This window comes from Globicephala melas, chromosome 17 (genome assembly GCF_963455315.2).
Source record: "Globicephala melas chromosome 17, mGloMel1.2, whole genome shotgun sequence".
Classification (NCBI taxonomy): Eukaryota; Metazoa; Chordata; class Mammalia; order Artiodactyla; family Delphinidae; genus Globicephala; species Globicephala melas.
Window position 1 is genome coordinate 2,953,147 of NC_083330.1, and position 61,146 is coordinate 3,014,292.

General features: G+C 44.1%; 2 protein-coding genes across 6 annotated transcripts; one reads left to right on the forward strand and one right to left on the reverse strand.

The window, feature by feature from the left end:
- Window positions 1-1,700: 1,700 nt before the first annotated feature.
- OPRK1 (opioid receptor kappa 1) lies at window positions 1,701-22,293 on the reverse strand. Of its 5 annotated transcripts, none has more exons than XM_030859828.2 (4): window positions 22,173-22,292; window positions 21,551-21,853; window positions 10,365-10,717; window positions 1,701-5,372 (listed from the first exon to the last, which is right to left on the reverse strand). In XM_030859828.2, the coding sequence occupies exons 2-4, from the start codon at window positions 21,805-21,807 to the stop codon at window positions 4,840-4,842; spliced, it is 1,143 nt and encodes a 380-aa protein (XP_030715688.1). In that variant the 5' UTR covers window positions 21,808-21,853; window positions 22,173-22,292; the 3' UTR covers window positions 1,701-4,839. The 5 variants fall into 5 exon arrangements, with proteins under 5 accessions (XP_030715688.1, XP_060143418.1, XP_060143421.1 ...); XM_060287435.1 differs by lacking the exon at window positions 22,173-22,292 and adding an exon at window positions 14,200-14,329 and having other exon boundaries at window positions 21,551-21,596; XM_060287438.1 differs by lacking the exon at window positions 21,551-21,853 and having other exon boundaries at window positions 22,173-22,293.
- LOC132593803 (actin nucleation-promoting factor WASL-like) lies at window positions 22,207-25,011 on the forward strand. Its single transcript, XM_060287652.1, has 3 exons — window positions 22,207-22,602; window positions 22,736-22,850; window positions 23,473-25,011. The coding sequence occupies exons 1-3, from the start codon at window positions 22,207-22,209 to the stop codon at window positions 23,475-23,477; spliced, it is 516 nt and encodes a 171-aa protein (XP_060143635.1). The 3' UTR covers window positions 23,478-25,011.
- The last annotated feature ends 36,135 nt before the right edge of the window (window positions 25,012-61,146 follow it).

The window sequence follows — 61,146 nt, forward strand, 5'->3', positions numbered from 1 at the left end:
TCATTAGTTAGCAGAGCTCCAGAGGTCCCGCTGAGAAGGACATTAGGCAGAGTCACCTGGCTTCACTCTCCCCACTCCCTCCCCATGAGCAGTGCGTTGACTGCAGACCAGCTGTTTCAAATCTGTACTCTCCAGTTCCACTAAAAATATGAAAAGCAACTACATTAGACCCTGTAGTTTGGTCTGTGTTTTATATACATCTTTACAGCACACCTCATAATTATCAACGTCTCACCCTCTGGTATAATCCCAAGACTGTACTGTTGCTAAATTATTTGATTTCCAACATATCGGCTTCCTTGACTATTTGAAACTCAAATAAGTCACATATTGTTTAGTAGTTGCCATGTTAGTTATCTCCAATTATTGGAATACTGTTATTTTAAATTTTCTAGTAGTTTTAAGTGTATCATAAAGACATGGATAGAGCAATTGTAAAAATATATCTAGGTTGACGGATAGGTAGACCTTTTGGAATAGGCTCCATTCCACTAATTCGTGCCTCCAGTGCAATACATCATAATTAATTCTTTAGTTGCTTGTTTTTCTTAGACTGTAAGCCTCAAAAGTGTATCTGTTTTGTTCACCTGTCTATCCAGAATCTAATATGACTCCTGGCATAAATCTGAATGAACACCCTTTCAAGCACCAGTTATTGAAAAAAATTAATTATAATGCTCATTTGTTATTGTTATCACTAGTTTCCACAAACGTGGACACCGTCCACCAGAATGTGTAGTGCTGTCAATTAATTACTGAGAGGAAAAGACGTCATAATGCCTACAACTTGCTGCATACTGAGTTTTCCCTCCAGTCAAGTATGTTAACAATTTCCTTATAAACTAAATTTCTAATCACGTTCAGCATAGTCCAACATTTTGACAACCAAATATACAGCATCCAGCCCAAGGAAAGGACCTTGTTTCAAATGAATAACTATTTGCTTCCTTAGACTTTTTCCAATTCTATTTGGAAGGATCCGCCAAAAATGGAGTCTTAAAACATACTTGAGCTCCAATCACTCATGAAAAATTGAGTTAGCAATTAAAAATAGTAGGAAGAAATTTGCAGTTTTAAATGAGAATAGGACTTGCTAGTGTGTTGTCCCCAATTAGTAAAAGGAGTTCCCCTTTTCACTTCCCTTTCCTAAGTTTTTGTTTTTATTTACAAAAAATCTTTCTTTTGTCAAGATACTGTTTTTTAAATTGTTCTGTGAGTGTTCAAATACCCTGAGGTTTAGAAACAGTTCACGGCAGTGATGTGGTTGTATTTTATTGGGAGCAGGGCGGAAGGCTGCTTGTGTTTCCAGAAGAGTTTGATTTTTTCATGTTTTTATTGGTGGAACAGTTCGATTTTGAATTTTGCGTATTTTTAATAGTGAAAAAGTGGCTTTTCATAGGGAAGGCAGTATGTACCATTGATTCTGGGATCTTGGTAGCATTACTCTGGAAACAAGTGCATTTTCCTAAGTGATTGATAGGTTTGGGAATTTAAATCATACACGGTTTAGATTCCTACATGTTCCGTTCCTTTCCATTAATCAACAACAACATTGTCGTGGATGGAAAATTAAAGCAACAGTTTATATTTTTGAGAAACAGTGAGCATCATTCTTGCCGAAGTGCAGCATCATTGAAGCCATTAAAGAATAAATGACTGATTGAGCACAATAATGGACTGAAGTGATTTTAGGTACAGTTTTTATTTTATTGCAAGGCACACAATCATATATACAATGCATAATTATCACCTTCTAAGTACAAGATATAAAGAATATACATTAGAGTAAAGACCATATGGATATGCTTCTGTTTCAGAGAAGAAAACCGCCTTAGGGCAAGCAGGTTCATGCCCTCTTGGGAAGACGTTTTCATATTTATGCTGAATCTTCCAGGCAGCTCTTGCTTAGAAAATAAATCTACTGAGTGGACATACAATCTTGTCACAGTTTTCTCCTGAAAAAGCTCTAATTTAAAGCCAGCCAATGTATTATTCCTTTTATTCCAGTTATTCTTATGTCCCAGTACTAGATGAAACACCTATAAATTGCCTGATTAACAGCTATACAGATTTAAGAACTTTATTTCTCAGTAATGCATCACAGAATGAAACCATGTTCTTAAGACTTCTGTGAATTTTCCTTGATTTTTTTCAAAACTATCTTTGCAAACTATGCTTCCTTTTTAGTATTAAGTCTGGAGTTTTGACTTAAACTCTGCATAGGGGATGCATCCAGATTCACAGAGTAACACAAAACACTGACTTCTACTCTTCTTCCAGTCGGAATTATGGTTTTTCATCCTCATTGCCGCCTCCTGCACAGTTTTATTTGTCTGCATTTTTCTGACCCCTCACTAGGTCCTGTCTTCCAGTTCTTGCCGGGGAGGGGAGAAGGGGCTCATGGAGGAAGCTGAATTCAAGGTTAGATACTGGTCCCAAAGAGACACAGTGGACAGTACACTCCTTGCCGTGATTGGAGAACAGGAACATGACGAGATGGGACACAGACACACACTCTCACACACTGTGCATGCACACAGTATCCACACATGCACACACACACACACATAATGCACGCACACATACACTCAACTCTCACACACACGCATACACACCTTTGACAAAGAAATATATTGGTGTAAGAGATATTTTTCCTAACATACATGATTCACTTCAACATCCTTTAAAGTACTGCCCTAAAATGACATAGCCGTCCTCTCCTCTTCTGGTTTGGGGACTCTGGTGCTTCCAACAATGGAGCGGCTTGGAACACCATGACCTCACGGGCACTGAGAGCTGTTCCTCTCTCTCCTGGGGCTGCAAACTTAGACACGAAGAGACGCAGGACGCTCAGGCTAACCTTTAGGCTGCAATAATGGCAAGATGCTATAAGGGTGTGTGGAGTGTGAATCTGAAGAGACTGTCATATTTCCCACCTCAGCAGGGTTTGTTCCTGGAAACCTCCATTTAAATATCCCTCTCATATGATGGCCAACATTTTTAACCATGGGGTGAATGTCAACCAGTACTTAAGCCATTCCTAGGTACTTTTAGCTATAAGAATACAAGGGCACCTAAGAAAATCAATGAAATGTAGGAAATGTCGAAAGGACAGTTCATTTTCACCAGGGAAAACCTTGCCCACTGCATTCACGCAGCTGTGCTACGTGCCGTGAACACCTGCAAAGGAGACAAACAACATCACAGTAAAATTCTGAAACCACGTACAAACTCTTCCATGCAGGGTATGTTTCCAAAAGGAGCGAGTACACACACAGGAGAGAAGGTACTCAGCGAACAGAACTTATCGATGTAGTGATGACGGGAGTTATATCATCTATACATTTGATTTTCCTATAAATTCCACAGGATGCTGCCCTAATAACATACAGGCTTAAAGAAGAGATGGGTGTTATTTCTAAATTAGCCCTTTCTTCTGCCCAGGCAAATTGCAGAAAAAGCCATTACCTTGAAACCATACGTTTCAGGGGAAAGACAGAGGAATGTATACGTCATCTGGAAGTTTTAGCAAAATCACCCTAAATGTGCTGCCCGTTGGCATTATCCTCAGCAGGTGTGCTCCTCGTGCAGCATGGTGCCAGGTATGTCCAAGCCCACGAGCGACATGATGTCCTCATTCAGCCCACAATTAGGATCAATTTTACTTCTCGCTGAAAGCCACAAAATAGTACCTCAAGATTTACATGAGCAAGACGCCCTCCTTCCATGAATAGAGAGAAGCTGGTAGCAGCGATATATTCATACAGAGACGCTGCTTAGGAGCTAGACTCTGCCGAGGCTACAACCTGGGAGCGAGTTAAGCATTTCCTGATTCCTTAACACATGAGTTCTGGGCTCAGAACACCCATTACAGGGCTAACGGGCGCTCAGGGAGTCATGGCGCCGTGACTGATCCCCAGCCGGAAGCTTATGCAGCAGCAAAATATCTCGGCATCAACCCTGAACGACTTGGGATCTCATCAGCGTGCCCTCGGGAAACCATCTGGCGGGGAGGCAAGCCCATTCCTTATTTGTACGTACACTGTTATTTACAGAGGAAGCTCTATGTATAGTTGGTGGTATTTAAACCACTTTGTGTCTCTTGACACCAGGACATGCTTCATCATGAGGTTATTTATCTGAATAGCATGCTAAAAACAAAGAAACCATAGTTTTCAAGAGGTGAAACAATAACCACCTCTTGCATGTTTAAATGACTTTGTAAACATCAGGACAGTTTCCTACTACACGTGAACAGCAGACGCCCCAGGTGTGGGTGTCTTAAGCGGAACTCCTCACCATGCAGCCACAGGAGATGCGTGTCCACACGGCGGTAAGCGAGCTGGCCACGGGCCCTGGACACGGTTTTCCTTCTTAATGACGTTGCTGCTGTCAGTGTTAAGTGTCCGGATTGGATGCCCGCTAAGCTCTGAAACCACTTTTCTTTTCTTTTCTTTTTTCCTAAACAGAGCTTTGGACTCCACGTTGCATAGGAAGGTCACAGCAGATGGGTCCTGAACGAGATCTAGGCAACCGGAAGGAAAAGGCTCGTTTCTTGGTCCCTCAAAGGAACTGGGAGTCGGCCTCGCTTCCCATCCCTAGACAGGGGCTGCATCTCCTTGCTCAGACCTCTTGCGCTCTGTCCCCACAGCCTTGATGTCTCCACTGACCTGGGTCGCTAATGCAGCCTGCATCTCACCGCCTCGGACGATGAGATTTCTGAAAGTTTGTTAAAACTGCTGCCCTTCCAGCTCAGACTGCAGTAGTAATCTGAGTTAAACCTAGATCGTTGAACTCCTCTCTACCCGGAGAACTGCAGGACGACATCTCCACGACTAGTCATACTGGTTTATTTATCCCATCAGCATCCCTCAGGTGGGCAGGATCCTGAACGGTGTTTCTGACTCTGTCAGTGCCCTGGCGCTCCATCCTCATCTTAATTGGAAAGCAGAAGTCCCTGAAACACCGCTTGAAGTTTTCATCGAGAAACGCATAGAGAATGGGGTTTAGGCTGCTGTTGGTGTAGCCTAAGGCGATACAGAAGTAATAGCTGGAGAGCGCAGCCGTGCTGTAGGAGCTGCTGCCCAGGGCCTCCACGAGGATGAAGATGTGGATGGGGGTCCAGCAGATGACGAAGACCGCCACCACCACCAGGACAAGCCTGGTGATGCGACGGAGGTTGCGGTCTTTCTCTCGGGAGCCGGAAAGGAGCCGGACGCTTTTTAAGCGCAGGATCATGAGGGTGTAGCAGACGATGATGATGAAGACGGGGATCACGAAGGCAAAGACGAAGACACAGATCTTCATGACGAGGTCCCACCAGGAGTAGTCGTCATCCGGGAACTGCAAGGAGCACTCGACGACGTCCATGTCTGCAGGAGGTGACAAAGCAAAGCCACGAGAGGAACATCAGTGGTTAGCTCTCCCCTGCAATTTATATAGCGCCTTCGGTTGCAAAGGTCCAATCATGGTGAGACGCTATTACCTGAAGCAGATCACCAGTTAGGAGTGAATGCCGTGCATATTAACCGTGCTATCTCTGCACGTAGAACAATGGAGCTGGAAGGTCACCATCCACTGCTAACAAACACAATGCTACAGAATAAATACGATTAGCCAGCAACACGAATTATCTCGCTGTGGAATGGGCTGACGCGGGGGATTCTCAGAAGAGCTAAACTGTTCATTTAACGCATGAGTACCTGTTTGCACTCCCATACATTAACAGTTCTCCCAGATCAAAGGCTCTGACAATAGAAGCTAGTACCTATTTGTAATAAATGATTAAGTATTTCAAACCTAGCCATTCGATTTAACAAAAGCCAACTTGTCCAAAAAACATTAAGTGGCTTACAAGAAATCACTATGTGGGTCCATAAAAATTTAAACAACATTTGTCTAAATATGACCCAGCTGTTGTGATTTAATGGAACCAGTGGTGGTCACTGTGATTGAGAGCATTGTTGAAACATGAGTAAACTTTTGAAGAAGAAAGAGACGGAGGAGGACGAAAAGGAGGAGAAGAAAATGGAAGAGGGGGGGAGAGAAAGGAGGAAGAGAGTCACCGTCATCACCGTCATCAACGAAGTTCATAAATCAGACACGTTTTTTACTTTTGCCAACGTTGACTATGTAACAGGTAAAACGACTATGTTTATAGGATAGCTTAGAAAACGGCTTTATTTGCTCTGCTTCTCTTTGCTGGACAGTATTCTCTTTGGAGTGACCATAATATTAGAAAGAGCAGAGACCCAGGATAAGAACATTTTATAATACAGAACTCCCACTGGGGGCCCGCTTACCCCTCCCAGGCTCCCTTTTCCCCAGGCATCAGCCACTGAGCACGGAGCAGGCTAAACTCTCTTTGTCCTGATTCTTCTTTAGATAAAAGAATCATGAACAATACTAAGTTGTAATTTTTAGAATGAAAATATTTTCTTCTGACACTGGAAAACCCGCTTCGAAAATAGTATAAGAATATTTTTCAAATAGTGAAAGAGCTCTAATAGTGGTGTTTTCTAAAACATCTTCATGCGCCCTTAATCGTATATCCCTTAGTAAAACAAGATCTTAGAATTTCGATTAGACAGACTTTAAAACACAGAGAGTATAATCATTTTGGCCAATTAATAGAGATGACTATCTTAGAGTCATTTTCTATCAACTAAATACCATATCAAACCTTTCAATAGTAAATGAAAGCTCCCAGAAGAACTTGTAATTTTTGATTCCCTAAAAAAGCCATTGTCCAAAGTACCATTACTAGGAAGACTCCAAGAAACAAACAAGGATCTCTCTTATTTTTGGCTTTAGTGTTTATGGAAATAAGACCAAAGTCATTTTTTAAAAATCATCACTATCACCATAGAAGAAATGCATTTATTCAACACCTTTTTAGGGTGGCACGTTGCTACCTGGCTTCCTTGAAGGTTGTTTCTTTCCTGCTTAACTTCTGTGTGTTCCAACAGTGCCTGCTTCTTGTGGCTGGCCTCAGCGTAGACGTCACCTTAGAGACATTTATACAGAGGCTGACCCATGTGAACAGACCTCTTCCCTGCAATTCATATTTTCTATATATTATACTTATTCTACTTTTATCGTCGTAATAATAACAGAAGCTAGACAGAAACCAGACAGAAGCTCTTCAGTAATAATGTGTTGCCTTTCCTAACGTTTCTCTCTCCATCCAGAATGTAAACTACCTGAGGGTAGGTAACTATCCACCTTGAATAATATTCAGTCCCTGCCACATAGGGAGGCAGGAATACATGGTGTTTGAGGAGAATAATTTGCTAAATAAACAAATTAATACCACAAGGAAACCCTTGAATGAACATATGGACTCAGTACAGTAGTTACTGTGGAAGAGTAACCTGTTAAGATAAGCAAGGCAACGTAAGGGCTGACGTTTATGATTTGGAGACATCTTTTAGCTCTGAGGGTCAGCTTCCTCTCGCATGTAGTAGGAGCTCAAAAAACGTTTAATGAATGGGTAAAATAATCAACTGCAAGACTTTTACAAGACTTTGGAAAACATCCAGTGATAGAGTCGTAAATATCGTCGGGAACGTCCATGAAGCTGAACTGGTACCTACAAGGGGAAAGGAGAGTACGGAGGCGACCACCAAGGAGATCCAAGTCCAAGCACCCATTCTTATTAAATGTTTGATTTCAAGAAAACAGAGTGCATCTTTATCTTTAAAGATATATCTAGGCTGAAAGTGAAGGGACAGAAAAAGATATTCACTGAAAATGGAAACCAAAAGAGAGGAGAGGAGTAGCTAGCTATACTTACCTCAGACAAAACAACCTTCGAGTTAAAAACTGTCACAAGAGGCGATTTTATATAACGATAAAAGGGTCAATTCATCAAGAGGATAAACAATTGTAAATATATATGCACCCAACACTGGAGCACCTAAATATAAAAAGTATATATAAACGGAACTGAAGGGAGGCATAGACAGCGATACAATAATAGTAGGGGACTACAATATCCCACTTTCAACAATGGGTAGATTAACCACATAGAAAATCAGTAAAGAAATGGCAGACTTGAACTCAACAAATATACACAAAACATTTCACTCAAGAGCAGCAGAACAGGGGCTTCCCTGGTGGTGCAGTGGTTAAGAATCCGCCTGCCAATGCAGGGGACATGGGTTCGAGCCCTGGTCCGGGAAGATCCCACATGCCACGGAGCAGCTAGGCCCGTGCGCCACAACTGCTGAGCCTGCACTCTAGAGCCCACGAGCCACAACTACTGAGCCCGTGAGCCACAACTACTGAAGCCTGCATGCCTAGAGCCTGTGCTCAGCAGCAAGAGAAGCCACCGCAATGAGAAGCCCGTGCACTGCAGTGAAGAGTAGCCCCCACTCGCCGCAACTAGAGAAAGCCCGCACGCAGCAACGAAGATCCAATGCAGCCAAAAAAAAAAAAAAAAAATGCCAATGCCAATCAGCTCTGATACAGTGTGTGGAGATCACCTAAAGTACTCTTCTTGGTCACCCAGGAGTCTTGACATGCAGTGTGAAGTACACACCAAAATGAGCACGCTAGCCGGTCTGGAGACAATCTTTCATCACATAAACAAAGCATGCTTCACAAAATAAAAGACACACGGAAAGGATGGAGCCCTCCTACAAGACTACTCTTCTCTCATTTCTCCCTCTATTAGTTTTGCCACACAAACTAATCTTCTGCTGACACTGGGGACTCTTTTCTGCCATTGCATCTGCACTCGTCCATCTCCAGCACCTCCTTCCTGGAAAACCCACATCTATCTTCATTTCCTTTCAAAAACCTAACTGAAATCCATTTCTTCTAGAATGTCATTTTCTGACAATGATTACAGGCGTTGTGGTTAAGTCGACAAGTATAACTATTTACAAGTAGAACTGTAAAAATCAATTCTTTGTTTGCCCTGGGAAAAAATCACCCATCTTCTTATGTTACTTAGCCCATCGTTCTCACCCTCCCAGTGCACATGCAGCATCTGCTCTTGAATCTAAGTTATTACGCACCAACCCCTAGGGCTCAGAAGAGTTTCCTGCAATTTTATTTCATGTGTTGTGTGTATGAAGAAACAAAATCCTGAGTGTAACTGATCATATTTTAAAGTGCTTCTCTGGTAAAGTTTGGCTTTTCTTAAAATTTACCAAGTATTATAGCTTAACACTTGCAGTGCTTATGCTGTAAACTCATTTTGTAGTTTAAGAGGAAAAAGATTATGCTTCATTTAAAAATGTGTGCCATGCAGGATAAGCTATGATTTTAGCACCTGCCTTTTCACGGCCATCTGTACTCACAGGTGTCGTGAGCCCACAAAATAAACTGGAGCATTCAGACAACTGCTGAAGCGATAAACAGCATTTATAAAGTCCAGAGTGATCATTCTGCTCCCCCACCCCAGTGAATTTCTATTAAGACCAAAGATATTTTCACAGCTTTACCTTCTACAAGTAAAGCTAAGCTCCTAGAGCGGTAGTTCTCACCTTGGTTACAGGTCAGAGTCACCTGGGGAGATCTTAAACATCTTGACACCCAAACTGTGCCTCAGGTCAATTAAACCAGACCCTCCGGAGTGGGACCAGGCAGCAGTATTGTCTAACGTACCCAGGTGATTCCAACACACGTCCCAGGGTCAGGACCACTGTCCTAGAAATACAGGAAAAACATCAAATGTCCTGTTTGCATGGGGTAGAAAGTAACGAGTCCAAAATCTGATGGTTTTGCTTCTCTGTACTACCATCCATCTGTGAACCTAATTTTGAATGGCCTACGCCCACATGAAGCTGCCACGATAGTGGCCCGGAGGTTAACCCCTAGGGAAAAAGAGTAAACAGCCAGCACGACTCTAATGACTCAGGGTGCTTTCGGGGAGGAAGGAGCGGAGCAAGGAGGTGTATCTTAGAATTGCCAGGACGCAACAAATTGTATTTTAACAACCCACATGACTGTGGTTCCTTATTTCATCCCCACCCCTCCAGATTCCAGTAAGCGCTTTCTGAATAGGGGATAGGTTGGGTGCCTGTGTTCCGGTCATGCCATTAACCCATCCTATGTTTAGATGTGGAAAGGAACACAAAACTGTTTTATTTCTCATCTTCCGTGGATTTAGCATTATATTTCCGTTGGCATTTGGCTTTTCTTCTAGCTATGTGGCCTACTCACTCCCACATTAAGAGTTTGTGTAATTAGAAGTTATATTCTAAAAAATGAAACGATTTAACCAAATCACTTTGCTGAACACCTGAAACTGACACAACATTGTAAATCAACTCTACTTCAATAAAAAATTATTTGTTTTATGAACAATGATAAAATCAACAATTTTTAAATGAAATTTAAAAAGTCGCCCTTACCTTCCCTGACTCTGGTTCCTCCAAGGACTATGGCAGAGATGCCAACAGATGAAGACAGGATCCAAATACAGATGTTGATGACCTTTGCCTTCAGGGGCGTGCGGAAGTCGAGAGCCTTGACTGGGTGGCACACAGCGATGTACCGGTCCACGCTCATCATGGTCAAGGTGAAGATGCTGGTGAACATGTTGTAGTAGTCGATGGAGATGACGATCTTGCACAGCACGTCCCCAAAGGGCCAGGAGTTCATCAGATAGACCGTGCTCTGGAAGGGCATGGTCGTGGTAACCAAAGCATCTGCTAAAGCCAGGTTAAATATATAGATGTTGGTTGCCGTCTTCATCTTTGTGTATCTAAGAGACAAGAAACAAGATTATTTCTCTCCATCTTCCTGTCATACCCATGATGTAAATGTGCCGCTGGGTTATTGAGTTTGTTTTTCATTCACTTATTCTTTACGTATTTATCATCTAACATGTAAAAGGACTGTTCTAGACATTAGGGGTAGTAGAAAAATGGGCAAACATTTCTGACTTTATTTAGCTTTTATTCTAGTGCTTTGTTCCAAAATCTATTTAATTTTAAAAGGGTAAAGAAACGAGTATAGACAGACAGATGAGCATACATATAGATCTTTTCAACAGACTTGCGTGTGATACAGGTCTTTATTTTGTGACTGACAATTCATTTTAATCCTACCCAGAACTGCTTAGCTTTGTTCATTTTTTAATGCTTTATTTTGTTTCACTGTGTGAAACAAGATAAAACGTACCCAACTTTTCCTCAAGGAAGGTTTACCCAACTTTACTTTGAGAAATCACTCTTTGTAATTATGTCTTTTAAAATGGTTTTTAGTTTTAAATACATTCAATTTCAATGACTACAACACAACTAAGTGTTGATTTTTGTCTACCAGTGTCCCACTAGCTTTTCATTTTAAATGCATTATGTAAAAAAAGCAGGCTGAGTTCTTCCCTTGTACACAGTATAGCATAAAACATAATCTGGTACGGTCGGTGAGAAAGAAATCTGTTTTCCTTTACTTTCATCTTGAGAGATTTATAAAGCACACAATGTGTTTCATTTTCCAATTGAGGGAACAAAGAATTTCAAAATAGGTCAGAAATATTGCCTTTCAGCCCAAATTATTTCTTTCAGTTTTAACATGAAGCTTAGAACAATTCCATTTTCTACTAAAACTGAATTAAGAAGATTAAGAAGATTGTTTTACTCAGAGAACGCTTCCTTAGAGACCTGCAGGGCATGAAGTGTACCAAAGTACATCAGCGGGTTTTCTGAGGCCAAATGCTAAAATATGTTGGGAAAATTCATATATTAATTACTTTCTACACACCTCACATTTGTGGACCTAACCGCAATTAATTCAGCCAGGTCCCATGTACCCACAAGGAGCCAGACATCAATGTTAGGGCCTTGATTTTAATTAAAAAGCTTCTTTGTAAGGAGCCAATTACGGAAAACGACTTCTACTTTGGCTGTAAAGTCAATATCAGTGGTATTGATTGATCACTGTGTCTGTGCTGCTCAATCCATAAACGTCCACATGACACTTCCGTGACAGGTGGTGACACAACAGCTCTGTCTCCCCTTTTGTAGTCCCTGCGGTCTGATGCGGAGTCAGACAGTCCTGAGTCTGAACTCAGTGTACGACTTTTCTGAGTTTCAGGTCCCATGAAACAAGGACAATAAAACCGAACTGACAGGACATGAGATAAAGGCAGGAGACAACCTGACTCAAAATACCCAACACACAGGATCACACTGCACTCAGGGTCCCACCCCGGCACCAGTCTCCCTGCCTGTTTCCTCTTCCTGCCTGTGCTTGGATGAAAGCATTGTGAACACTTGTACCCAAGTCAGTACCTCTTGGCCTCCGTTTTGATGCTCTGTTAACTAAAGAGTGCCTTAATCTGGAGAGCGAGGAGTTTATTCTAAAATATGTTTTGCTTTTACATTTTTTACTCAAATATTATTAAATGGCCCATAAGTTTTAGAAAGTGATTGAATGTATACGCCCAAGACTCCGGGCACAGGCTTTTAAAGGCACAGATAACTAAGCAAGTGCATTTCCTGAGACAGAGACAAATGTTTCTTTTTTTTTAAAACCATTTTTTAAATTGAAGTATAGTTAATTTACAATATTGTCTTGGTTTCAGGTGTACAGCAAAGTGATTCAGTTACACCCATATATCAATACACATATACGTGTATTCTTTTTCAGATTCTTTGCCATTATAGGTTATTACAAAATACTGAGTATAGTTCTCTGTGCTATACAGTAGGTCCTTGTTGATTACCTATTTTATATACAGTACTGTGTATCTGTTAATCCCAAACTCTTAATTTATCCCTCCTCCCACTTCCCCTTTGGTAACCATACATTTATTTTCTATGTCTGTGACTCTATTTCTGTTTTGTAAATAAGTTCATTTACATCATTTTTTTAGATTCCACATATAAGTGATATCATATGATATACGTCTTTCTCTTTCTGACTTACTCTGCTTAGTATGATAATCTCTAGGTCCATCCTAGAGATTACACAAGCCCCCCTTGTCACCATCCTGCTGCCACTCTTATTATGCTGTTAGCGTCACCGTTCATCACCCACTGCAGTCCTAGTAACTGTTACAATCCTGTAAGATACAGCAGCCCCACTTCCTCTGAAGAGGAAGCAGCCTTAGAGATGACTCTCAGTGCTTCTCGGAATCCATCCCTAATAAGTAAAGGAATTCAGGACCATAGTCCAAAGTTTCTTAAGGAGTCAGAAATTTTATCAGAGGACTAACGGGATTCTGTGAATCCTGCTACTTCCAGCAGCCAAAGGTTGAAGAACATTCTGATAAGTGTGGTTTAGTGTGCATGATGAGGGCAGAAAACATGTGACAGGATGAAACGGGGCCTGGTCCAGGGAATGCAAATATAAAATATTAGCATCTCACCCCTCGATGGACAAATGCCGTCAGCACGTTACGGTGTTTCAGGTTCTCCATAAGCAATACCCATTTTTTTTCAGGTGAGGAAACTCAGCAAAGAGGTAGTAACTGATTTCCTCAAATTTGAGAGACAGTGGGAATTAAAATCTGAGCCTTCCGAGTAGTCGTCAAACTACTGCTCCAACATCATGAAAAAACAAACACCCTACTGGCCATTTTTCTGAAGAGACTCCTTTAATACAGCAAATAGCTAACGGCCGATAGAAAGCTCCTGAAGAAACACTGGTCTGGCGAAAAAAACGAGCGTGACCAAAGGCTCCCGCCCCACGGGAACCTGGCCACTACCCCACAAGCCTGGAGCCGCACCACGAGTCTGAAGGCCCCAAACGCCAGACTCAGGAGGAGGACAACTCTACAGCACCTGGGAAGATGCAGCCCTTTTTGACCAGCGGTGGGAGAACAGCACAGTGAGAGATGGGTTTCGGCACTCTTTTCCCTGCATGATTTATTCATCCTCCTGGGCATGCTTTCCAGATACACAGCATTCTAGATTTTATGTTTAAAATAACCAGACATGATGGCTGTACTGATGTGAATTCTCAGGAGAACTTATTTGAAAACATAATAAGTTTGCTTCATTAAATTCTCCAGATACTTCCGGTTCATCTCAATGAAATGAATTTGCTATACATCCTTTTAGATTATTTACTACTGAAATTATGGTTCTTTACTCAAGGGCAGTAGCTTATTAATTTTTTTTTAAAGAAGGGAAATTCAGCCATGGTTTCTCCAGTGATCTGACTTTGAAATTGCCTCAATCTATAGTATTTTAAAGGAGTCATATTCACGTAGGTATCAGGTCCCTGATACTCTCCTACCTGCAAAGAGCAAAAGCTTTCATGAGAACAGAGGAGTGGGGCGTGTCTCCCATTCCTGCCTCTTGTGACTGCAGGTACCAGGCTGCTAGTGATGGACAGCCAGAAGGGCGGGCAGGCATCTCACTGGGTGCTGCAGGAGAAGGGGAGGAAGGCCGATGCAGAAGCAATGCTTTCACTGCAATAGCCAGGGCCCCAGAAACTACTCATCCTCCCTGCACTCACGGCCCTGAGACCCAGAAGGAATGTTCTAGTGCGTTCGGTGGTGCACGCTGGGTGAGTGTTTATCACGCCCAGCCACACCTGGTAGAAAACTACATATCTCAAGTGACTGACATGTTGCTTCCTAGTGTACAACTATCTGGATACCTAGAAGAACATAGAATTCTTAAGTGATTTTTCCGTTTTTATACAGAAAACTGACCTAGCTAAGGTGAACCACAGGGTGCCACAGAGAGGTGACACGGTCACCCTCCTCTCTCTCTTTCGTGGGAAGGAAGTGTCCCTACAGTAGGTGGAAAGCAACACAGTAAAGCAGAGACAGTTTAGAGTTGCGTTGTGAGGTTAAAAGAGTTAATACTCGACAGAACCTTGGAAAATCGCTCCTATTGCCACAGCCGATCGTTAAAGCCTCAATAACTCCAGCCGTTCTTAGTCTGAAGGCTGCCCCGCTCAACTGCAGACCAGTTCCTTTGGGGTATCTCAGTTCATCACGTTTTATGCTTTTCTCATTTTTCATTTAAATTCTGACTTGCTTGGCCAGTGGAGTGGGTTAAAAAAAAAAAAAAAAAAACAAGACATAAGCCTTTTATAATATTAGCTTCACTCCTAAAACCTATTCTTCCTACGTTAGTCTTCCTTATCTAAGACAAAAGCCAGCATCCCCTCCAAAGAAAGAAACAAACAAAAAACCATTGGCTGATTTTCTGTCAAGGAATAAATGAATGTTATTCTGAAACTATCTTTTGTTAACACGGTATCTTGTTAAGCCTGTAAAACTTGCACCACTGAAACCATGTTAAGGCAAATCTTAGAAAGGAAACCGTCCTGCGGACGTAGAATTTTAGGGTTTTAGCTGAGCACAGAGCACCCCGTCACCCTCCCACCTTCAACCGCCAACCCCCGGTAGCGACAATTGAGTGTGTCCACAGGTTAACCTGGAGTAAGGGAGATGCCTGCTGCCCAGTCCTCCCGAAGACACTGCTGGCTGCCCCAGAGACACAGCTGGAGACACGGTCAATGGAGAGGTGCTAGCTTCTCCCAATGGAGAGGTGCTAGCTTCTCCCAGCGAGAAGTCAGTGCCTCCTGAAACTAACTCTAAGACAGGCACTGGGAAAACCTGTAAAGGCAACACAGTCCAAAAGGGATTCTGAAGACTACAGTTTTGCCCAAGTCTGTTAAAGCTTAAGAGCTCTATACCTGATCACCACCTTGTTTTTTTTTTTTCTTTCTTTCCTTTTCTTTTTTCCTGTTTTTTTTTCTTCCTCCCTTCCTTCCTCCCTCCCTCCCTCTCTCTCTCTCTCTCTTTCTTTCTTTCTTAGCAGTCATTTAGTCTCTGCTCTCTGAAACAGCTCCATGAGGATTTGGACGTCTGCGATGTCCCACAGCAAAGAAAATAATTCCATTTAGCTAATCCATATAAACAGTGGCAGTGAAGCCAATTGTCTCTTTTAAGAGCTTATCAAACAATAAAATTACTTCCAGAAATTCATGATAGGCTCTTCTGAAAATAATTTCTGAAGTTATTTTACTATGCTTGCTTTAATGGAAATGTTGGGTGTTGATTCAAAGAGAGGATTCAGGAGAAATTACAACATATTTTTTTAAACCAAAGCCTAAGGTAAGACTGCTGTTGGATAGCCACACCCCTCTGCCTTTCCTCTCACACCTCCCTAGGTGTCCCTTGGTGACACTATCTAAGGTCGGCTCCCTTGACATTTTTTTTTTTTTTTTTTTTTGCGGTACATGGACCTGTCACTGTTGTGGCCTCTCCCGTTGTGGAGAACAGGCTCCGGACACGCAGGCTCAGCGGCCATGGCTCACGGGCCCAGCTGCTCCACGGCACGTGGGATCTTCCTGGACTGGGGCACGAACCCGTGTCCCCTGCATCAGCAGGCGGACTCTCAACCACTGGGCCACCAGGGAAGCCCACCCTTGACATTTGACAGAACCTGGAATACCTTGCACATACAACTGCAGTGATTACAAGCAACACTTGCAGGAGGGGGGGCTAGGACACCTGTCGTGGAAAGAGGCAGGCAGTGTAGCAGACACTCTGACTGGCTCACCCCATCCCCCCTTCCATACTTCCCCAAATTGGTTATACCACACAGTTTTGGCGGGACGGGCATAAGCTCAAGCATGGGGTCCCCACTGACTCAGAGGTGGCCTGAGTGAGTCAGATGTTCTCAGCAGAGTGGAGCGTGGGACTTCTGTCATGCCTGGGGAAGAAACACCCTGCCCCCTAATTTATGAGCCAGAGAACAGGTACCTTCGTGAGGAACAACTCCATGCCCAGCAAGCTTGGGGGCGTTAGCTGCCTTTGGAGAAGAAATCTGAGATCAGGAAATGGAACGATTTCCAGAGGATTTCTGTGGTTCTGTTGTTTTCTAAGCCCCTTACAAAGTTACCTGTTTCGGCAAATTCCAACACCGCCCAAGATGAATGATAGGGAAGCCAGAGTCTTCTACTCCAAGGGCAAAGTCAGCAGAATGATGACCCCTAGAGGTCTTTATTATGGTAGCAAAGTATTAATGAAAACTAATGAGAAAAGGAAAAGGCAAAACCTGAGACCAAGCACCAGATAATTTTCCGATTTCTGTTATTTTTTTCCTAATAATTTTTCCTTGCGTATCCTTACACTCAATCTAAAAAGAAACATACCTTTATAAGAGTAAAGCTTTTCTTTAAATTAAACAAAAGAAAAAATATATGTACGTAACTTCATAAAGACTGAAGCTTGAAGTGTCTTCTTAAAGAGAACAGAAAATGGATAAGCGGTGTTTAGAGCTGAATTGTGTCCCTCCAATTCATATGTTCAAGTTCTACCCCCCAGTACTTCAGAATGTGACTGTGTTTAAAAGTAGGGTCTTTAAAGAGGTGAAACGAGGTAAAGTTAAGGTAAAATGGGGTCATTAGAGTAGGCTCTAATCCCACATGACTGGTGTCCTCATAACAAGAGGACGTTAGGACACAGAGAGTAGGGATGTCGTCTACACAGACGACCATGTGAGGACACAGGGAGAAGGCAGCCGTCTGCAAGCCAAGGAGAGAGGCCTCAGGAGAAACCAAACCTGCCAACGCCTTGATCTTGAACTTCCAGCTTCTAGAACTGTGAGCAAACACATTTCTGTTGTTTAAGCCACCCGGTCTGTGGCACTTTGTTACGGCAGCCCTAGCCAACTAACACAGGCAGATGTCTAGAAGTCTGAGCTACCTGTGAGATAATCGCATAGAGCCATCCAGAAGGAGGCCAGCTGACTCTGCAGCTGGGGATGAATAAGTGGGAGAGAGATACACAGACTCAGGACTGGTCAGAATTTCCCTGACAGTTACGGCCACAAGCATGGACGACACCACTAAGAGTGATGGTCAGTTTGACAGGCCATCTTGGCCAGGCTACAGTCTCTGAATATTCAGGCACTTACCAAGGTGCGGCTGTGAAGGTGTTTTGTAGATGTGGTTAAAGTCCATAATCAGTTGACCTTAAGCAAAGAAGATGACCCTAGATGATCTGGTGGCCCTGGTCCAATCAGTTGAAAGGCCTTAACTACAGGGCTGCGGCTTCCCTGAGAAAGAAGAGATTCTGCCTGGGGAGGGCAGCCTGCCTCTCCCGATGCCTGCGCTCGGGGCTGCAGACCCGCCTAGCCAGCCCCGCAATCGCGTACGCCAATTCCTTGGAATAAACCCTCAACACACACATCCCCTACTGGTTCTGCTCCTCTGGCTGAATCCTGACTAATACGGAGGGTGTGCAAAGTGAGGACAAAGAGAGCTGAGAATGCTCTGGAAAAGAGGAGCATTTAGGGAACGTCAGGGAAGAGGGGGCTGTGATGGAGGCTGAGGAGAAACCCAGCGGATGTGGAAGGAAGTCAAGGAGAAGGTGAGACTGGTCCAGCATGCCGAATCCCCAGGGGAGTCAAGGGACAGCCAGGCCGAAACAAGCATCCGGACTGTGGGAGCTTCAGCTCTGGGAGAGGAGTGTCACATCACAGGCACCCCCAAGGTGTTGGTAGGACCCAAGGTCGTGGATCAAGGGCTGAGGTAAGAACATCCTACGCCAGGACCACAAACCCCAAAGCCTGGAGAGGGAGGCTGGAGCGCTTAAATTTTAAGGTTTTCAAAGTGAAAGGTTAAAGTACCCTACCATTAGGCAATTATAGCAGTTGCTACACATTAAATGATGAAAATCCTTGAAATCCTAGATTATCTTCACAAGATACTGGACAGCATTCCAGGTGTTCAAGGTGGGAAAAGCTATGTGTAAGGCAAGTCTAAAAACAGTCAAAGCTTTTTCCACAACCCTCACTTTCTCCCCAGGTCTGAGCTGGCCATCCCAGACCTGCACCTGCCCTGCCATCCAAGCGTCCAAATTCCATCTCCAGAGTGACTTCCTAGAGAACTCAACCAGGACTCTTTTGCATGTACAATATTTCAAAATGACGTCCTTGTTGACACAGGGAGGGGGAAGGGTAAGCTGAGACGAAGTGAGAGAGTGGCACTGACATATACACACTACCAAATGTAAGGTAGATAGCTAGTGGGAAGCAGCCGCGTAGCACAGGGAGATCAGCTCGGTGCTTTGTGACCACCTAGAGGGGTGGGATAGGGAGGGTGGGAGGGAGGGAGACGCAAGAGGGAGGGGATATGGGGATGTATGTATACATACAGCTGATTCACTTTGTTATACAGCAGAAACTAACACACCATTGTAAAGCAATTATACTCCAATAAAGACGTTAAAAAAAATAATGTAATGTCCCTCTCAAAAGTGATCCCCCATCTTTTCAGGCGATGCTGGTCAGCCCTCAACGTCAATCACCAAAGCTGCACTTGAATTCCACACTCTGGCTCTGCTCTGAGTTCTGATGAGCAAACCACCGCCTGCTGCAAACCATCTTCAGCCCTTTTCTCTCCTGAGCAAAATAAACCCAAGTCCATCAAGTTTCCTTCTGAGGTTTCATTTTTCAATTCTTTGACCCTGTATCAGCTTGAACAAAACGCTCCGTAACACTCTCAGCCATGGATTTAAGCCAACTATTGTTTCAGTAGGTTGGCTTTCCAGGGTGAGAAGAGAACTCTTCCCTCTTCATTTACTATCAAGTGGGGTGGGAGGAAGGATGATGTTATGTGAACTCTCTAACTCCTATTGTATTTTTAGCTGAATTTATCCCCTTCACACAAATTTTAATCTTGGATATCTTTGGAATAGATATATTCAATTTATAATTATACTTTTTTATATTTATCATTAAAAATCCTAGTCAATCTACAATGATTCTTTCTTTCTGACATGTCTAATGCTCCCCGTGGAGTTCCCTTTGCATATATTTTAAGATTCTTTATTCTTTTTAATCCTAGACTGCAGGGCTATATAAAAAGTTGTAGAGCAACTAAGAAGCCCTTCTCAAACTCAGAACTTCAAGTTCTCATTCAAGTGACAATAAGATGTATCTGTCTCACTCAAGCACTTAAATATGATGAGAAGGAACAGAGTGGGTTTGTTTTTAGTATCCTCTTTTCATGTAACAATGTTTTATTATAAGACAACAGCCGCTGTAGCAAAGATCTTCTAAAAAATTTAATTATAGTCTAGAATACAGCTGTCTTTTCTTTTCTTTTGGTTACTATAATCTTCCCTCCAATGGAGAGCAGCCCTAAAATTACTAATGACTTAGGAAAACAATGTGTTTTTAAAATATTCCTCCTTCTGTATCTTGTACTCATCACTGATAGAAATCCTGTAAAATGCAATAAGCAATTATGAAAAGCAAGGTTACCAAGCTAGAGACGCTAATTGTAGGTGAAAAGAGCTTTATAATATGTAATCGTAAGCTTAAATGATGGTTTTCAGTTCCAGAGCACAGATGAGGATAAAAGACCCGACATTTCCGAGAGAGAGAGAGAGAGAGAGAGAGAGAGAGAGAGAGAGAGAGAGAGAGAGAGAGAGAGAGAGAGAGAGAGAGAGAGAGAGGAGGGAGGGAGGGGGAGGGGGAAGGAAGGGGGAGGGAGGGAAAGAGGGGGAGGGAGGGAGGGAGAGAGAGAGAGACAGAGAGAAAGCGGTGTTTGAAACATTCATGCTACTGCAGGTATTGTTCTTAAAGTTCATAATAAAGAGATATTAGTTCTTCACCCTTTCAATGTCCCTAAACAGCGTGACTTGCAGCCTTCCTTTACTTCACAGGAACTTCTCAAAGGAATCTCAGCTTTGTAGTCACTCTCAAAGGTGCAACTGCAGAGCATTAAGTCTGCCAGAAAGGGAAACTTCTCAAAGAGAATCCAGACAATGTTAGGATTTTTTTTTTCTCTTGTTTCCTATGTTGCAAGAGGCCAAAAGAGAAATCACTTCACTTACCAGAAAATTTGCATATACGTGGATATCTGGATATTTATTACTGGAAGTTGACATCAATGTATCCACAAAAGAACAATAAAATCAAACCTTCAGTTCTCACCGTGGAAGATAAAAAGCAAAGCAATTTTTGGAAACCTCCAGCAGCTGTACGTTAACAGATAAATATTAGGGGGTTTATGTACAAAGGTCACTGGTATTCTAAACAAATAAGACGGCGTATCAGTACTAACAAGGCTCACGTATGGATACCAACCACCCTCAACAGTATGCGGGCTTTGCTTCATAAACCATAACACCAGTCTGACGAGCCACAGGAAATTCTTCAGTGCATTAGGTGGGCATGAATTTTATCTAAAGAAACATTTGCAAAGGGCAAAACGAAGTGCTCCAAACGGGCGCAGGGGCAACCAGGCAAAAGGCCAGGCAAATGGACCAGTTTCCCTCCCACGAGACACTGACCTTGCCCCTTGCAGGGACACCCCCTGCACTCTCCCTGTCCGTAGGGTTTTCAGTAGGGGTTTGGGGGGGGGGTCAGGGAGGGTCACTCCTAAATCCTCAAGACACCTCCGGCTGCTCGGCTTCGCCCTCTGTGAACCTCGAAGTCCCGCACCAAAAACTCTCCCAGGAAATCTCACTTCGAGGAGGCCACGCTCTGAGGCTTTGAGGAGCCCGACAGAACGGGATCCCCATTACCGGGCGGGCGCCCTCCGCGCGTCCTGGTGGCCGGCCCGACCTTCCCTCCCTGCTGCGGCCACTGCGGCGCCCGGACCCCGAGCTCACCGGACGATCACGAACATGACCAGCGAGTTGCCCACCAGGCCCACGACGAACACCACGGAATAGACCGCCGTGATGATGACCGGGATGACCGGCGAGATGTGCTCGGGCTCCGGCGGCGCGTCCTCGGAGCCTGCGCTGCCGTTGCGGTCCGGCTCGGCCCAGCCCGGGAACCGGCCGCTGCCGTTGGGGGGCAGGCAGGTGCTTGGGGCGCAGGTGGAGCCCGGCTCGCCGCGGAAGATCTGGACAGGGGGCTCCATGTCGGGCGGCTGCAGCTGCGGGGCGAGGACAGGCGACACCTGCGGGCTGCGGGGGCGAGAGAACCGGCTGGACCCCGGAGGCAAACTTTGGCTGCGCCCGAGTCAGCGCGCGAGGCCAGCGGCGCCGAGGGCCCAGGGCCCGCTGATGCCCACCCCGGGGGACTGGCCTCTGGCTGCCGCCCGCGCCTGCAGACGCGCCGCGGAGGCCAGGAGGGGCGGAGAGCGCGCCCGCCTTTCCCCCGGTTCCCGAAATCCGCTACCCTTGGAACCGTCCCCGGACCGCGGCCCGGAGCCCCCAGGGACACGAGATCCCTGGAGCACAGTCCTCGCTCCCAAGCACGGCGCCTCGAAAGCCCAAAGCTCACCTCTGAGCCCAGAGACGCGCGGGGCGACGCAGTGATGCCGGTCCGCGCGGGTCCTCGCGTCCCCGGGTCCGCTCGGCCCTCGGGTCGCCGCGCTCCCGCAGCCCCGCGCTCCGGCCGCGGACGCCTCCCCCCGAGCGCGTCCCCGCCGCTCAGCGCGCGGTTCCCACGAGCGGAGGCGGCTGAGCCCCCGGGAACGCAGCGAGGACGCGCGGGCGCCAGGGACCCCGCCCCGCCCCTGCCGGCCCGCCCGCCTGGGCCTGCGGCGCCCCCGGCCCCGCGCGCAGCCTCGGTCCGACGGCCCCCGCCGCCTGACAGTGAGCAGGTGGGCGTCGGGAAGGGTGCGCCGGTCCAGGACGAGTCAGCAGCTGGGGTACTCGCCGTGTGTCTAGAGCTGCTGCAGGCCCAGCTCTCAGGACACGTCTGCCTTCAGGTGAGGGGGAAATCGTAATTCTATTTGAGTGGCCCGTCCAAATACAGTAGCGAAATGATGCAATTGGAACGAGACCAAATCACAACATTCAAATGACTGAATATACATACATAGAATATTCTGTCCCTTTCAGCCTCCTCTGTCGGAGACGATGCACAGAACGCACCTTAAGGCAGCACCTGCGTTTCGTGGTGCTACCTGCGGAAAAGCAAGACCCCCGCCTTACTCAGGCCTCGGTGTAGGTGCAGGTAGGTGACCGTGTCTCTTTCTCCCACGTTAATCTCTGCAGCCCTCATGGTCCCTAACTACGGCACCTTTTCTCTAAAACCTCCGAGGGCCTGAGCCCCGCAGAGAAATTCGATCATCCTTCCTTCCGGTGACTCTGCCAGTGCCAGGATCAGGTTCTGCTGGTAAAAGAAACCCTCAGCACAGCGACCAAAAGGCTGGAGGAGGGAAACAGGACTCAGCCACTGAGATGAGGGCCTCAAGGAGACCGGAGAGGTTCCCCTTTCCCAGTTGGGTACTGGCGGCAAGATGGCTGAGTCTCCTGGGAGGACTCCTGTCTAAGACTGGCTGACTTCTTGAGACAAACACGGGCCCTCGCTTGCTTCCCACAGATCACGTCGGTGCCCACACCTGGGCACCATCATGGCCCATACAGGCATTCCATCCGCTGGCTGACAGCAGAAGGGAACCCCTACCTCTTCCGACACACTGTGACCCCCAAAGAGGGACGTGCCCACCAGGGCCCTACCCCAGCCTGGAAATGTGCGGGTCTCCTGGGAAGCGTGATGTGGGCCCCGCAGCACCCCTCCAACCCTGGTGCCCTAGGAGTCCTGAAAGTAAGTTTTGATAAATCTTATATTTAAGTCTGACTGCAGATTTTCATTAGAAGATGACATCTGCTTTCACAAAACATCGGAATGCTGTGACCTCCGTGGGTCTGAGGGTCCCTGTCTGTCAGGAAGATGGCAGACACATCTCGAATCTTCTCCAGATGTCTGGGGGCTCACGTCCTGACGGTGGGATCCCAGGCTGCCACCAGAGCAGCCCAGCAAGACGTTTGTTTGAAGTTCACAAAAACTGAGCAGTACCCATGTCAGAAAGTCGAAATAATACATTAAAGGAAAATAACTGAGAAGCGCGTGATTATCCATCTGTCATCCTGTTACCTATCTGTCTATTTATCTGTGAATTCAGCACTGAGATACAACTGCCTCTGTGCTACACACTTTGAAAGGATGTGGACAATATCTATCCTCCTCTTGCACTTATTTATCACAGAGGTTTTGTTTGTTTTGGTTTTGGTTTTTGTGCACACACACAGGTGGCTTGCACAGCTGGTAACGTTAGAGCTGGGTTCAAACACAGGTATTTCTGTCTCTTGCCATATGTTGATTGAACAGAATGATTTCATGTAAAGGAGCCTCTCTTCCCCAAAAGACAAAACAATATAGACGGGGATATTTAGCAAGAACAAAAAAGAAGAAAGGGAAGGGTATTACTTGAAAAGATTTAAGGAAAGTTTTGTTTTGTTTTGCTTTTTTGCGGTACGCAGGCCTCTCACTGTTGTGGCCTCTCCCGTTGCGGAGCACAGGCTCCGGACGCGCAGGCTCAGCGGCCATGGCTCACGGGCCCAGCCGCTCCGCGGCACGTGGGATCTTCCCGGACCGGGGCACGAACCCGTGTCCCCTGCATCGGCAGGCAGACTCTCAACCACTGAGCCACCAGGGAAGCCCTAAGGAAAGTTTTAAAGTGAAAAACTTTAAAGAAGTGTCCAAAAGTTGGTACAAGTCCAATAATTCCAATTCTTGATCGCCCCTTCCCATATATATATACACACTATATACAGTGTGTGTGTTAGGAGGGATTTTGCTGGAAAAATACCTCTCTAATGGAAACAGAATCCTGGAAAAATACCTCTCTAATGGAAACAGAATGCAGGACTCAGACCCTTCTGTCTTTGGTGAAGGAAGCCTATGAGCTATTGCAGGTGTACACACTGCACGTGTCTTTTAGACTGCAAAATGATGTTCTAATTTTGATCGTCGGTAAGAAACCTCTACTAGTTGGGACAGTCTTTGAAGGCAAAAAATTACTAATTATGATAAAAGTAGTTTTGTTTCATCTGAGTACTCCTATTTTTTTTACCAAATTAATGGTCAAAATAAAGTGAAGCCGAAATGGGCAGAGCGTTAAGAAGCCTTTAGACAGCTCTGGTTGCCAGGAGAATCTGGCCTGTGTCTCTGGACAGAGAGGAAAGCTACCTACTCCGTGGAGTCAGGTTGACATGAAATGTTATCATGCTCTTGGAGTAAAGCTTATAAAATAGGAAGGAAAAAGAAGCTGTTGGCACTCCGCACCCTGTTATACGCTGATGTGAAACAGGTTATTAAACTTACTAGCACTTTATCCCCACCTGCCATTCTGCTCGATGCAAACGCTATGTTTATAACTGCAAGTAAAGCTCTTGTAAAGCTGAGCGTGTGTTCAGTGATTTTTATTGACTGGTGCTACGAGCATCTTGGGTGATGGGTGCTCTGGCATTTCTGTCACATAGACTAGAGAACCCACCAGCAAACTGTGTCCGTTTGCTTTCTCATGTCTCCAACGGTAGACAGAAACCTGCAATGGGTGTATAGCTGAAGGGAGCAGTTTCATTTGCGTAGACCCTGGGTGCAGCCAGTGCAGCCTCCAGAAAGCCAGAATGCAGCGCCCTCCAGGTCACTTCACTCCTCAGACGTTGCCCAATGCCCCCAAGCGGAAGATGATGAAGAGGCAGGATTCTGAGGGTCCAAAAATAAACAGGGCAAAGGCAGTCCCTTCCCAAAGAGGATGTGCAATCTGGTGTGAGAGACAGATCGAATTTTTTTTACCTTTATGAGTAATTAATTAATAACAAACACAGCTAACCCTGGTAAGTGTTCTAGAGGAAAAGTGTTTAATAAAACAGACAAGCCGACAGCCAAGGCAGCAAGTTTGTGCGAGATGAAAAATGGCGTCCCTTCCTCGAGACGCTTTACTAATTAATGTCTGTCAGCAAATTGCCACGTTAAGGATTCAAGTCCCCTTCTGTCTTTGGCGTGAAGGAAGCCTGTGAGCTATTGCAGGTGTACACGCGGCACATGTCTGTAGGGGCCGTGAAGACCGGGCGTCAGGGACCCCGACTCAGTACGAAGTGGCGTCGAGGCTGACATTGGAAGACTGTGCGGCAGTTCCCCAGGTGAAGGGGAAGAAAGGGACCGTCCTCAGCAGGAGCCACACCTGTGGCGGCCGTGATGGGCAGGAGAGGACACATACGTGGGCCTGCGGCGGGGGGGGGGGGGGTCAGGGAACCTGAGTCTGGGGACCGGGGAGGTGTGACACCAGATAAAGGGGCAGCCGAGGCCCAGATCACACTGGGCTCTCACAAACACTTGGATTTCAGCCTGAGAGCAACAGACACTGGAGGATATCAGGTGGGGGCGGGTGGCATACTCAGATCTGGGATTTTTGAAACATCACTCACCTTTAATGAGTAGAATGCATTGGAGAGACAAGAGCAGATGTGGGGAGCTTCACACTGAATCAGCATCACGCACTGTTATAACCAAAGGGCATCTTGATGCGCCCCATACCTGCGTGTTATGCAAGTGACGACTTTCCCATGGTCACAGAGCAGGGATTTAAACCTGAAACTTCCTGCACTGAAATTCTTGATCAAAATGAATCCATGGATTTGTAAATTCAGTGCCACTCCCACGTCAGGCCCTAGGTTACGGAGTGAAAGTATGGCAACACAAAGCAACACGTGGCATAAAAGACTGATTAGTCCAAAGGACTAATCGGACAGAATTAGTGCAAAGGCATCAGGATTACCTCCGGTCATAGAGGAAAAGTGGGCGTCCAGGTAGGGACCGGCGTCTGAACAAGACTTACCAGGAAGAAAAGGCACAGAAACACCTATGCCGAGGTGTGAAAGCTGGGCCGTGGTGGTCGTGTGTCTGCAGTGTTACCAGGGCGATGGTGCTGAGGTGAGAACCACGGGAGGTTGGAGGGAGACGGACGCAAAGAGGCCGCCGGTGCCCAGACGGCGGGGCTGGGCTAGGGCTTGAGTGGCCTGCAGGATGGAGGTGGTGGGGGTGGGACCGCGGGGGCCGTGCTGGCGGAGAGAGCAGTGCTAGAGCTGTCGTCATGGTCTAGGTGAGGGATGATCCAACGCTAAATCAAGGCGATTGCTGAGACAGCAGCGAAGAGATGATCGTTTTGAGAACCGTTTAGGAAATTAGATTGGCAAGGCTCGTGGTTTGAATAAACATGGAAGTTAGGGAGGAGGATGAGCCTAGACGTACTTTAGGCTTGTGCTTGGGTGACCAAGGGCAGGACGGTCCCATTAACTGAAACAGGAAACACAGGAGCAACCACAGCAACTTGGGGAGAACGTCACGAGCTCAGGTTCTGCGAGGCTGTGTTTGGGGCGCGGGTGAGACGTGAGTGTGTGTATGTGGTGTAGGGCCCTCTACCGCTGGGAGCGTCCGTGTTGGAGAGATAAGGGGCAGGTAGAGCCGGGGCAGGAATAAGGGCACCAAGGTGAGCACGGGAGAACACCACGCTAATGAGAAAACGCTACAGAAACCACACCATTTAACAGGGCGTCAGCAAAGGGGACTGATGACAGGCATAGAGGAAGGAGGAGACTCGGACTCAGAGAAATCAAGAGAACAGAGAATTCAGGAAGGAGAGGTAATCAATGGTGTCCACATGACACGGAACGTGAAGTAGGACATCTGACAAGGAGAATGTCACTGGGGTCCGGGCATTATATAGGATTAAGATCGTGATTTATAGTTGAACATCAGAACTGAAATGAACAGATAATACAGCATCACAAAAGTTGCTACTGAGTTCTCTGTTGAAGGACGTCTCACCTGGGAGACAGGGTTATGTCAGGTGGCGGGTGGCAAGGCGATTCCTCACATTCTATTTTATTTCACTTCATTTCATTTCATTTTTTGGCGGTGCCAGGCGGCATGCGGGATCTTAGTTCCCCCACCAGGGATCCAACTCGTGCCCCCTGCATTGCAAGTCCAAAGTCTTAACCACTGCAGCCCAGGGAAGTCCCTTTGTATAGCCCTGCAGGGAACAGAGAGGCCCACCCATCTGGGCCGGCTGCTGGGTGGGGGACGTGCGCGCTCTGAAGGTGGAGGTCCATCTGTACTAGACAAGGTCCCAGGCTGTCAGCTCCTGTGATGTTTGAAGGTAAAGGACTCAGCCCAGGGGCACAAGGACACCAGCTTTCCGGTTCTCCCTCCCCATGTGGATACTCTGTTCCCCCTGCACATCACTCTCCACCTGCTCTGAGAAGGGAGCGTTCCGGCTGGGTCCAGGTCTGGAAGGCACCTGGGAGAGATCGGAGGGCAGGTGGAGAATGAGGTCCTATGTGACCTGGTGCGCTCCAGCCTGGGCACCGCGGTCGGCCTACGACCCCCGCCGAAGGGGCAGCTCCCGCCTAGGCCCTCTCTGTGCGGCCGTCCTCTCAGAACGACAGGGCTCGCTCCTCCCTCTGCCCTTCAGGTCAAGGGGTGGCAGAACCCCTCTCTCCTGCGTCCCTCACTGCGGTACTGAGCTCATCCTTTGCTGGTTCACTCAGCTCTCCCCATACCTTATCGACAGACTTTTACTAAAATCTCTCAGTTCCGGAGTTCAAGGTGCTGGTCTCTCTGGTCTCAAGACCCCCATGCCTGATTCACGCAGGGTCTCTGCTAGGTGAGCTCAGCCATCTGCAAGGCGGTTCTGGGCAGGACCTGCTCATCTGTCCCCTGGGGCACATTTAACCCGCATCCACAGAGAAGGAAGGCGATGGTGACTTCCTCTAAGCTCGTTTTGGAAGATGACGCGTTTGGGTTTGATCCTTTGTGTTCCCAGCGCCTGGATTGAACCTGAAAAGTTGCTGTCTTGCCCGGCCTTGGTGTCCGAGGGAAGAGCTTGCCTGTGGAGTGTCCTGGTGAAACATTAGTGCCTAGAACAGTATCCACACGCACAGGCGCCCCGAGCAGAGGGCCTGCTCTCTTTCAATCACCCCCCTTAGGAGGTTTCCAGTGAGGTTAAAACAAACAGCTCCACACACCGGAGGTCATGACTAGATCGGATAGTGTCCAAGGAGTGTCCTCACTGGCTGTGGGGAGAGACGGCCAGTCCAGGGGGTCACACACACCACACACATTGTGTCAGCCCGTGAGAGAGGAGACTCAAAACTTTCCCTGCGGTTCCTAGTGGTATCGTAGCTCACATGATTGCATTTGTCTAAAGTCTTTTGCAGAAACGTATGAAAATGTCAAGGGATTCTTTTATTTATTTTTTCTTTCTTTCTGTTTGGTTTGTTTTCTGTCAAACCAGTGGGGTCTCAGACATTCAATGCCTTACGTCTTCATTGCTACTAAGACGGAGACTCTGGGAATTTCCGTCTCTCCCCCAGTCTTTGTATTCTCCTCGTGTGGCTTTGAAAAGGCACAGTAAGAAGGGGATCCCCTGGAGATCCTTTCCATAGACATTTTCTAAACCCATCCCTCCGTCTCTGAGACTCTGCACCCCGAGCGGGTCTGGAGGAGAGGAACGTGCCTCTCTCCACGCCTGTCTTTGCTCCTTGAAAACACTGGCTTGGAGTGTAGCAGAAGGACTGCAGATCCTCAGCTTCTGAGAACTACATCGGAAAAGCCATTTTAAAAACATGAGGACGTGTGACGTATTGCTCAGAGTTCACAGGATTTCACTTTATGTATAAAAACATGAGTTTCAATGGAGAACGAAAAGGCCAGGAGCTTTTAATCCTCAGGAATAACCATGACCACTGTTGCACAACTTAGCACGCAAGGACATTTAGGGCAGGTTTACAAAGGCACTGTCCATTGAGGAACTGATGGACTCCTGGTTTTGGGGATAACTGGCTTCCCAGGGACTGAGGGAATCCTGGTCCCTGAATGGCTTTCTGCCTTGTCCTCAAATGGCCCAGAAGAGGCCGTGCAGAACCCCCGAGTGTGGCCAGGGCCTCTCACAGACACAAACCCCTGTCACCCCCTCACTCACTCACTCGACCTCACCAAAGGTACCCTTCTGTGTGCAAAGAGTGAAAAGCATTTGACTTAATAAATAATCATAATGACATTACTGCTGATATCCCCCATATAGTATCCAGCGTCTACAGCACATATGTTGGCTGAATGAATTAAGAATACGGCACATTTCACAGTAAAGAAGCAAATGGCGGGTGGGCGGGCTTGGGACCAGAAAAGATGCTGATAGAATGTCAGCATGTGTTTGAAACGTAGCATTAACTTGAGACAGTAGTTATATTTGACTTATCGACTTTAAAAGCCTTTTCTTTCCCTTTTTTCTCACATACTTCTTAAAGCAAGATTATGAGCAAAGGGACAGCACTCAAGGGATAATAGATCTAGAGAACACGAGCTGGTGGATTCCCTTGAATACTACGTAGCGCCGCGCACTTTCAAGATCAATACAGTCACTGAGCTTAACAACACTTAGCGGTTCATGACTCCAAAGAGTTCAGACTCAGAACAAGCTTTGTATTTGGAGGCTGTCCTTGCCAAAAATGTTTCTTGTTTTGCAATAAATTTCATGATTATTCAATTAGCACTCAGAGTCTAGAAACAAACATCCCCTGAGTGGAGAAGCCACAAGACATCCTGAATCTAGTACCACTGTCTCTGACTGACTCCTTTGTTTTACAAGACTTCCTTCAACTTCCAGCGTTTTTAACGCATGTGCTATTAAAATTGAAAGCTTTTAGACTGCACCCAGAGGGTGAGGTTTTAAAAGAACATCAAAGCCTCGTTCTATCAACTACCCAAAAAATTACAGAATGTTTGAATCATCTACTCTTAGAAATAGATCATTTCAATACAGGAATATTTCAGGAGACACAGAGGTGAATCCTCTTTGATTTTATTCCTGACCCCTACCCCCCAGCCCCCAGTTTAACAGAATATGAAAACCAGGACAGTTGAACAGCAGAGGGAGTAGGTAAAGAGATAAAAGTAAATAAAATTTCAACCGACACACAAATATTTTCAATAAAACAGCAAAGTTTGAAGCCAGCTTTATTTCAAAGGTACAGTTTTTTTTCTGATTTCAAAATCTATGCAGCATATTAAAAGATCGCTTTGTGCTGATGGCAGCAACAATATAAAAATGTGTACGAGCCTTTGATTTTGTCAAAGTACTTCCTACGATAACATCTCATTTGGTCACGTTAACTTCCTTGCGCTTTATGCAGAATAACCCTATCTCTGCTTTATAACTAAAAACAGGCTTTGAGGGTTAAGTTGCATAACCATGATCATTTAATAAGTGGAGGAGCTAGGAATAGAACTGTTCCTTTGAATCCTACCCAGTGATCTTCTCACCTTCCCAGTTTGCACAAAAGCTGTAGCTTGAATGAAAGCAGAGGTGAGTCACACAAGTAAAATTAAAATGTGAGAAGAAGGTCAAGTGTTCGCTTTGACGCTGAAGCGTGGGCCGTGGCTTCATTGTCTACTGTGCAAGAGGTGGCTAATCTACGTTACGGGACAGAGACAAACGCGGTGGCAACTATTTTGAAAAATCACGTCAGTGTTAGTATGTTAAACTCCCCTATAAAGGTGGTATGTGCACACAACTAAAGCAAGAAGGGAAGACTGATCAATTCTACAGTCGAGTCAAAGAAAGATATTAAATAAGTGAATACTGAAAATATGCTAATTCTGGGGAAAATAATTGATATGAACAGGATTATATAGCACATGTGAAAGTAATATACTACAATTTATCAAGTTTAGTTGGTAAACATTAAGAAAATATCATTTATAGTTCAAAATGGACAGTGATTTCTTTTAATTGGTTTAAAAAGATTGTTACTTTTGCTCATACATTCACATGGGCCAAAAATCAGAACTACTTACAAAGGTATTGTAAGTAGCCTTATCTCTGTTTTCCACATCCAACCCTCATCTCATATAAGAAAACTATTTTTTTAGTTTCCTTTGTATTTGGGGGGGTGTTTCGTTTTCTGGTTTTTTAATTTATTTTATTTTTGGCTGCGTTGGGTGTTCGTTGCTGCGCACGGGCTTTCTCTAGTTGCAGCGAGCGGGAGCTACCCTTCATTGCGGTGCGTGGGCTTCTCTTTGCGGTGGCTTCTCTTGCTGCAGAGCACGGGCTCTAGGTGCACGGGCTTCAGTACTTGTGGCATGTGGGCTTCAGTAGTTGCGGCATGCAGGCTCAGTAGTTGTGGCTCGCGGGCTCTAGGGCACAGGCTCAGTAGTTGTGGCTCACGGGCTTAGTTGCTCCGCGGCATGTGGGATCTTCCTAGACCAGGGCTCGAACCCGGGTCCCCTGCATTGGCAGGTGGATGCTTAACCACTGCACCACCAGGGAAGTCCCTGGGGGGTGTTTCTTTATGCAAATACAATTAAATTGCTTTCTCTACATTTTTACACAAAAATATTCATTGTTCTGCATTATGCGTTTTTCATGTAACAATGTATACTGGAGATAGTTCTATATCGATACATAGTTTTCTCATTCTTTTTAAAATAATTAAACTTGTTCAGAGCATTTCATTTTGTGGAAATATCAGAGTTTATGTAACCAGTCCTTCTCAAATAGAAATCTGGATTGTTTCCGTCTCCTGCTAACACAAACAATGCTGCAATTGTGCTTACGTGTCCTTGGGCGTGTGTGCAGGTACATCTGTAGGGTAAGTTCCCAGAGGTGGGACAATGTGATCAGAGAGTAGGTAGAATGGTGTACTGAGATCAGCTGTTAGAATCTGGGTAATCTTTTGACCAGCTGTTAGAAACAGATACTACTAAAAGTTAAATTACATAAACTTACAATTAAATAAATTATATTATAAATAAAGCTAATAAATACTTAAAAATGAATCCGTGCCACTTACTGTACTATGTTTCACTATAACCTCTGCTTTGGAGGCTGTGACTGTTGCATCGGTATGGGGGAACCACAGAACGGGTTAGTAGCTGAAATCAGTACTGATGGGGTACCTACACCTCCGCAACCGGCAAATGCCTCAAACCAGGCTTTTGTTCTGCTTCTTCCGGAGAGCCAGTTGTGAAACATTTACTTGCATACCATTCATTGATGACTTTAAGTATTTATAATCCATAACAGTGCTGTAGACTTTATTTTGATAAACTGAAATTAAATATTTTTAACTGATATGGGATTCTCACTTTCCAAGAATTCACTTCTTTTATTGAATCTCTTTACCTTTCATGGCAATGTAGTTATTTGCATAAGTTCAATAAGAATTTGGCCTTATTTTTACCAGGATATAATTGGAAAAATTAGTGTCTTTTCACATGTCAGTTTTGGTAAACTGTACTTTCCTATAATTTCTCATTTTGCTCCTTATGATTTCTTTTTTTTTTTTTTTGCGGTACGTGGGCCTCTCACTGTTGTGGCCTCTCCTGTTGCAGAGCACAGGCTCTGGACGCGCAGGCTCAGTGGCCATGGCTCATGGGCCCAGCCGCTCCACGGCATGTGGGATCTTCCCGGACCGGGGCACAAACCCACGTCCCCTGCATCGGCAAGCGGACTCTCAACCACTGCACCACCAGGGAAGCCCCGCTCCTTATGATTTCTTATCTTTTATATTTGAAATTTCTCCCCTCTTCAAAAATAGGTTAGTAAGTGTTTTACCTACTTTAATATTTATCGTTATTGTTTCACAATATGAACTTGAATTCACTCTATTGTTTTTTATTTTTTAATTCCATAATTTTGGCTTTTAACTTTACTAATTCCTTTTGTTTTGTTTCAGTTAACCTGTTTTTCTTCTTACTTTTCCATTTGGTGGATAATTTATTTCTTTCCTTTTTTAAATAGGTAAGAGTATTTAGGGCTATAAATTTTCCTCTGAGCGCCCTTTTCTTTTTATTCAAAATGATCTTAAATAAAATGTTTTCATTATTTGCTTTCAGGAGATTCTCTAATTTTGATTCATATTTTCCCTTTGATAGAAGAGTTGTTTAAATGAGATTGATTTTTCTTAAATGTTCCTATGGAAAAATCTTTTTTGTTTTCTGATTTTTAAAATTAATTTCTATTCCTGTGACATTGAGATCAAAATCTTGCCTGCAGGAGTGACCAAAAGGATAACAAAGAAGGCTAGTGAACTTCTCTCCTACGGATGCACCCATTCTGTCAATACAACTACATACAGAGAAATTCCCTTTGAAAGAAATCCAGAAACGAAGTGACTCCACACATCAGGTGAAAGAGAAAATACCCATGTTGAAACAGACAGGAAACACTGAGACACACTCACCGCGGTCCCCACTCTCAGCACAGCTCCTCAGAATTGGGAGGAGACTCCTAATTCCAGCTTCTCCCTGAGGACTGAAGCATTTAGAAGACACAGCTAGCACCCCAACCACCAAGACTCCCTCCTGAGGGATGGGCCCCCAAAACACCTAGCGCTAAAAGCCAACAGGCTTGCCTCCATGAGACCCACAGGACCGCAGCAAACAAAGAAGCGTTTCCTAACAGTCACACGAGCACTCACTGAGAACGTCCCTCCAGGGCTCAGGGTGGAAGGAACAGGCAAAAACGCCCATGTGCTCATCCTTCCGCACAAAGGGATCTAACTACAAGCATCTCCAGGATGCTGCCTGATCATCCAGGCTCTAACGTTAGCATGCATCTAAGGGCCGCCTGCAACCCCCCCTGGAGACTGGGGAAGCCTGCAGACACCTTCCCCATCTTCCCCTCTGGTCTGCTCCAACAATAAAGCCACGGCGCCAGTATCTCTTGGAACAAGCTCATACGTACATCTGATGGCCCAGCGTTTGCGGCTGCTGACCAAGGATAAACACCTACGTCACCTGGCTCTAACAGCCAGTGGGGTTTGCGTTCATGAATCCCACAGGTCTGTAGCAAATAAAGAAGCAGTTTTTAAACAGACGCAGAAGCACTCTGCCATGGCAGGACATCTGGGCGCAGCGCAAAAACGTTCATCTCCCAGGTTCTCCCCGGAAAGGATTCAACTAAATACTTTCCCGGCTGCTGCCTGGGGGTCCAGCTTCTAACCAGCCTACATCTAGGTGCTGACTGTGACCCATCCCTTTGGGACACGAATAGATCGTGGCACTGCCTCGGACACTGGGAGCCACTAAGCACAAAGAAGACGGGCTGGATTGTCACAGTGGTTTGAGAGCAGCTAGGAGCTGGGGTGGGCAGGTTTATCTGCTAAATGAGACAACTCTGTAAAGATTGGGAGAGGCAGCTGTCTTCTTTGACGCGCAGAAACCAACACAGAAAGTCAAGGAAAATGAAGAAACAGAGTAATATATTCTAAAGCAAAAGAACAAGATAAATCTCCAGAGACATCTTAATGACCAACCCTTTACAAACGCTTCCAAAAATACAAGAAAGTAATCCAAACCATTCTATGAGGCCCGTATTAACTAATATCAAAGTAGTTAAAGATATCACAGGAAAATAAAACTACAAACCAAAATCTCTTACGAATGTAGATATAATTTGTAACATAAAACCGCCTCTTACCATAAGCCCAAATTTTATAATTATAGGCCCACAGCCCCACATATCAAGCCCTTGGGCTCTCATGTACTTTAGAATTTTAAATTTTTCACATTTTCAAAAAATTATCTGGGGACTTCCCTGGTGGTCCAGTGGGTAAGGCTCCGCGCTCCCGATGCAGGGGCCCCGGTTCGATCCCTGTTTGGGGAACTAGATCCCGCATGCCGCAACTAAGTGTCCATATGTCGCAACTGAGAAGTCCGCATGGCGCAACTAAAGGATCCCGTGTGCCGCAGCTAAGACCCAGCACAGCCTAAATAAATAAATATATTTTAAAAATTATCTGGTATGTACACCATGTTTTACATAACGTCTTCACTAGGTCTGAGGCAGCCCTCTTGTAATCAAACATTAATATCCCTGAAGTGAAACAGAGTGGGATAAACACCACAAGACGTCTCACTTCACTTCAGACCAGATTTTTGCCTCCTTACGAACTTGCTGCTAATTTCTGGGGAAAAAAATTGATTTTCAGAGCTTCTTGCATTTTAGAATCACAATTAAGTGATCCTACACTTGTAATCTAAATGACTAGGGCACTTCCAGAGAATAACTCTAATTCCAGAGAATTAGAGAATAACTAATTTGTCACGTGACAACTGTAACCAAAGAAATGAAAAAAAGCTGCAGTCCTTCAAGTCTAATAAGAAATCATACTTAATTCCCGTATCTTCTCACCATCCTCATCTACCCTCACAGAAACCAGAATCAAGCAGGGTTTCATACTTTAGAGATGCCATTTAGCTACACAGTATCATGACTCTAATATATTTAAAATACAATTAACGTTAGGATTAAGTCCACTTTTCTTTCTCTCTCTGAGCACTTTATCACTAGTGTTGCCTGTGACCAGCCTTATGTGAGGCCCAGAAGTAAGAGAGGATGTGACCAGAAAAGGGATTTGGAGACACACACAACTCCAGTTGTACTGTGAATTGATAGACAAATAAATATATTGTAAGCGTTACATTTCATTGATATATATGCTAGAAAACAGATTTTCTAAAGCTCCCCCACAGGACAGAATTTGGAGAAAATTATTTCAAATCAGAATTCAGGGATTTCTTCCATGCAAGTAGCACCATTTAGCTCTGAAGCAAAAGATTACATTTTAGTTTGTTTAAACCATTCGGTGGGTGCACAGGTAATAACCCAAGTCAACAGTTGGTTGGTTGTACATTTTTATAGAAATTATAAACAATACTATATCAAATTTTGATCTGATGATTAGTTTCTCTGGGGAAGAAAAGGATTACATCGCTCGTTCCAGCGTTCAAGTTCAGGAATGGTACGGCATGTAAGAGAGTGTTTCTCTCACAAGTGATTCAGTGGGACTCTCACTCTCTGGCCTTTGAGAAGCCTGTTGTACAAAAGTTCCAAAGGAGTCTCGGCAGAGACAAGGCACCAGTCCTGCTATGAAACACATTCGGCTCATGTTTTGAGAGTCAAGTCAATTGACTGACGCTAATTTTAGGCACATTTGCTTGTGATCCTGGCTTTTGGCAGAGACACTAATATAAATTAAGTTATGGAATAACTTTAGTTTCTCTTTTAAATATGCAAAATTTCTCGAGTTACGCTTGTTTGATGAGAAGATAGAATGTCCTGTACAGAATTAATTCCATATATACAGCTCTTAGAATGAAGCAGAAGTATGAAATTGATTCCCAATACACAATATAAAAGTGTAATAGATATACAGTTTATAGGGTGATACTGAAAGTTCCTCTCTCTCTTCATTTCTCTGTCTAGAATTGCTGACTAATCAACTTTTTAAATTATCAAACACATACAAGCATCTAACCACAGACCGTACTTTTTTGGATCTATGAGGCAAAAGTGAGTTGCTATAACCTTAAAGCCATTGATCTAAGAAGGAAAAAAAAGGAAGTAAGGAGGAAAGAAAGAGGGAAGGAGGAAGGAAGAAAGAGAATACATAGATTCGTATAAGGGTTATGCTTATACCAACAAAATTGCTGTTTCTCAAAAAATATTAGAATACTGTTCCTTTTATAATTTCATTCAGAAACTCTGTACATGTAAAAATCATGGATTTTTTAAAATTTAAATGCCCTTTCGGTATTTGGAAATAAATCACTTTTAGGCTTGTACAGGCATACCCTGAAGATATTGCAGGTTTCGTTCCACCACAAGAAAGCGAGCGTCACAGCGCAGCAAGTCACACACATTGTTTCATTTCCTAGTGCATATAAAGCTATGTAGTCTATTGAGTGTGCAATAGCATTATATCCAAGAAACAGTGTGTGTGTATATATATATATTAATTAAAAGATACTTTATTGCTAACAAATGCTAACCATCATCAGAACCTTCAGTGAGTTGTAATCTTTGTGCTGGTGGAGGGTCTGAAATATTGTGATCATTACCAAAATGTGACACAGAGACAGGAAGAGAGAAATGCTGTCGGGAAAATAGTCCTGATAGACCTGCTTGATGCAAGGTTGCCACAAACCTTCAGTTTGTAAAACAAAACAAAACAGCACAATATCTGCAAAACAACACAATATCTGCAAAGTGCGATAAAACAAGGTATGCCTGTGTAGTGAATCAAGTTAATCAGACTGTTGTTTTGGATGGTTCTTGAAACGTGTTATGAGGACATTTATAAGAGACGAGTCCGAAAATGCTTTTAGCAATGGCAACACTTGGAAATACATGTTTGGGTCAGTCAGAGTCCGGTCAAAAGCCAGATACCACTCTAGGTATTTCAAACAGGAATATTTAATCCAGGAAACTTATTACATTGAGGATAGAAGAGCTGAAGAGAGAAACAGGATACAGACAGAAAGGGGGCCAGAGAACAGAGGGATCTGTACCAGCTCCAGGACTGGAAGACTCTGGGGAAACGGTCTGGGAACATACATATGTATGGCAAGAGATAAAACCACAGGAAGGGCTGCCCTGAAGGAGTTCAGACCCCAGAGGGAAGGACTGCTCAAAGGAGCTGGGGTGACAGGGAGGTGTAGGTACTGCCAGAGATGCCGCTCAAAACAGGGAGCTGGGGTGGGGGGGGGAAGATTATGCTGATTATGCTGAATCTGCTTAAGGGAAGATTCAGCATAAAAACGTTTTGGTTGAGGGATTCATGGAGCACCTCTTGGGACAGATACTCCCATACCTGAGTTCCTCTCCGTGGGCACGCTGGGGAGCAGTAACTGAAGGGCACATTGAGCTTTTGTCACATGAAAAACTACACTCAAAACTTGCTGCTTAGACACTCCCTCCTATCCTATTTTCAGATCTTTCTTTCTCGAGATTTTCGTTAGATTTCATTAGATTTCATTAGATTTGGAAATGTTTCATCCATTATTTCTTCAAATTCACTTCTCCTGCATTTCCCTTCCCTCTCCTTCTAGAACTCCAATGACACACAGGTTACATCTTTTGACCATATTCCACTATATCTCTTGCACACTCTGTCCTGTTTTTTGGTTTTTTCCCCTTTGGATATATTCAATACATCTGTCCTCTTTTTTACTAGCACTCTCCTCTGCTCTGTTCAGTGTGATGTTATGAAACCATTCACTATGTTCTTATTTAAGATATTTTCTAAGTTCTGTAATGCTCATTTGATTCTTTTAATAGATTCTAATTCTTTGTTGAAATATTCCTTTTTAATCCACTTTGGCCAGCCTTTTCTCTACTTTCTTTAACATGTAAATGACAGTCATATTAGAGCCTCATCTATTATTTCAAAGATCTGACTCATCTTTGGTGTTCTACTAACCAAATTGTCTTTTGATTATTGATCACATTTTCCTGTTTATTTAAATATCTGGTCATCGAATGCTGGGTGGTGTGGGTGATACCTTCTGAAGCTGTGGACTGTGTGATCCTCTCCTAAAGAGTGTTGGCCTTTGTTCCGACAGGCAGACAAATTGCTGGCAGATCACCTGTCAGGTTAAGGCAGTTCAGATGTGCTTTTGTGTTTCTTCCTAAGGCACAGCCCTTACTCCTACTGTGTGATCCTTTCTCCTAAGGTGTGGTCTTTCTAGGGTTTCAACTGAAGGTATGGGATCTCTCCCCATCAGTCTCCTCACTCTAAGCTTGAACTTGAGCGTCTCCCTCAATACGTATGCTCTGAAGGTATGGGATCTCTCCCCATCAATCTCCTCACTCTAAGCTTGAACTTGAACATCTCCCTGGATACGTGTGCTCTGAAGGTATGGGATATCTCCCCATCAATCTCCTCACTCTAAGCTTGAACTTGAGCGTCTCCCTGGATACGTGTGCTCTGAAGGTATGGGATCTCTCCCCATCAATCTCCGCACTCTAAGCTTGAACTTGAGCGTCTCCCTGGATACGTACGCTCTCCAGAGTCTCCACTTAGCGCTCAGCCTCCTAGCACCTGCTTTCTGCTCTAGGCTCACAGAGCTTCGAGCCACCCAAGGACCCGACATGAGTTCCCACTCACATTCTGAGGGCCCTTCTCTGTGGCCCACCCTCTCTGTCAATCTGGCCCCCAAATCTCAGTCCCCTTAGTACCTTGGACTCTCCTCTGTCTCTTCTACCCAACAAGACCTCTGCACTCATATTCCCTGAGCAATGGCCTGGAAGCACGTCCCCAGGGTGAAGCCTGGGTGAATCTGGGGCTCGCCTTGTGTGCCCCTATGTTTCCAGCATTGCAAGTCTGCACCAGTTGCTTTCCAGTGCCCGCAAACCGCTGTTTTTTTAAATATATTTTTCCAGATTTTATAGTTGTTTGTGACAGGATGGTAAGTCTGATTTCATCTTCTTTCTTTTGGCTAACAACCTAGTTATAGTTTTATAATTTATTTCCAACTTAATCTACTTTGATTTCATAATTCGGTCTCTCTGACATCACACCTTTGAAATTTGCTGAAAGTTTTTTTAAGATTTAGTACACAGTCAATTTTTATAAGTAGCCATGTGTGCTAGAAAATACGTGTTCTTAACAAGTGAATATGGGATTCTACATGTACCAATGATATGAAGCTCGCTAATTGTGCTGCTCTTATCTTCAATATCATTACAAAGTTTTTGTTTACTTAATCTATCAATTACTGAGTCACGTTAAATTTGTCATTTTCTCTGAGCTTCTGTTCATCTTCACTTTATGTCTTTTGAGGTAGTACTGTATATTTATACAAGTTTTTTAAAAATATTAATTAATTAGGCTGTGCCAGGTGTTAGTTGTGGCATGCAGGATCTTTTGTTGTGGCATGCGGGCTCTTAGTTGCAGCATGCATGTGGGATCTAGTTCCCCAACCAGGGATCGAACCCAGGCCCCTGCATTGGTAGCGCGGAGTCTTACCCACTGGACCACCAGGGAAGTCACTATACAAGTTCAGAATCGTTTTCTTACCCCATGTATTTGATCCCTTAATTATTCTCACTTAGTGACTCTTTGCATCCCCAACGATACTTTCTGACTGAAAGCCCACTCTGTCTTCTAATAATTTAGCAAAATGCCATCTTTCTTTTTTTAATCCCTTTACTTGAAACATTTTTGTGAGCTTTCATTTTAGGTGTATGCCTTGTACGGACATATTAAGAGGTGGATTTTGGTTTTCGATCCGAATGACATTCCGTGTCTTCTCACTGTTTACCATTTATATTTTGTGATTACTGACATGTTTGAATTTATTTCTATCATTTTCTTTTTCTTTCTATATTTCCAGCGTTGTCTGTACTTCTCCTTCCTTTCTTCTTTTAGATCGACTTGGAGTTTAAAATTTCATTCCTCAGCCTCTACCCTTTCGCCAATTATACACTGTTTTCTCACTTACTGAGTAGTTATCCTCAGTGTTAACATGCTGCATAAGTCAGGGTGCTCTCAGGAAGTTAACTGCTCAAATGAGAACATCTTAGTAAGGGATTTTTCCCGAGGTATAGTCAGGGTTTAGCAGAGGACCAGTGAGGGGTCATTAGCACATGTAGGCTTTAAAGGGCAAGGTAGGGAGAGTGGTTTCCAAGCCCAGAAAGAACACATGTGGCTCTAGGAGCTTTGAAAGAGCTCTGTCCAATCAATGCTGTCTTTGGAAAAGGGAAGCAGTCCACCTGTGGCGACCCAGCTTGGGGGGAGCCAGGGAATAAGTACCTCTGTTCACTCTTCTTCCCCTTCTGTGCCTCTCACAAGCGAGCCAACAGAAATCTAAAGGGCAAGGAGAGGGGTGGGATAGGGAGGGTGGGAGGGAGGGAGATTCAAGAGGGAAGAGATATGGGAACATATGTATATGTATAACTTATTCACTTTGTTATAAAGCAGAAACTAACACACCATTGTAAAGCAATTATACTCCAATAAAGATGTAAAAATAAATAAATAACGGGGAAGGAGAGCGCGTGGAGCAGTGCACAGGGGTCACGCCCAGAGTCGGGTGATGGAGAGAGAGCTCAGGGAAAGATGTCTAGCACACAAACATGTTTTCATTCCAAAGTACATCCACATCTTTACTCTCTCAGCTAAGACAGGGACCCTGGAGCACATTCAATACAACCACTGTAACTTATGCAGTAGGTCTGCATTCTAGGTGTATTTTAATCCCCCCCAAATAAACATTGTTTCTTTCTTACTCTGTTGTTGGTTCTAAAGGTATCTTTTTGCACCCAGACCTTCTCTTGTGAGCCACTGTCTTTTTTCCTCAAGTTCCTTCCGAAGTTCTTTCACTGACAGCATGATGGTTATGAGTAGCCTCAGTTTTTGTTTGTCTGACAATGTCTTCATTTTGTACTTATTTGGAATGAGAGACTGACTACATCATTTTCGAGCGACCATTCTTTTCCCCGAGCGCTTGTGGATGTTATCACACTTGTTTCTGGGTTCCACCATCTTTGAATCACATCAGCTATTGGTCTAAGTATCACTGCTTTGTAGAAATCTGTCTTTGCTCTTCATCTGCTTTTAATATCTTTGTCTTTGCTCTTTCAGCTCTTTAACTACAATTATCTAAGGCTTTTTTTTTTTTTGGAAAAAAGTATCCTGCTGAGAATATTGTGTTCCTCTTGACTATGAGTTTGTATGTCTTCCAACAGTTTTTTAACTTCTCAGCCATTCTTTCCTTAAATATTCCGTCTTCACGTTCTGTATTCTTTCCTTCTCAAATGTTGAGTGTCTATTAGACCATCATTCTCTAGGTCTCTTAACTTCTCTGACATATTTTCCATTTCCTCATCTCTTAGTGCTGTATTGTAGGTACTTTAAGCCATTTTTCTGGTTTACTAATTTCCTCTAAGATGTGTCTAATCTGCTGTTTGAATGATCCACTGAGTATTTAATTCCAAAGATTATGTTTTTCGTTTTTCAAGCTTCTATTCTATCATATTTCAAATCTGCCTTTTCTTATTTGATAATATCTTGTTTCTCGCTAATATTTTAATTTCATCCTTCATTTCATTAAGATTTTAAGTACTGCTTTTTTTTTAAGTTCTCTATCTGGCTATTCCAATGTCTGTGTCCTCGAAGTCTCACTCAGCCATTGTCTCCACTGCAGGTGTTTTGTAATTTTGACTGTGTGGCCACGCCCAGCAGAACCTTACTGAGGGTAATTCTGAAGGAGGCTGAATTGGGAGTATTTTCACTATGTCACTTTTTTTTCCACAAGAACCCAGGACACTCTTATTGTGAGGGTATTTTCATTTAATCCTTAGCATGTAATTGGACTACAAAGGTAACATAATTTAAATTCTAAACCTATATAAGGACTTGTTCAGGGTTACAAATTCTCCAGAGAAAGAAGTATCTTTCCATCTAGAGCCGTGGGCTGGACGGGCAAGTTGTTCTGTCCGTTCGTTTGCCAGACGGCAGGTTTCTTCAGACCCAAGGGCAGCCCTCTGCCTCCGCCCTGAGGACTGATATCCCTTCTGGAAGACAGCGGTTCTGCTGGGAAGCGGGGCTGAGTGAGTGCGCAGGGGCTGAGCCGTCCTGCTGCTCTGGCTTCGTATCCCAACCCGTCACCCCGTCAGGGTCCCTTGGCCCTTCTCCTCTCTGTTCTGTGACCCGGGCTCTCTCCCGGTGACACCCCCCACCCCTCTGGCTACACTCTCCTCTCCTACCCAGTCCCACCCACATCAGTGCTCCAGAGATGAAAGTCTCTTTCACAGGAAAAACGCCTCTTTTTGAGCAAAGCTTGTATCTACTTTCTGCAAAACGAGAATTGTTTCTATAGCTTTGTTTAGAGAGGGAAGACCAGCTGATGCTCAGTTTACATCTTGCAACTAAAAGAATATTGGCCATAACCGATAAATTATGTTTAGCGCACTCTGCTTTAAACGTCTAGGAAATAATGTATGCATTTAGTCATGATTAGGAGGAAAATATGCGGGGAAATGTAGTACGGAAGGAAATAAAAGTCTTGGGTGGAAAACGTACTGAACCGCAGTCGTGAAACCTGGGTTCTACTCTTTGCCCAGTCACTAATCAACAGTGTGCCATTGTCAAGGTGATGTAGTCTGCGTTGGCATCAGTTCACCCAACTGAAAATAAGGAGAATTTCATTAGATGTTCTCGAGTATGACATTCCTTTCTAAAATCCTGTAAAGTTTAGTTACTTGGAAATCTTACGTATGTACACTAGATACTTCCCCGAGGATGCTAAATAAATGAGGAAACACGCACTACCAAACTCTTCATTATAAAGACCAATATAAAAGCTTGAATACCTCTTAATAAATCTCTTTTGACCTAAAGGAGATAAAGGGTAAAGTTCTTAGACTCTGTTCAACATTGTTTCAAAGATGTTCATCATGCTTTGCCCAAATACGACACATTATTCTTGGTGGCAATATATGTGGGAAAACACAACTGGGCATAAAGCCAATAACTATTGAATTCCCAGTTATGAGTTTGCCAATCAAGCAAGAAAGAATGAAGGTCTTCTGTCAGGCAGTTATTAAGAAAGGAAAAGGCAAAGCTACTATGATTTACTTCTTATCTGATACCATCCCAGCCCACTGTCTTGCTCTCGCCCCTGCTCTGGCAAGGGGTGTAGCCTGAGAGACATTAAGCACGTGGCCCTTGCTTTCGGCTCTAATGCATTAGCTGCGGTTACATGGGGGCCCTGCAGGAGTCTGCTCAGCTATTCCAGCACAAGCACAGATCTACAAGTGTGAAGGAGTGAACGTCCCTGGAGCAACCCCATTGTCCACCGGGCAGTGGAGCCAATGCATAAGTGCTCCATTTTCCGTGTCGGAGATGCACGCTCTTGTGCATTCTGCAAAGTTCTCCAGGCGGCTCTCAACAAGAGCCCCGGGTGCCCAGAGCAGCGACCAGCTCGGTGTGAACTAGTGCTTCGGCTGGCTGCCTCCCCCTCTCCATCTGACCCTTCCCAGTCCTCCCAACCCCATCTCTGTCCTCGTGGATCACTTTCGTGCAAGCTGCAGTGGATGACGGGGCACTCTGCCCCGCCCACCCGAGAGAAGGAGGGCCCTCAGTTTCCAGGGCTGCAGCTACTGTTCGTTGCTGACTCTGATAATTGCTTGAGACTGAGGCGCCGCATTACTCGAGGATATACTACTTTCTTGGGGCCAGTTAATACTCAATGACTGGCCAGGCCTGGAGCACGAAGGCTTCTCCCCTTGCCCCAGTTCGGGACCACTCCGCAAGGCCATCTCAGGCTCAGAGCTCACTGAGGGACTGACTGTTTCCTCTGCTGCAAATGCAACACAGTTCAGCTCCTCTGTTTGTCCAAAGCCATTTCTTCCACTCCCTTACACGGTGATACGGAGACCAACCTACTGTTAAACCTGCTCACCTCAAATCTACAACCAAACTCTGCATGCAAGTTTCCAAGGATGCAGCTCTCGGCCCAGCCTTTGTCTGGGGAGGTAACCAAGCTGAGACAATTGCCTTGAGCTCTCATTCTCCTTCTCTCTCTCTCCCTCTCCCACTCCATGGGTGTGTGTGGGTGGGTCTGTGTGTGTGTGTGTGTTGGTGGGGAGTTGATGATCGCTTACTTTCAGCAGTATTTTCTTAAGGTTTTAATTACAGTCCCTTTGCCTTAAGAATCAATCGTAACAAAAGAGAGAATATTTTTTAAGAGGGAAATCAGGACTAATAACTAAAGCATCCCAATTAGTTATTGGGTAGATGAAAGGCAGTGGCAAGGACACACATCTCAGTGTGTGGGTTTTTTTTCTTTCTTATTAGTAAATTATACTTATCATTATTTTGGGACGTTACAATGAACAAAGTAAATTTATATTTTTTCTTCAATTTTTCTAAGCAGTGGCGATCTATAATTAATTTGCACCTCTTTATGCTGTATCAGCTTCTTTCTCTCTGGATATGCCTAGAAATTCTTGGCACTTTTGCATTTTAGCTGCTCTCAGCTCTGTTGTCCCATTGCCAATCGACTATCCTTTGTAACTGCAGTTTTAAATTAGCAGGTAATATACCGCCTTTTCAGGATAACCAGTAAATTGATAGGGATGTTAAACTCAAGTCTAGAGCTGATTCCTGCAGGGCCATTCAGCTTTGGCACTTAATACCACCTGTATACGCAGGAAATTAAGTACCGTCCTTTCCTTGACTATGAACGTTTCCTTTTAGTGGTGGTATACATCAAGTGATTGCAGAGAAAAAATAAATTACAAAGAAAAGAAACATGGGATGAAACGTGTAGCCTTTCTCAACAGGGCGTGATGCAGTGAAGGATTAAGCAATAATGCAATGATTTTTATTCAAACGGGCAATCCATCTGCAACTCTCAGGTTTCTGAGACATCGCTTTTTTCTTTAATGGAAATAAACTTAAACTGTATAATTTATTACTTCCAACAGTCATGTCATTTTGCTTTCACGAATCTGGTTGGTGTCAAAGAAAAATAAGAAAACGCTTTGGCTTTCACTTTCCTTCGGCCTTTTCCATTTCATGTGAGTCATCCACATCACATTGCAGAGGGATGAATACAAGTCATTTAAACGATGCTTCTGGACTGAAGCAACAGTGTTAACTACTTGGGTTTTTGGAGAACACGAACATGCATGGAGCTTGTTGACAAGCAAACACCCTGTCTGTCACTGTACTGCTCTAATGTGCAGAGAAGATCACTTCTGTTAAGTGAGAATACAAGGGAACAAGGTCAGGTCTAGTTAAAATTCCAGAACGAATTGTGAATTCCTTTCCCTGTATGTTCCTCTCCTCATGGTCATGGCTGCACAGCCACATACCCAGGGCAGGTGGCCCAGGGCATCCTAAAGCTCTGCATACTCTAATTATTCCACCCCTTCCCTTACTCTCTTCCTCAAGTCATCGATATTGCTTTCCAAGCACTCAGCCGAGACTCATCTCAAAAGTTAGATGGATATGCAAGTCTACAGGACATAACTTGATGGGCACCTGCTTTCAAACCCTGACTTGTCATAATCAAGAGCATCTTATGGTTAGGACTCCATTCCTGTTAGTTGCATAGGGGTTTCGGACTTGAAGGATCCCTAGTAAAATCCACAGACCTCTGAGAGGGTAACAGCAGCTAACATCATTACCAGCACTTTAAGTGTGATCCTCGCTGAGTAAGGCTATCAATGGGAGAACTGGAGAGATACCTGGGCTAAGAAGAGACTGGCCCTGCAGCCAGTCCCTGGGATACCTCAAGCCCCTAACGTGTGCAGGAGTGCATGGCACATGGCAGGAACTCTGGACAGCGAGCGGAATTGTAGGCTGACGCCGTGAAGGGGAAGGTGCCTGAGTCGGCTTGACCAGCTTCACAGTGTGCTGTGAGGCGTTGTTCGATGACCCACGAGTCAGTCTCATAACAAATGTCACTTAACGTATGATATTAATAAAAAATTTTCAGAAATACTCCTCTAAAACACACCACAGACACACGCACACATGCATCGCAGGTTCCATGGCTTCATGCACATGCATCTATTATAGCCTTTCTCACACGGCGTCTTTACTGACTTGGTCTACCCTTTTTCTCCTTCAACTTGACTGCATGTCTCAGACTCAAGTGCTGACAAGGTCCCACAAGCAGCGTGAATGTCTAGACCAGGAGGAAGTAGCCGAGAGTCTGCAGCTTCTAAAGGAGCAGCATTGCCCAGCCGACGGTTGTCATGTGCAATCTGGGCTCATTGTTGCTGTATGTCTGTTTTTTTAACGCTGCTTAGTGTACATTAGCTTAATGTAATGGAGTGCAATGGAATAGCAGCATTTGTTGCCATTTAGAATTTGGGAGACCAACTCCGTATGGGCTAAACATACTGTTCATCTTAAGGCCAAACTGGCCCCCAGGCTGCTAACTTTATTTCCTCTGAACTAGAACACGATGTTCTGGAAAGAGTATCTGGGTCTTTTTCCTCTCTCTTTAGAGCTTAGTCTGTGTGGGGCTGAGTTTGAACATATGACTCGACGTTCCCAGGTGAGTCTAACGATGAGAACGATCGTAATAAACCTGTGAACCACTGCCGTGGCCCTGGGAAATGATGATCTAGAGACTGTCTTTTCTCCTCTAAGAAGAAAATTTCTATTTTTACAGGTTCTTCTTTTTACCACAAGATATTAAAAATATAAAAGAAGACGTAAAAGTTGTTCAAGGCAATATTATCAAAGATCTCAAAGTAAAAAGCTTTATTAAAATAACAGATCTTTGATATTTTATTCTGTCAGATTGGACTGTGAAAACAAAATCCAATAAAATATGCCTGGACTGTTCCAGGTCCTCTGGAGCTTGTTCCTCTGGCCACAGATGGCGATTTCCATGCATCGATTCTCACCCACATTCACGTTTGTGGTGCCCTATGTGTTCGTCAAGTTGCTGCCCGGGAAATTGTCAGAAAGAAAACTTTGGGCCAGAGAAAAGTGTCCTGAACAGAGTGAAGAATCACTTGATTCTATGAGCTGACCCTTTGCCAAGAGAATTAAAATGAACCTCTATCTACACCACCACAGTGCAGGAGGGAGTCGGAGAAATTATACTCAAACTGAAAGAAGAGTTCAGCCCAAGTGATCAAATACAATGATCTATTTGGTTCAAATTCATCGCCTGCTCCGGTGTTTTGCTTGTGAAGACAGCCTAAGTTTAATCTCCCTACTTCAGGCTAATGTTGGCTGCATCTGGAAAAAGGCACTCTGTGCTTTTGGTCAGGCGTCACAGCGTTTGAACCCAGGTGCATACACGAGCTTCAGGGGCTCCATGAAATCCTTCCCCTTAAATTGTGTGCAAAGTATTTTCTGTATGTATTTTCCTTCTGAGAAGAGAGTGCAGAGCTTCCATTAAATTGTCAAAGGAACTAAGAAAATATTCATCATCACTGACCTAGACGACCCTCCACTTCCCTTCTAACACTGACATTTCTATGATTATTTCAGGAAGTCGTGCAAAGCAGATATGACTGTGGGAATAACTAAAATTTGTGTAAATATTTTATTGGAATAATAAATTAGTCAACTTAAAAATAAGCGGAAAATGGCTGGGCTTCTTAATGTTTGGATTCTGTATCTTTGAGGTTGTTCACTATCATTACAAAATGCAAAGCCAGTCTCAATACACAGAGCTCTAACCAATTCACAGATGTGAATGAACTACTCAACACACACACACACAAAAGAGTAAATAACATTTCCACTCCTAGCACCAACGCTGATGTGTCATATAGAAATATAACAGGAATAGATTTATTCTAATGAGCTGTATCCAGTTATCTGTCGCTATATGAGAGACCACCCCAAAACTAAGAGGCTTAATACAATAGTTTATTATAATGCATCGTGCATCTGTGGGTCGGCTAGAGGTTGGTGGAAATTACCTGCAGTTACATGTCTGCAAGGACTGTAGATTATTCTTTGCTGGGATTGGCTGGGGCAGCTTAGCCTCTGCGGCTCTGCCCCATTTTCCTGCTGGGACCAGTGGGCAAACACCAGTGGGCCCTGCTCACGGCGATGGCAAACGGGCAAAGCCGGGCAGGAGCTTTGAGGACGCCTGGGATCGAGGTTGGAAGAACAACACCGTCACCTCTGCCTCATTCTATCGCCCAAAGCAAGCCACGCGGGCGAAGGATGGAGAGAGACAGCTCGAATCTACAACGCAAAGAACGGAAAGTCACAGGGAAGAGAGCATGCAGGGCGGTGGGGAAGGGAATTGAGGCCATTGATTCGATCTCTCCCGTGGGTCAAACTTTTGAAGAGTCCAGACAGGAAGCAGTTTTATTTTTCTCCCGCTATTGCCTTAAAATATGTTCTGTGGAATCTCCGTCCTCCTGTCCCTTCCCCGTATCTCTACTTTTAGTTCTCCCTACGTCTCATTTCGGTAATGAAGTCTCACTTTCAGGCAGGACTCTTCCAAACAACCAGAAGCAAACTTCAGTCTCACACCCGGTTCAGAGCCCCCCAGGTGTCAGGGTTCACGGTCCCGAGACCTGCAGGGAAGCCGGGATGGGGGGACGCCTGCCCAGCTGCGGGGTGTGGACAGCAGGGTCGGCAGCAGGAAGCCACCCGGGGCCTCGCCCTTCCGGACGCCGCTGGTCCGCCCACGGCGTGGAGGCCCAGCGGGCCCAAACCCGGTGGCGCCAGCGGGGTCTCCCCTCAGGTGGGCAGAGCCTCGCTTGGGTCGGCCTCGAGCTCTGCGGGGAGCTGCTTCTTCCTCCTCGTTTCAGAGCGGATGATATCGCCAAAAAGCCTGCCGCCCACGCTCCATCTCAGCATCTGCTTCCAGAAAACCCAGCCTGTGACAGGTTTGTCCTTTAACTCTTCCCTTTTTCCCTCTGCTTCTGCTTTCTCCAGGGGACGCTTTGGGGAATGGGAGATTAAAGGCAGTGGGAAAGTATTTTTTTTTAACTTTTTATTTTATGTTGGAGTAGAGCCGATTACCAATGTTGTGATAGTTTCAGGTGCACAGCAAGGCGACTCAGCCATACTTACACGTGGATCCAGTCTCCCAAGGCGGCGGGAGGGTATTAGTCATTGGTGGTGTCGCAATTGGTGTGGAAAGCATCTATCTATCTGTACCTATCTATGCACATCTATAAACACATCTCTATATCTATCTATACGTATCTCTATCGATATCTATCCATCTTTACATACACACATAAATTCACAGCTCTACCTGTATATACGCGTCCATGTTCATCTACCTATACACACCTCTATCTATTCATCCAACTGCCTGTCTCCCAGGTGCCTGCCTGCTCATTATGCCTCAGTGCACCCTCCTCCCTCCTTGGCATCCCTCTGACGTTTGGGGAAACAGAGGCAGATTATCTCATGTCCACTGAGTCTCTCCCTGTGATAGCTTCTCTGTCCTCTTCTTTCCACTGCCTTGAGCCTCTGGTCCTGTAGAGAGCAGCCTGGACAGTGGTAGGAATCCTTCCCCCTTCCCCATCTGCTGCCCCAGGGTCTTACAGAGGCTCCAGCAGGGAGGCCACACCTTCCTTTATGTACCTGTGCTCAAACCTCTGTGACCCCACTGCCTGTGTAAGGGAACAGATTTTACTGGAGTTTCAGAGACATCTATGGAGAATTGCAATGTAAAATAAAACTTTTAAACCAGATGCCTAATATGACTGAGTGCTGAGTTCAAGGGAAAGACAAAGAGAAAACTTACATCCTTCACGTGGGATCTGCATAAGGGTGAACTTGACTGTTAGCTTTACTCTCCTGAACTGGGGTATTTCCTCCTCTCCACCCCTCCTAAATCCACCCTCCACCCCTCAGATCTCCATACAACCTCCTAAATCTCCTTTTGCCCTGGGATTTGTCACTTCACCCACCAGGAAAATCTCTGAGACGCACCTGTCCCTGACGTCTAAATTATGCACTAAAGCAGCACCTCTGAGGACAGTCTGCCAGTGCAGAGTGGATCTGAAAACTCTTTTTTCTCTTTGAGGTATCTCTGCCATTGTGAAATGACAATGCGCTCGGCTTCTGCTCCGGCCTCTTGTGCAGGATACAGAATACCTTCATCACCCCTAACCTTCACCTTACAACCCACCCCCAAGGATATATCCACACAAGTTAGGTCTCGCTCAACCAAAGAAAGCATGGCATTCCAAAAACTCCTATTGGCTGTCCCTTCTGTTTCGAAGCACTGGACAAAGTTACACACTGATTTTTCACAACTATGGTGATGACATCCTTTTGTAGTACTGTCCGGTCCTCAGTGCCCATGGGTTCTGCATACGTGAATCTGCAGATCTGGGGATGCAGAACCGGAGGGTACCAAGGGCCAGACTACACTACACCCTTTTACATAAGGGACTTGAGCGTCTGTGGATTTTGGTGTCCGCTGGAATTCCTGGCACAAATCTCCCCTGGATACCAAGGGATGACTGTACACCAAATTCCAGGTGACAAAGGCAAAGTAACATAGGAAGTTAGCCAAAGATGTTTAGAAAGTCCAGAACATGGAGCATGCTTTATCAAGAAGCCAGTATTTTTATAGGACCTGGAGATAATAACTGAATTTTTTATGAAGCTGACCTTCATTCCAGTTGCTAGACTCTGATAATAGACAGAATCTCTGCATGTGTGATCCCAAGGCAAGGCTCACCCATTATAACCTGTGGCTTAGTTCACCTGGCGGGACAGGTGAACAAAATGACACAAAGAACTTCTCTAAGGTCAGCATTTCTTCCCCTAGAGACAAAAATGTCTCTGGAAATAATGGCAATATTTATAGGAGGAAATAATGAAATTATTGACCATAACTAATTAACAAATGAAAAATAATAAAGTTGACTTTATCCAAGTTCTTTGTTAAGTGAAAGCTATCATAAGAAGGGAATTTTTAAAGTTACAATACCATAAACTCCACCAAAAGAAACAAAGATGATTTAAAGGAAATGAAATTTCAAAATTGTATAGGACTCTCTAATAAATATTTAAAGGCATTTCATTTTAACACGTCTCCAGGGAGAACGCCACCACAGAAAAAGCACAAGACGAGAAGATGAATTACTTGGAAATAAAAACAAACTTGACAAGTTGACATTTTACCCCAAACAAACCACAGCACCAGTAGTTTATCCAGTTCTGCATTAAAATGTGCCTGACTATATATACACACACACACACAAAATCATTCTTCATAAGATGTATTGAACACTGGGATTTTTTTCTAAGCTTTTTTTTCCCCGTTTGACTTTTTTCATTTTTATTTCAGTTTTGAGTAACCTGACACTTTAACAAATTAACATTCCCCAGCCTGGTTTCCAGTGTGTTCTCTTTTTCAGTTTGTCTCCTCTTTTTGCCCAAATTGATTAAAGTTCCTAAGTCCTTTTCTTCTGTAGAGCTGATCATTTACATAAGTAGTAAGCAATAGAGATAAAGTTGGTATAAAATCAAAAAGAGCCTTCCATTTTTTATTATTACTTTCAGAGAGCCTCAGTTCTCTACACTTTTTCCCACATCTGTATACATTCTACAGGTACCATCTACCTATTGTTTGTGACTTTTTTTTACCTCGGTGGTTCAACTGCTCATCAAATTGACTTTTATAGCTCTTAAAAAGAACATTTTGTTAAACCTGAAACAGTGTCAATGTAATGAAGACCAGTGGACATTGTAAAGCTGAGGCATCTGAAGCCACAGAAGACATAAATCCTTTAGAACGGGGGGGAAAGCACACCCTGCGTGAGTGCAAAGGCAGCGCTCTGTGATTTGCTTCTGCTTTTAGAAATGAAGTTACTGATGTAAATAAGTCAATGGAAAAATTTAATAAAGTGTGACATTAATGATACATAAACAACAGTTCTCAGTAAAAATTGCTTATTTTAAAAACTAAAATGGATGTCCACTTAGTACAAAACCACCAGGATCAGAAGTAGCAAATGCGATTTTAATTAAATAATTTCTAGTAGGAAAGATGTGGAAAGAGAAGCCTAGTGAGGATCTTGGACTGAGAGCGTGGGGAAGGGTACCCAGGACGGTGCCGACCCCGCTCACCTCACCCCACCCCCGGGTTCGCTTGTATTTTTGGCCAAGTCCCTGTTTGCTATAATTTAAGGATGAATATAAAATGAGCTACAAATTTACCCTAATTTTTGCAAGAATGTGGCACCAGAATAAAATATAACCCTGAAAGTTTGAGCGCATGAACTTCTCTAAAATGTTTTAGAACAATCTACCTTAAAATAAACCCTGGCCGGCTTCCGGGAAGATGGCGGAAGAGTAAGATGCGGAGATCACCTTCCTCCCCACAGATACACCAGAAATACATCTACACGTGGAACAACTCCTACAGAACACCTACTGAACGCTGGCAGAAGACCTCACACCTCCCAAAAGGCAAGAACCCCCCCCACGTACCTGGGTAGGACACAAAAAAAAAAGAATAAACAGAGACTAAAGAATAGGGACGGCACCTGCACCAGTGGGAGGGAGCCGTGAAGGAGACTGCGGGTGGCAGAGGGGGGAAGCCTCAGAGCCACGGAGAAGAGCGCAGCCGCAGGGGTGCAGAGGGCAAAGCGGAGAGCTTCCGGCACAGAGCATCAGGGCCGACCGGCACCGCCGGAGAGGCTTGTCTGCTCACCCGCCGGGGCGGGCGGGGCTGCGAGCTGAGGCTCGGGCTTCGGTCGGAGCGCCGGGAGAGGACTGGGGTTGGCGGCGTGAACACAGCCTGAAGGGGTTAGTGCACCACGGCTGGCCGGGAGGGAGTCCGGGGAAAAGTCTGCACCTGCCGAAGAGGCAAGAGATTTTTTCTTACCTCTTTGTTTCCTGGTGCGCGAGGAGAGGGGATTGAGAGCGCTGCTTAAAGGAGCTCCAGAGACGGGCGCGGGCCGCGGCTAAAAGCGCGGACCCCAGAGACGGGCATGAGACGCTAAAGCTGCTGCTGCCGCCACCAAGAAGCCTGTGTGCGAGCACAGGTCACTCTCCACACCCACTTCCGGGGAGCCTGTGCAGCCCGCCACTGCCAGAGTCCCGAGATCCACGGTCAACTCCTCCGGGAGAACGCACGGCGCGCCTGGTGCAACGTCACGCACGGCGCGCCTCAGGCTGGTGCAACGTCACGCCGCCTCTGCCGCCGCAGGCCCGCCCCGCACTCCGAGCCCCTCCCTCCCCCCCGGCCTGAGTGAGCCAGAGCCCCCGAATCAGCAGCTCCTTTAACCCCATCCTGTCTGAGCGAAGAACAGACGCCCTCCGGCGACCTACACGCAGAGGCGGGGCCAAATCCAAAGCTGAGCCCCTGGGAACTGTGAGAACAAAGAAGAGAAAGGGAAATCCCTCCCAGCAGCCTCAGGAGCAGCGGATTAAAGCTCCACAATCAACTTGATGTACCCTGCACCTGTGGAATACATGCATAGACAACGAATCAGCCCAAACTGAGGAGGTGGACTTGAGAGCAAGATTTATTATTTTTTCCCCTTTTCCTCTTTTTGTGAGTGTGTGTGTATGCTTCTGTGTGAGATTTTGTCTGTATAGCTTTGCTTCCACCATTTGTCCTAGGGTTCTATCCCTCCGTTTTTTTGTTGTTTGTTTTTTAAATTTTTTTTCTTTTTCTTCTCTTAATAATTATTTTTTTATTTTAATAACTTTATTATATTTTATCTTACTTTATTTTATTTTACTTTATCTCCTTTCTTTTTTTCTTCCTTCCCTCCTTCCTCCCTCCCTCCCTCCCTCCTTTCTTTCTTTCTACTTCTACTAATTCTTTCTTTCTACTTTTTCTCCCTTTTATTCTGAACCGTGTGGATGAAATGCTCTTGGTGCAGCAGCCAGGAGTCAGTGCTGTGCCTCTGAGGAGGGAGAGCCAACTTCAGGACACTGGTCCACAGGAGACCTCCCAGCTCCATATAATATCAAACGGCGAAAATCTCCCAGAGACCTCCATCTCAACACCAGCACCCAGCTTCACTCAACGACCAGCAAGCTACAGTGCTGGACATCCTATGCCAAACAACTAGCAAGACAGGAACACAACCCCACCAATTAGCAGAGAGGCTGTCTAAAATCATAACAAGTCCACAGACACCCCAAAACACACCACCAGACGTAGACCTGCCCACCAGAAAGACAAGATCCAGCCTCATCCACCAGAACACAGGCACTAGTCCCCTCCACCAGGAAGCCTACACGACCCACTGAACCAACCTTAGCCACTGGGGACAGACACCAAAAACAACGGGGACTACGAACCTGCAGCCTGCAAAAAGGAGACCCCAAACACAGTAAGATAAGAAAAATGAGAAGACAGAAAAACACACAGCAGATGAAGGAGCAAGATAAAAACCCACCAGACCTAACAAATGAAGAGGAAATAGGCAGTCTACCTGAAAAAGAATTCAGAATAATGATAGTAAAGATGATCCAAAATCTTGGAAATAGAATAGACAAAATGCAAGAAACATTTAACAAGGACCTAGAAGAACTAAAGATGAAACAAACAACGATGAACAACACAATAAATGAAATGAAAAATACTCTAGATGGGATCAATAGCAGAATAACTGAGGCAGAAGAATGGATAAGTGACCTGGAAGATAAAATAGTGGAAATAACTACTGCAGAGCAGAATAAAGAAAAAAGAATGAAAAGAATTGAGGACAATCTCAGAGACCTCTGGGACAACATCAAATGCACCAACATTCGAATTATAGGGGTTCCAGAAGAAGGAGAGAAAAAGAAAGGGACTGAGAAAATATTTGAAGAGATTATAGTTGAAAACTTCCCTAATATGGGAAAGGAAATAGTTAATCAAGTCCAGGAAGCACAGAGAGTCCCATACAGGATAAATCCAAGGAGAAATACGCCAAGACACATATTAATCAAACTGTCAAAAATTAAATACAAAGAAAACATATTAAAAGCAGCAAGGGAAAAACAACAAATAACACACAAGGGAATCCCCATAAGGTTAACAGCTGATCTTTCAGCAGAAACTCTGCAAGCCAGAAGGGAGTGGCAGGACATATTTAAAGTGATGAAGGAGAAAAACCTGCAACCAAGATTACTCTACCCAGCAAGGATCTCATTCATATTTGATGGAGAAATTACAACCTTTACAGACAAGCAAAAGCTGAGAGAGTTCAGCACCACCAAACCAGCTCTACAACAACTGCTAAAGAAACTTCTCTAGGCAAGAAACACAGGAGAAGGAAAAGACCTACAATAACGAACCCAAAACAGTTAAGAAAATGGGAATATGAACATACATATCGATAATTAAATGTAAATGGACTAAATGCTCCCACCAAAAGACACAGATTGGCTGAATGGATACAAAAACAAGACCCATATATTTGCTGTCTACAAGAGACCCACTTCAGACCTAGAGACACATACAGACTGAAAGTGAGGGGATGGAAAAAGATATTTCATGCAAATGGAAACCAAAAGAAAGCTGGAGTGGCAATTCTCATATCAGACAAAATAGACTTTAAAATAAAGACTATTAGAAGAGACAAAGAAGGACACTACATAATGATCAAGGGATCGATCCAAGAAGAAGGTATAACAATTGTAAATATTTATGCACCCAACATAGGAGCACCTCAATACATAAGGCAAATATTAACAGCCATAAAAGGGGAAATCAACAGTAACACATTCATAGTAGGGGACTTTAACACCCCACTTTCACCAATGGACACATCATCCAAAATGAAAATAAATAAGGAAACACAAGCTTTAAATGATACATTAAACAAGATGGACTTAATTGATATTTATAGGCCATTCCATCCAAAAGCAACAGAATACACATTTTTCGCAAGTGCTCATGGAACATTCTCCAGGATAGATCATATCTTGGGTCACAGATCAAGCCTTTGTAAATTTAAGAAAATTGAAATTGTATCAAGTATTTTTTCCTACCACAACGCTATGAGACTAGATATCAATTACAGGAAAAGATCTGTAAAAAATACAAACACATGGAGGCTAAACAATACACTACTTAATAACGAAGTGATCACTGAAGAAATCAAAGAGAAAATTAAAAAAATACCTAGAAACAAATGACAATGGAGACACAATGACCCAAAATCTATAGGATGCAGCAAAAGCAGTTCTAAGAGGGAAGCTTATAGCAATACAATCCTACCTCAAGAAACAGGAAACATCTCGAATAAACAACCTAACCTTTCACCTAAAGCGATTAGAGAAAGAAGAACAAAAAAACCCCAAAGTTAGCAGAAGGAAAGAAATCATAAAAGTCAGATCAGAAATAAATGAAAAAGAAATGAAGGAAACGATAGCAAAGATCAATAAAACTAAAAGCTGGTTCTTTGAGAAGATAAACAAAATTGATAAACCATTAGCCAAGCTCATCAAGAAAAAAAGGGAGAAGACTCAAATCAATAGAATTAGAAATGAAAAAGGAGAAGTAACAACTGACACTGCAGAAATACAAAGGATCATAAGAGACTACTACAAGCAACTATATGCCAATAAAATGGACAACCTGGAAGAAACGGACAAATTCTTAGAAATGCACAACCTGCCAAGACTGAATCAGGAAGAAATAGAAAATATGAACAGACCAATCACAAGCACTGAAATTGAAATTGTGATTAAAAATCTTCCAACAAACAAAAGCCCAGGACCAGATGGCTTCACAGGCAAATTCTATCAAACATTTAGAGAAGAGTTAACACCTATCCTTCTCAAACTCTTCCAAAATATAGCAGAGGGAGGAACACTCCCAAACTCATTCTACAAGGCCACCATCACCCTGATACCAAAACCAGACAAGGATGTCACAAAGAAAGAAAACTCCAGGCCAATATCACTGATGAACATAGATGCAAAAATCCTCAAAAAATGCTAGCAAACAGAATCCAACAGCACATTAAACGGATCATACACCATGATCAAGTGGGGTTTATCCCAGGAATGCAAGGATTCTTCAATATACGCAAATCAATCAACGTGATACACCATATTAACAAATTGAAGGAGAAAAACCATATGATCATTTCAATAGATGCAGAGAAAGCTTTTGACAAAATTCAACACCCATTTATGATAAAAACCCTGCAGAAAGTAGGCATAGAGGGAACTTTCCTCAACATAATAAAGGCCATATATGACAAACCCACAACCTACATTGTCCTCAATAGTGAAAAACTGAAAGCATTTCCAATAAGATCAGGAACAAGACAAGGTTGCCCACTGTCACCACTCTTATTCAACATAGTTTTGGAAGTTTTAGCCACAGCAATCAGAGAAGAAAAGGAAATAAAAGGTATCCAAATCAGAAAAGAAGAAGTAAAGCTGTCACTGTTTGCAGATGACATGATACTATACATAGATAATCCTAAAGATGCCACCAGAAAACTGCTAGAGCTAATCAATGAATTTGGTAAAGTAGCAGGATACAAAATTAATGCACAGAAATCTCTGGCATTCCTATACACTAATGATGAAAAATCTGAAAGTGAAATCAAGAAAACACTCCCATTTACCATTGCAACAAAAAGAATAAAATATCTAGGAATAAACCTACCTAAGGAGACAAACGACCTGTATGCAGAAAATTATGAGACACTGATGAAAGAAATTAAAGATGATACAAATAGATGGAGAGATATACCATATTCTTGGATTGGAAGAATCAACATTGTGAAAATGACTCTACTACCCAAAGCAATCTACAGATTCAATGCAATCCCTATCAAACTACCACTGGCATTTTTCACAGAACTAGAACAAAAACTTTCACAATTTGTACGGAAACACAAAAGACCCCAAATAGCCAAAGCAATCTTGAGAACGAAAAACGAAGCTGGAGGAATCAGGCTCCCTGATTTCAGACTATATTACAAAGCTACAGTAATCAAGACAGTATGGTATTGGCACAAAAACAGAAAGATAGATCAATGGAACAGGATAGAAAGCCCAGAGATAAACCCACGCACATATGGTCACTTTATCGTTGATAAAAGAGGCAGGAATGTAGAGTGGAGAAAGGACAGCCTCTTCAAGAAGTGGTGCTGGGGGCTTCCCTGGTGGCGCAATGGTTGAGTGTCCACCTGATGATGCGGGGATGCAGGTTCGTGCCCCGGTCCGGGAGGATCCCACGTGCCGCGGAGCGGCTGGGCCCGTGAGCCATGGCTGCTGAGCCTGCGCGTCCGGAGCCTGTGCTCTGCAACGGGAGAGGCCACAGCAGTGAGAGGCCCGCGTACCGCAAAAAAAAAAAAAAAAAAAAAAAGTGCTGGGAAAACTGGACAGATACATGTAAAAGTATGAGATTAGATCACTCCCTAACATCATACACAAAAGTAAGCTCAAAATGGATTAAAGACCTTAATGTAAGGCCAGAAACTATCAAGCTCTTAGAGGAAAACATAGGCAGAACATTCCATGACATAAATCACAGCAAGATCCTTTTTGACCCCCCTCCTAGAGAAATGGAAATAAAAACAAAAATAAACAAATGGGACCTAATGAAACTTCAAAGCTTTTGCACAGCAAAGGAAACCATAAACAAGACCAAAAGACAACCCTCAGAATGGGAGAAAATATTTGCAAATGAAGCAACTGACAAAGGATTAATCTCCAAAATTTATAAGCAGCTCATGCAGCTCAATAACAAAAAACCAAACAACCCAATCCAAAAATGGGCAGAAGACCTAAATAGACATTTCTCCAAAGAAGATATACAGACTGCCAACAAACACATGAAAGAATGCTCAACATCATTAATCATTAGAGAAACGCAAATCAAAACTACAATGAGATATCATCTCACACCAGTCAGAATGGCCATCATCAAAAAATCTAGAAACAATAAATGCTGGAGAGGTTGTGGAGAAAAGGGAACACTCTTGCACTGCTGGTGGGAAGGTAAATTGATACAGCCACTGTGGAGAACAGTATGGAGGTTCCTTTAAAAACTACAAATAGAACTACCATATGACCCAGCAATCCCACTACTGGGAATATACCCTGAGAAAACCATAATTCAAAAAGAGTCATGTACCAAAATGTTCATTGCAGCTCTGTTTACAATAGCCCAGAGATGGAAACAACCTAAGTGTCCATCATTGGATGAATGGATAAAGAAGATGTGGCACATATATATACAATGGAATATTAGCCATAAAAAGAAACGAAATTGAGCTATTTGTAATGAGCTAGATAGACCTACAGTCTGTCATACAGAGTGAAGTAAGTCAGAAAGAGAAAGACAAATACTGTATGCTAACACATATATATGGAATTTAAGAAAAAAAATGTCATGAAGGACCTAGGGGTAAGACAGGAATAAAGACACAGACCTACTAGAGAATGGACTTGAGGATATGGGGAGGGGGAAGGGTAAGCTGTGACAAAGCAAGAGAGAGGCATGGACATATATACACTACCAAACGTAAGGTAGATAGCTAGTGGGAAGCAGCCGCATAGCACAGAGAGATCAGCTCTGTGCTTTGTGACCGCCTGGAGGGGTGGGATAGGGAGGGTGGGAGGGAGGGAGACGCAAGAGGGAAGAGCTATGGGAACATATGTATATGTATAACTGACTCACTTTGTTATAAAGCATTGTAAAGCAATTATACTCCAATAAAGATGTAAAAAATAAATAAATAAACCCTAAAAATTTTACTCAAATCCCATGCTGTTCTATCAAAGTGCAGTGTGTGTGGGTGTGTCTGTGTGTGCACGCGCGTGTGCGCGTGCAGATGTGTGCTGTGCACAGGTGAAGTGAAGGCCTAGGACAGGGAAAAGATGAGTCTTCTTAAAGCACTGTGAGTTTAATTCTTTAAATTCCAAATTAACTGCAAAGAGATGAAAAACCAGCTTTGGCTACGTGGGGCTGAATAGGGAAGAGTGGGCATAACATAGGAAGTAAAAGCATTTTGTGATTTGCTTTCATTTTCAAATCTTCATTTTACAGAACACCATAAACCAATGGCCATATTTGAAGACAGATTCTATATTTAAGTAAGTAATCACTCTCATTGAATCAGTTCCCAGTGTGATATTTTCAGACCTGAACTGTCTGATCTGACTGCTTGATACTGTGAAGACCGACTCCGCTCTTTTAATTACAGACTAAAAACTCCACTATGGACCCCAAACCGCCC

What these genes read in the sequence shown, in the direction of transcription:
- OPRK1 (XM_030859828.2), bottom strand. Translation starts at nt 21,807, where the DNA reads ATGGAGCCCCCTGTCCAGATCTTCCGCGGCGAGCCGGGCTCCACCTGC. An exon ending in GTCATGTTCGTGATCGTCCG is followed by an intron (nt 10,718 to 21,550) that starts GTGAGCTCGGGG and finishes CTTGTCTCTTAG; the next exon opens with ATACACAAAGATGAAGACGG. An exon ending in AGGAACCAGAGTCAGGGAAG is followed by an intron (nt 5,373 to 10,364) that starts GTAAGGGCGACT and finishes CACCTCCTGCAG; the next exon opens with ACATGGACGTCGTCGAGTGC.
- LOC132593803 (XM_060287652.1), top strand. Translation starts at nt 22,207, where the DNA reads ATGCCGGTCCGCGCGGGTCCTCGCGTCCCCGGGTCCGCTCGGCCCTCG. An exon ending in CAGGACACGTCTGCCTTCAG is followed by an intron (nt 22,603 to 22,735) that starts GTGAGGGGGAAA and finishes TGTCCCTTTCAG; the next exon opens with CCTCCTCTGTCGGAGACGAT.